Source organism: Salmo trutta, chromosome 11 (genome assembly GCF_901001165.1).
Source record: "Salmo trutta chromosome 11, fSalTru1.1, whole genome shotgun sequence".
In the NCBI taxonomy this organism is placed as follows: Eukaryota; Metazoa; Chordata; class Actinopteri; order Salmoniformes; family Salmonidae; genus Salmo; species Salmo trutta.
Genome location: NC_042967.1, coordinates 7059266 through 7131354, shown reverse-complemented (window position 1 = coordinate 7131354; position 72089 = coordinate 7059266). Strand labels below are relative to the sequence as shown.

Below are 72089 nucleotides of genomic sequence, written 5' to 3'. Positions count from 1 at the left end.
TGCAAGAAAGGCAAGGGTGTACGTTTTTTTTCGGGGTGGGGTGGGGGGGGGGGTGATGTGGGTTTAATCAACATAATCCTAACGAGTGTGAAAGTCAAACATTTTAACGCACCACCAACCGAGTAACTTCGTGCTGATGGAACATAGTGAAGGTGCTTAATAAATACTGAGTCATTGGTTCTATAGACGTCAGCTCTCATGACACAGACCACATAGCATGTGATGCTTCAGTCTACAGATGATTCATGTTTTTCTCCTGAGGTAGATCCGGTTTTCCCTAGTAGATCTGGGTTTTTTTATTTTCTTTTTGTCCCTCCCTTGTAGACCTCATTTGTTTCCCTTGTAGATCCTAGTTTTTCCCTAGGAGATCCTAGGGAGTTTCTCTCTTGTACAGGAAGAATGCACTCTAAAAAAAATGCTGGGTTGTTTGGTTGACCCAACTGCTAGGTTGCAGGTGTTGGGTCACTTAGTTGGGTTGTTTTCTTCAAAAGCATTGCGGTTATTGATGCTGGCTGATTTAAAATACCACCCAGCAGGTCAGCTCAGAAGGCTAGATCCGTGGCTTAGTTGGGGTATGGCTTTCAGATCGCTTTTTTGGGCCACCCATGAGAGGAAATGTCACTATTGTTTTCACATGTTAGGGTCAAACACTGACACTTTTTAGGCTTTAAAGAGGCATACACACGTGTATGAGTTCCACAAGAGCCTATGCATATCGCAGTGTTGGTATATGTAGATAATACACATCTCAACATTGAATCTGGCTGGGTCAACTGGCTGGGTCTACTAGCTGGGTCAACTGGCTGGGTCTACTAGCTGGGTCAACTGGCTGGGTCCAAATAACCCAGCGTGTGTTCTGTCCAATATTTAGCCAGTGCTGTGCTACCAAATAATCCAAATTGGGTTGTTTTTAACCCAGCATGTTTTAGTGTGGCTACATACCAGGGCCATATATCTTCATATGGATCCATATACTGTAGCTATCTATATATATTGCTCTGACCTCAGTGATTTGACTAGCTCGGCATCTTCCAGATAATCTAGATGATTCTACACGTACACCACCCTGTCCTGAAATATGAATGGTAATAGCTTAGTCATAAGGGCATCCATTTAATACCCTCAACCCTAAAATGCAATCTTCACTTGAATTAAATGTTTTTCTTTCTTTTAACAAAAATATTTATTGGCAGGAATGTGGTTTATGTTATAGATCATCTGTATAATAATGTTATATTTTTTTACCCCATTTTGATCCCCAATTTCGTGGTATCCAATTGGTAGTTACAGTCTTGTCCCATCGCTGCAACTCCCGTACGGACTCAGGAGAGGCGAAGGTCGAGAGCCGTGCGTCCTTACGAAACACAACCCAGCCAAGCCGCACTGCTTCTTGACACAATGCCCATCCAACCTGGAAGCCAGCCGCACCAATGTGTCGGAGGAAACACCGTACACCTGGCGACTGTGTCAGCGTGCACTGAGCCCGCCCGCCACAGGAGTTGCTAGTGCGCGATGAGACAAGAACCTCCCTGCCGGCCAAACCCTCCCCTAACCAGGACGACGCTGGGCTAATTGTGCGCCACCCCATGGGTCTCCCAGTCGCGGCTGGCTGCGACAGAGCACGGACTCGAACCAGGATCTATAGTGGCACAGCCAGCACTGCGATGCAGTTCTTTAGACTACTGCGCCACTCAGGAGGCCAACAATATTATGTTTAAAGGTACAATATGCAGAAATAATTCACCTAATTTGAGTTTATGTGGCAAAACAAGCAAGTATAGTGTAGAGATTCATTGTACCATTTAAACTGCTGTGAAATCTATTTTCCATAACCAAAGATATTGTATTTTGAGCTGTTAAACAAAACCAAAAGTAAAAGATGCAAAAATATAGAAATAGCGCCTATAGAACAGATCAACCGCTTCTTGGACTTGGTTTCAATGAGAATGACATCTATAACTGACTTTTCTATGTCAATTTGGTCGGTAGCCCAAAAAGTGACATATTGCAGCATTAAGTGCAGTAAATCACATATGACCATGTTCTTATAAATATAACCCTAAAACCAAGTAGCCATCGTCAGGGGCGGAAATCCCGGGAGGGACAAGGGGGACACGACCCCCCCATCCTGGGAAAAATATGATTTGTCCCCCCCAATATATCACTGAAACATAACTATGTAATTTAAATAATATTAATAATACGCAATGAAAGCAATTGTGCTGATTATAGACACTTAATAGCGTGTTTTTAAGTTTCAAAAGATTGCGACCCCCCCACCCTTTGCCTCACAATGGTTTGATCCACTGCCAGTTCCTTAGCTTGCTAGGTAACGTAGAGGTCATATCGACTGTCTGAAAGGCACTCAATGCACGTAACTGACGTGAGGTTAATCCAGTCAATCGCGCACACACACTAGCTGAATTTGCAGAGCTAGCGCACAAATATTAACTATTAAGCTAGCTAGTACCTATTCCATTTATGTGGCGTCGTCAAAGATGGAATCTTTGCTATCGTCAATTTATTCCAAGATCAGCATGCATGTAAGTTAGTGCTTCAAAGTCCCTGTGATAAGGTTAGTGATAAACTGAACAGAACTACACTCTCTTCTACCATTGTTTTAAATATATTTAATGGTCTCGTTGCAAAAGCTAAATTGTTGCAAGGGAACTTTTATTTATATATTTTATTTCACCTTTATTTAACCCGGGTAGCAAAGATTATAGCAAACACCACTGAATTGGTGCTCGCTAGCTTTGCAAATTCAGCTATTGTTAGAAGCCAGCCAATATGAAACAAACGATTAAAATTACAAAAGGTTGCAGCATATTTTGTGTAAATGGTGAACTCATACAGCTGTCAACTCTTGTCACTGCAATCCGTTTCACATTTGCTAGCTACCTTTTAGATCGAAGCCCATATAGAATGATAGAAGATAAGATGATAGAAGCCCATCTCCTACTGTAAATAACCTACATACTGTGTGTGTGTGTAGCCAACCAGGTAGAAAAATGGCAGGTAAATGGCAGAAAAAAGACGGACATCAGAGTATTTTTCAGTACACCAAAACGCAAAGTAAGAACCCTAGTAGCCTAATATCTCAAAGACTAGTTGATAAAATGTTCATAAGAAAGAAATGAAATTCTAATGGAAATGTTTCACAATGATGTCATTAGGCAGTGCAGGCAACCGATGGCACACAGACAGCAGAGTTGGGGACAGATATGCAGGGACAGACTGGCAGAGACAGGGAGTCTCAGGTAAGTTTGTTGAGTCTTTGTTTGGCAACATTATGAAAGGTTCTCAATTTTTTTTACTTGTAAAATAGGAACATAATTGGAAAATGCCATGGATACCCCCACTCTCAACTTAAACTGGTGACTGAACTAAGATTTGTTAAAGGCAATGGTATTGCTGTTGTGATTAGTTGTGTAGTTTTGGGTACCGGTAGTTAGGAGTACGGCAAACACCTTATTTCTTTGGTTCCTCAATATACATTTACCATATTAAACGTAGGCTATGTGTTACAGCACTACTTTTGGTGTCCCCCTCAGGAATTGCTCTTGAGAAAATGTAATGTAATTGTCCCCTCCAAAGTTGATATCAGATTTTCGCCCCTGGCCATCGTGGTATTCTGCTGTTTCGAGCCATAATATTCTCCTCCCCAGCCCAATGACATCATTCCCCTTTCACCTAGTTCCTGTCGGCTGCGAAGCGAGGTTACTATCGGTCAAAGCTGCTTTTCATGCGGAGTGGAGAGCAGAGCGGATGTTTCTCTTCTGTAGCATATCTTTTCGATAAGATGCAAGGATTTCGAACATGTTGTGTTTAGCTTCATTATGTTTTCGTCAACATTATTACATTAATAGATTATGTTTCTATGCTTATATTTATCTGATAAAAAATGTGTGATGAAAAGGAATTGTTCTGACCATCGATGGCTGGTTTTGTATGAAAAATGTCAGACAGAGAGAAAGGAATGAGTGATGCATATTTTGAGACAAGAATGGACACTTTTACAGGTCCAGGAGGGTACTTCGTTTATTTCATAATTACAGGGCACGGGTACACATATAAAAATGTACCATTATCCGTTCTATATATAGCCAACTATTTATTACCCTGTAAACCCCCCCTTCTTTTCTCGCTCACTCCGAGGTTACTATCGGACAAACCATCCTCCTCCGCGAATCAACTGTGCTGCCTACATTGTATACAGGCAGGCAGGAGGCAGGCAGGCAGGCGTGCCATTGTTTTCGACACAGCTGTGTTTCTGTACTCTTTAACACGCACTTTTCGGATAATGGGGGCATGCAGGCAGCCTATGTTCCCATTGTATCGTGGTCTTCGTGACGCACCGTTATTGAGGTCAGCTTGCTATAGGTAATGGCTTTGAGAAGTTGCCTAGGCATTTAGGAAATTGAGGAAGCGCAATCTTGATTGAGTGGTGTTGCCAAATTATGAAACTCATTTCAGATTGAGGCAATGTCAATTGTGCAAAACACAAATAGACGACCCAAGTTATTCATTTCAATGGTCAACATTTTCTGTGGCAAATTGAATTTGATGAGTGAATGTTCATCATTCAACTTGATGGTCATTATGCTCATGTTCATCATGTGTTTGATATTTTGAATAAGTCATTAGTCTATCATATTTATAAGGATAAAGCCTCTTCTAAAGGCACTCGGTGTGCAGCATCCTTTTGACTGCAGCTTTCTCTGTGAATTTGGTTCTCTACTCTAGACCAAGTAGCCCCCTCTATTGACCACCACACAACTGCTCGCTCTTAAAAGGGCAACGCCACTGTGTGCTCCCCCAATGAAATATGGACTTTAATTCAATCAAACCCACATTGCGGTAAATAGGCAGCATCTCTTCCTCCTACGACTAAATATGTTTTGGGGTTCTGTAATAATAGACTACTGTCGTGATGTAGTGGTAAAAAAACAACATTTGCTGGGTAAACTCTGATCACCGGTTGCGAAAAAAACAAACAAGTTAAACTCAAAATACATTCAATGCGTTTTTTCGCAAAAGGAAGGTAAACTGTCGTGCAAAAAAAGTGTGTTAACTCCGTGTACTTGTTAACCCTCCACTACACCACTGGCTACTATAGCTTATATAAGAGTGTATGTGTGCACACAAGCAATATTTTGTAAACAAATGGCCTACACTTTGCATAAGCATGCCCTTACAAAAATAATTGCAGTCAGAGTGCAGTATGCTGCAAATAATGGATCCAAAACAACACAGTTTTTACTGCAGTAATTTTACAGTGTAACTGCAGTTATAGTGCATTACAACTGCATTTCAACTACAGTTATTCAATTACTGTGTCCAAAATACCACAGTCAACTGCCGTTTCAATTGATTTCCAGCCTATGCCTAATTTTAAACAATGGAACAAACAATTAAGTCTATGGATCACTTGTATGAGCCAGAACAAAATAGTCAATGCTTTAACCTTGACAATGAGGTTTCACTGTCAGAAACCCCTATAGCATACCTCCTCTGTTTTGCTAATGCTTTGCATTCAAATTGTTGCAGGTGTAGGTTTCTATAAGTAGCCTACTGCTGTTTAACAGAAAGACTAATCTCTCATGGACAGATGTATTGAGTCGCTGACGTAGTTACACGAGGTTGTGGTTCTTGGTTGCAGAAATGTACAGAAAGACAACCAGATCTCACAGCAAGGTTCTGCTTTGAGACAGTTGAATAATCACTCATTCTCTTCCACCACTAGTCTAGCACCACACTGTGCTAGCCACAACAGCTATTGTGTCCCATGCACTGGAAAATGAAAAGCACTTGACAACTACTCACACTTTTTGCATCCCAAATGGAACCCTATTTACTTTATAGTACACTACTTTTGTGTGCCAGGGCCCATAGGAGGGGAAAGGATGCCATTTGGGATGCACACACTGTCAACTGGTCAACCAGGACATGCTTTTCTCAGCAGAGACTGTTATAGGCCCATTCCACAATTTTAAAGTTATGAGGTTAGACAGTTGAATTAAAACCATGAGGCATTTATACGCAGTGCAATCGGCCAGTGTGTGTATGGGTCCACACTTTCAGTGTTAAATTAACACTGTGCTTAGTGCTGACGCGTTACACTTTGTCAATGTTAGGGAATTAACACTTTTAGTGTTATGGAATAACACCTCATAGAGTATTTTTAACATGAGGAAGGGATCATCAACTAGATTCAGCCGGGGGCCGATTATTATTACACTGATACCCTGGGCGGCAGGTAGCCTAGTGGCTAGAGCGTTGGACTAGTTACCGAAAGGCTGCAACATCGAATCCCCGAGCCAACAAGGTAAAAATCTGTCAGTCTGCCCCTGAACAAGGAAATTAACCCACTGTTCCTAGGCCATCATTGAAAATAAGAATTTACCTTACCTTAAATAAAGGCTAAAAAAATAAAGGAGGCTACATAAACCATTTAAACTGGAACAACCATTTCAGTAACAGGTGCAATACATCTATTTGATTAGTTTAGAAAAATTATGTTGTGCATCTTTGTGTTGCATGTGATTAATCAATCAATAAATGTACATGCAAAAACAATCCTAAAAAAATCGACCTGCAGTAGAGCATGCTGGGAAATATGATAATGATGGGCGTGGTTTTGATGGAGATCTTTTATTCTCCACAGAGTAAAACTGACACAATCACATTCTCAAACACAACTCTGGTTATTAACACCAACACTGGGGTTATTTTACACTATTTGAGAGTTACATTAACTCTGTATGGGTTAAATTGACACCTGAATCAACACTAGAAATGTTACACTGAAAAATCAACACGAGGTAACACTGGCCGATTTGCTGTGTAAGTGATATTCATCAAGAATCAATGGGTAGCATCAGTAATTTAAATGCAAAAAAAAATACAAATAACACAGTGTGGGCCTTTAATGTCATCAACTTGAACATCATCAAGTCAATTGAGCTTTGTGAGGATAAATATTGAGCCGTTTTCAATACAGTTGTCTCTCTTAATCAGGATTCTCCTTTATCCTTATTGTTTGAGCTAAATGAATCCTATTTCTTGATGGATTATGTGTCTAATCTCTCCTAACTGCTGTCTAATTGAAACGCATCCCCTACTGTGTGGTAGTGTCCTACTACCCCTTTAGGAAAAAAGGAAGACTTTTTGTAAACTATCTTCAAGGTACAGTAGATCAGTGGAGGCTAATGAGGGTAGTATGGCTTGTAATAATGGCCGGAACGGAGCGAATGGAATGGCATGTGTTTGATGTATTTGATACCATTCCACTCCAGCCATTACCACAAGCCCGTCCTCCTCAATGAAGGTGCCACCAACCTCCTGTGCAGTAAATGAGTATAGAAACAGTAATCTACACTTTAAAATATATTTAGATATACATAAAGATACAGTATAGATTCACCATCTTACAGTAAAGCTACAAAGACAGGCTACTGTAAGGAACAGCCTTTGTGTTGCCCTCAAAAGGACTTAAGTCAACAAATGAAGACCTTAAGGGTTCATGAACTCTATGGTCCATATTGTATATTGGATGTGAATACAAGAGTATAAACTCAGCAAAAAAATAAACGTCCTCTCACTGTCAACTGTGTTTATTTCCAGCAAACTTAACATGTGTAAATATTTGTATGAACGTAACAAGATTCAACAACTGAGACATAAACTGAACAAGTTCCACAGACATGTGACTAACAGAAATTGAATAATGTGTCCCTGAATAAAGGAGGGGGGGGGGTCAAAATCAAAAGTAACAGTCAGTATCTGGTGTGGCCACCAGCTGCATTAAGTACTGCAGTGCATCTCCTCCTTATGGACTGCACCAGATTTGCCAGTTCTTGCTGTGGCACCTGCAAGTTCCTAGACATTTCTGTGGGGAATGACCCAAGCCCTCACCCTCCGATCCAACAGGTCCCAGACGTGCTCAATGGGATTGAGATCCGGGCTCTTCGCTGGCCATGGCAGAACATTGACATTCCTGTCTTGCATGAAATCATGCACCGAACAAGCAGTATGGCTGGTGGCATTGTCATGCTGCAGGGTCATGTCAGGATGAGCCTGCAGGAAGGGTACCACATGAGGGAGGAGGATGTCTTCCCTGTAACGCACAGCATTGAGATTGCCTGCAATGACAACAAGCTCAGTCCAATGATGCTGTGACACACCGCCCCAGACCATGACGGACCCTTCACCTCCAAATCGATCCCGCTCCAGAGTACAGGCCTCAGTGTAACGCTCATTCCTTCGATGATAAACGCGAATCGGACCATCACCCCTGGTGAGACAAAACTGCAACTCGTCAGTGAAGAGCACTTTTTGCCAGTCCTGTCTGGTCCAGCGACGGTGGGTTTGTGCCCATAGGCGACGTTGTTGTCGGTGATGTCTGATGAGGACCTGCCTTACAACAGGCCTACAAGCCCTCAGTCCAGCCTCTCAGTCTGAGCACTGATGGAGTGATTGTGCGTTCCTGGTGTAATCCGGGCAGTTGTTGTTGCCATCCTGTACCTGTCCCGCAGGTGTGATGTCCGGGTGTACCGATCCTGTGCAGGTGTTGTTACACGTGATCTGCCACTGCGAGGACGATCAGCTGTCCATCCTGTCTCCCTGTAGCGCTGTTTTAGGCATCTCACAGTACGGACATTGCAATTTATTGCCCTGGCCACATCTGCAGTCCTCATGCCTCCTTGCAGCATGCCTAAGGCACGTTCACGCAGATGAGCAGGGACCCTGGACATCTTTCTTTTGGTGTTTTTCAGAGTCAGTAGAAAGGCCTCTTTAGTGTCTTAAGTTTTCATAACTGTGACCTTAATTTCCTACCGTCTGTAAGCTGTTAGTGTCTTAACGACCGTTCCACAGGTGCATGTTCATGAATTGTTTATGGTTCATTGAACAAGCATGGGAAACCGTGTTTAAACCCTTTACAATGAAGATCTGTGAAGTTATTTGTATTTTTACGAATTATCTTTGAAAGACAGGGTCCTGAAAAAGGGACGTTTCTTTTTTGCTGAGTTTGTGTATGTAAGACTGTATTACAGTAAGACTAAACCTAAGAGACTAGACAAGCTATTTAAAGATTGAACACCAGATGGTTGATCCCTTGGCAGAGAGATGCGACCATGTCCTTGCACCCATCCTCTAAACACAAAGACACAAACCAATTAGGATTACTCTACTCAACAATCTGTGATACATCTTCAACATTCAACTTGTACCCAGCCTCAGAGTGTATTTTCTCCTGTAGCCTAGTTGATTTAGTCTTCCCTGTGGCTCAGTTGGTAGACCATGGTGTTTGCAACGCCAGCATGGTGTGTGCAACGCCAGGGTTGTGGGTTTGATTCCCACAGAATGCTTGTGCTTCTAGCTCTGACAGTGCAGTGATATCTAACAAATTACACAACATACACACACAAATCTAAGTAGGAATTAATTAAGACTATATACATATGGATGAGTGATGTCAGAGTGGAACAGACTAAGATACAGTAGAATAGAATACAGTATATACATGTGAGCTGAGTAATTCAAGATATGTAAACATTATTAAGTGAATGAGATACTGTAGAATGGTACAGAAAACAGTATATACATATGAGATGAGTAATGCCAGTTATGTAAAACATTAAGTGATGAAGATAGTATAGAATACAGTATAGACATATGAGATGAGTAATGCAAGATATGTAAACATTAAGTGACTAAGATAGTGTAGAATACAGTATAGTCATATGAGATGAGTAATGCCAGATATGTACTGACCTTGCCTTCTGGATGATAGCGGGGTCAACAGGCAGTGGCTCAGGTGGTTGATGTCCTGATGATCTTTTTGGCCTTCCTGTGACATCGGGTGCTGGAGGTGTCCTGGAGGGTGGGTAGTGGGCAGACCGCACCACCCTCTGGAGAGCCTTGCGGTTGTGGGCGGTGCAGTTGCCATGCCAGGCGGTGATACAGTCCGACAGGATGCTTTCAATTGTGCATCTGTAAAAGTTTGGGAGGGTTTTAGTTGACAAGCCAAATTTCTTTAGCCTCCTGTCTGTGCGGGTGGTCCATTTCAGTTTGTCAGTGATGTGTACGCCAAGGAACTTGAAGCTTTCCACCTTCTCCACTGCAAGCCCCGTCAATGTAGATATGGGGGTGCACCCTCTGCTGTTTCCTGAAGCCCTGAATGCAGCTCGTTGGACAGTATTCTGTAGTTAGTTAACCACTGAACCTGGTCATCAAGCTTGTGTGTCTAGTTATTGTTTAGTCAAAGTCACTGAAGTGGAATGGTCTTTGGGCCAATAAATATCAATATGCTATGACAGACTCTAAATGTACGTTAAATCTGAAGTTCAAACACATAGAATTCTATTTCAAAAGGGTAAAACAGAATTCTATTTTTATAAAGTGTGTGAACTGATATGCCTTCAGATTGAACCTACATTTAGAGTCTGTCATAGAATACTGGTGTTTATTGGACTCGATTATGTCCCCAACGGCCACTGACAAGTCGGAGCACTTGTTTTCAACCAACAATTCGGCTATTATACAGATTTAACAATTACAGAATCATAAAATGATTGTATACATTGCATGGACAGATTCAATACCGAAATAAATACGTATAGGGCGCCGTAGCCCTCTTAAGAGCTGTTTTTTTACTCTACACGCGCGTCCCGTTTAAGGCGACAGCAGCACAACCAGCCTGGGATCCTTTTGACCGCGAGTTACCTTTCCTCTTCCGAAAGCGGCTGCATTGGCTGCCCCTATAAAAGCTTGGAGGAGAAAAAAAGCAGTTCTGTTAGAACCAGACACAGAGCAGCGAAGACAATAACGGTCGTGAAAAGGCGAATACAAAAGCGTCCATTTGACTTTTTCCAATTCAAGGAATTACATTTGATGAACATTGAAGAATTGGAATTTCGCAGCATTAGGGGAAAAAGGTCGGTTGTTTTTCTTAATTCGTTTTTGTTGTTTCTTTGTTAAGTTGCTCTGTGGGTGATATGCATTGTGTCATGCAACATCCTAAAGGAACTTTATTATTTGATATTTACAAAACGGATGTATATGGTTGCGCATGTTTGATTCAGTCTAAATCTTTTCAAAACAAAAGCGCATCTTTACCTCCGCGCCTGTATAGTACGCGACGTCGTTCACAACAATCAACACATGATTTCCAGTGTTCATCCTTAATCAAATGTATTGAATAACTTATGCATTTATGCGGTTTTGGTAGGATGGGTAAGATGACAAACTGTGGGTAGTGTATTTGATGTCCTTTATCGCATATGACCGTATTGTGCTTGATGAATACAGTGTACGGGCTACAGCATCTGCTGCTGTTCATTGTATGGAAGAGTCTGCGCTGCGCTGAATGACCGAAAGTAACCCCTTCCTCTTGAAACAATGAAACATCCAGCTGGAAGTTCTGAAATTATTTCGATAATTGCATTGCACTGATATGGTTGACATTCGATTACAATGAAAGAATGTAACGTCTTAGATTGTGAAATTGTTTTTATTGTGAAATTATGTTTGCATTGTTTTAATAAATGTTTGTTTCTGATTCATTGATGCAGGCTTGATGTTGTAGTTAAGGAAGGAGATGTTTACCAAACGGATTTTGCAATTGTGGTTGTCATATTGTTATTCATTCGTTGTTTTTTTCATAGCCTGTTTCATCATAGCGTTGCTTAATTGTGTTCTTAGCCTTTGTAAGATGTTCATATTCTGAATGATTTTTGCTATGTTTTGAGACCGTAGTTGAAAAAAGAACAGGCTAAGCTTCCATTGGATAAAGAAATATGATCATGATATGGCACGAGTGAAAAAAATGAGTAAACAAGTAAAAAAAAAAGTAAATAACCACATTAAAACACTAGAGGCGCGCGCAGCAATTCTGCACCAGGCAACCGCATTGATTATTTTGCAGAGAGGCTGTTGTTTACAACTTCTATGCCTACTGTAGTGGTTATGTGTTATGCGTTGAAGCTGATGGAAAAAACCTACAAACATGGTAAAGACCTCCAATGTAACCATTCATTTGAAAATCTGTTTTTAAAATATGCCATACAGATTTGACCAAATTACATATTTCGAATGTGTTTCGTTATGAATAGGCTATCCATCCACCCGCTACTGATGAAATGTTACCTGCGTAGCCTGCTGGTGCTTCATTCGTCTCGAGAATAGACATTCCAATTGTTTGAGAGCTTGTTTGCGTCGCCATCATTTTTTCATTTGACCTCTTATTTAACTAGGCTAGTCAGTTAAGAACAAATTCTTATTTTCAATGACGGCCTAGGAACAGTGGGTTAACTGCCTTGTTCAGGGGCAGAACGACGGATTGTTTTACCTTGTCGGCTCGGGGATTCGATCTTGCAACCTTTTGGTTACTATTCCAACGCTCTAACCACTAGGCTACCAGCCTCCCCAAAAACGTTTAAATGACAAGTGCATTTATCAGACTAAAAGGACTACATTTCAGTAGACACTCTCATCCTGAGCGACTTACAGTAGAGTGCAAACTTTTTCATTGCATTCTGGTCCCCCATGGGAATCAAACCCACAACCTTGGTTTGCATGCACCACGCTCTACCAACTGAGCCACACAGGGACCCATTCATGTCATAACAACTCTGTTGCATCTGAAAGTATTTAATAATACAGCTGGCTATATAATTAGATAAATAGTAACAGCATTCGCCTCATGCAATTTTAGTGATTGTTAATTTCTGTATTGCAATTGCTGGATTGAATTGAAATGTCATGTTATAAGGACATCTGTTAGTTTAGATATTAGTCCTTTTTTGTGCAATTGTGTGGGTGGCACACCTTCACTTGCCAAGTATCCAAAAGTCCTTGTGTGTTTTTTTGTAACAGACACTGAATCTCTCAATCCTGGAAATGCCACCATTGCACTAGTAAAAACTGCCCCGATTGGTTAATACAGTCTAGTATCCATTGGAGATCTGATGGTTATATTTGGTTGGACTTTGACCTATGAGTGGCGAGGTGTCCAGTGGACACCTGCTAATCTGGTCTCACTGTGCAGTGTGTCGGCAGTTGGGAGCTCAAAAGCAGTAGGAAAGGTCCCTGCAGGTCAAGCTGTTGAGTCTCACTGTGTTGTCACTGTGCTCTGCAGTTGGGAGCTGGACGGCTGTAGGATAGGTCCCTGAGGCGAGATGACCGTCTCTACTCAACTGGGCTTACTGCTGTGGAAGAACTTCACCTACAGAAGGAGACAGACAGTAAGTAGCTACTATATATAAAAACAGTCTATCAACCCCGCGTAGATTCTGTGAGATAAAGGGAGCATGTCAATGAAAGTCGCTGGGGCAAAGTGGAATAATAAGCTTTAGTAGTTACAAGGTTTAGTAGAAATACAATGTGTTACTATTGTCGTTTGTGTGGTCAAGTCACACGAAGAATAGCATTTTCTATTTATTGGTCAAAGGAATGAGATTGCGAAACACCACTCGAATGGACTTTCTTTATACTTTGACTCATTGAAGGATGTTCAGGCCATCGATGACATCAACGCAGCAGGGTGGTGATGGTGACGCATAGCATGGAGGAGTTTTAAGTGCTCTCTCCAGTACACATTTCCGCAAAAAGGGTTTGGATTCCGGAACATTTTAAAGAACACCGTCGTCTTAACGTGTCATCAGACTGTTAAACCTCAACATCTCTCAGAAGAATCTAAGAACCAGATACATTTCTAGAACAGATCCCCAGCCTCCATTTGACCAATGCTCTGTGAGGATGGGTCTGGGAGGACAGCAGCTGTTGTGGACATATGTCCACTCAACCAACCCTTCTCCCTTCCCACTCCCAGTCTTAGCTAGGATAAAGATTATAATATATTTGCCAACAGCTGATAAACCCCTTAATGGCTGCTTGACACCCCCATAATGGTTTGTGGAATGACCCACTTCCATTGTAAAGCTGGACCAGTCCATTCGAAAGGGGATCCTAGATTTGAATTGTAATTGAGGAAATGTCTAATTTAGAATCAAAATGACCCATCCAACATAGTCAAGACATTGGTAACCTGGATTGTAGACTAAAGTACACAAAGAAAGCTCAGTAGTGGGTTGTCTACTCTAGGACAGTGGTTCCCAACCTTCTTCGGTTATTGTATCATCAAGTGCATTTTGCTCTACCCGGAGTACCCCTGAAGTACCCCCTCGCGTGAATTTTACCAGTAAGGCCTATGGTCTCATGAGTCTTCTCAAGTACCCCCTGTGGGTAGGCCAAGTACCCCTGGTTGGGAACCACTGCTCTAGGACACTGAAACATTAAATACATTTTTTTGCGTGAAATTTTTGTTACATCCATGGCCACCCTACTTTGCAAACAATTTCAGGTTCAAAGATTCCTCCTTATCTGTCGTTTTGCCCCAAATAAACAACACATGATTGTATGATTGAAATCTCCAAATGGGTTGTTCTGTAGGGAGACCAGAAATCCTTAGTATTGCATTGGTTTCACTGTTTGACTGAGTTTCAGTCTCTCATCGACCTTCTGAACTTCCCTTTCAGCTCCAGCTAATTATCGAGATAATATGGCCGCTCTTCATCTTCTTCATCCTCATATCTGTGAGGATGCATTACCCACCCTACGAACAACATGAGTGTAAGTAGCCCACACATACAGAGTGCCTGAAATCACAACCTATTAGCCTGTGAAAGACGATTATCTGTCTTATGTAAATTTGAAGGACAATAAAGCTTTTAGAATTTGAATTGAGTTCAAATGGACTCAAATCTAGCCTTGTTTATGGTGATTTATTCACTCAGTTATAATGAGGCAATTCAAGAAAAATGTTAGTGTCTCGACTGGGTAAGTAGTGACGTACTAGCGGTCTCATGACATTTGGTCCAAATGCTGTTTCCCATCATCATTTGTTCACGTTTCTCATTCTTTGTAGTTAGATGAGTCAGATCCCAAGATGGAGGACAACATCATCGGCCACTAGTGTTTATTGAGTCCAAGACTCTTTGGAAAGCAAAGCAATACAGACAAAAGATACTTCAGGGAAAGAGAGAGCTCATCCTTTTTAAAGGACATTACTGTTAGTATCAAAGACAGATAGTCACAACAGAACAGTGGAAGGCAGGAGATTCCCACAAGAAATGTGTCCCAATGGATTTAGTTATTCTAGAACAATGGATAAGGGCCCTGTGAACACATGTGGAAATGTTCCATAGGCCTACTGGAAAGGAAGAAAACATGTTTTATTGTCCAGGAAATGTCAATGCAGAGAAGAGTACATTAATGTCCTTACCTGCCACTACTCATCCCGATCCAAGGTCTTCCTTCTATACAGTTTTCTTAAAAACATCCCAATCAGTTGGTCAATATCCGACTCAGTAGGTCAATATTTGATATATTGACCCGCTGGCCTTTAAAATTCCTGTAGTACACAATAACAGCTCTGGGAACAGTTTGTTACTTACACAGATAATATATTCTCAACCTTGAGTTAGAAGCTAAATTTAGAAGCTAAAATGGAATTGCTTATCTCGGTAAAATCAGAGCACGAGATGAAATTGAATTATTACAAAATTCACCCAAAAACAATAATAAATGAATCTCCATTAAATTAACTTCCTGAATTTAAATGTATACCAGTAAGACTCCAACAACACTGGACTGTGTAGTATGTTTGTTTACATCAATACAGTATGGACTTCAGTAGAAGGATGTATAGCTACTATACTTTCTATTGCCCTCCTTATCTCTATCTTGTCAATACAGGTCTCCAGTAAAGATCTTGGTTTCATCCCAATTGGCATCCTATTCCCTTTATAGTGCAGTACTTTTGACTAGGGCCCATAGGGAATAGGGTGCTGTTTGGGGCGTACATACTGTATTTCACCAGGTCAGAAGGCTATACCTTTGCCCTCCTGTATAATACAGATATACACTGAGTGTACAAAACATTAGGAACAGCTGCCTAATATTGACTTGCACCCCCTTAAAATTAATTAGGCATGGACCCTGCAAGGTGTCGAAAGCGTTCCAAAGGGATGCTGTCCCAAGTTGACTCCAATGCTTCCCACAGTTGTGTCAAGTTGGCTGGATATCCTTTTTGGTGGTGGACCATTCTTGATACATGTTCCTGTTGAACGTGGAAATCCCAGCAGCGTTGCAGTTCTTGACACACTCAAACCAGTGTGCCTGGTACCTACCATACCCCTTTCAAAGGCACTTACATATTTTTTCTTTCCCATTCACCCTCTGAATGGCACACACACAATCCATGTCTTAATTGTCTCAAGGCTTAAAAATCCTTCTTTGACCTGTCTCCTCCCCTTCATCTACACTGATTTTTAAATGAATTTAACAAGTGACATCAATAAGGGATCATAGCGTTCACCTGGATTCACCTGGGTAGTCTATGTCATGGACAAAGCAGGTGTTCAAAATGTTTTGTACACTCAGTGTAGGTTGGATAGCAGGCCAGTAGGCTAGGCTATTAAACTCAGTGTATGATACCTTAACTGTGGAATGTGAAAGAACTATTCAAGTGTTACTACAAAGGCTTGTCAGATACACACAAACATTGACAAAAAGGAAAATGGGAATACTTCTGTAACATCTTGTTTAGCAGAATGTGCCCCTCACCATTTTGTTGACGGTCAAACCTGTCAACTCTAGTCAACTCGGCCGTAGATAGTAATACTTGATTTCACCCATTGACCTCAGCAGTATTGACCTCAGGACTGGGTCACGCTCTATAGTCCTACTCTATTTGATTGCGTCACAATCTGCTGGGCTTTATAACTAACTACTGTACAGTAGCAGATAACTGTTTGCTTATAACCTCTTATGGCTCGTCACTGAAAGTGAATGTTGATCCAAAGGTCACATGAGTCATGTGGTTAACTGAGGCAATTATTCACCAAATACACCCCCCCCCCCCCCACCCCAATCTCTCTTGGTCTCCGTCCCAGATGGCACCCTATTTCCCTAAATAGTGAGTGCAGTACTTTTGGCCAGAGCACTTGCGGAATAGGTTGCCGTTTGGGACGCAGCCTTGGCCTCTCTGTTAGACAGCACAGTTCCTCAAGAGTACACGAGGAATCCGTGCCCACGCGAGGTCCCCCGTTGTACTGTACTCTTGCTAAACCAAAATGTCCGCCTGGCTGTTATTTAGATCTTCTGAATTGAGCCAAGCTGAAATGGAGTTTCACTCAGTCCTCCTTACTCTGCCATTGTGAAATGTTGGGTGACTGACTAAAGTACCACAATTACCCAACATAATCATTTGACTTCAGTGGCCATCTGGGCAGCTACATAGGGAGATATTGTGACATAGAGCGGTGTCGATCATTGACCTTCCCTATTTGTCCCCCTCCAGGCCATTTCCCTAACAAGGCCATGCCCTCGGCGGGCACCTTGCCCTGGGTACAAGGGATCATCTGTAACGCCAACAACCCCTGCTTCCGCCACCCCACACCAGGAGAGAGCCCAGGGCTGGTGGGCAACTTCAACGATTCTATGTGAGTTCATCCCGGAAAACTGACCCTTTTTCTTTAACATTGACTGATTTGATAGAATGATTTGATTAGTCATGTCTATGACAAACAACCAAGTAAACAATGTAAGCTAAGACATTAAAACATTTGAAATAATGGACCATGCCACAAGGAGCATTGTTCCTCTTTTCAGACCTTCAACCCCAGAGGATCAGCATGTGTGTTGTACCACCGTTGAACCTCACATCGTCTAATCGTCTCTCTATGAAACACAGAATCTCCCGTCTGTTCATCGATGCCAAGAAGATCCTCCTCTACAGCCAGAATGACAAGAGCTTCGAGGGCTACAAAGTTCTGGTGCGGGCTCTGGGGAAACTACAGAGCAACACGGCAGGTAGGACAGACCACAGTACATAGACCCTGAGCTACAGACTTAAAGATGCATCCCGCTGGGCCAAAAACGGGTTGAATCAGCGTTGTTTCCACGTCATTTCACAACAAAGAAATGCAATGCGAGGATGTTGAATCAACGTGGAAAACTGATTGGATTTGCAAAAAGTCGTCAACGTACGGGAACGTTGTCTTTTTTCACTCAACTTTTAACTTAAATTCAACGACGTGGTGACATTTGTTTTGTTGATTTCGTGTTGAATTCACATTAGTTGACAACTCAACCAGATGTAAATGAAAACTAGGTGTTGAAATTCCATCTGTGCCCAGTGGGATGTACATGGATAACCTTTTCGTTGATGCACTGTCCATAAATCTACGCTGATTTATATATTTGTACGTATTGTTTAAAGTACTGTATGACATCACATTTGATGTATGTTTCTGCATGTGATGTTACTGAATCTGATCCTAAGCCTGTGCCCACCTGCGTACATAGGCCCTGAGCCATAGACGTATAGCACGCATACTGATCTGAGTTTGATTAGCCTAGTTTTTCAGTAGGTAGGTAGGATCACCTATCTGTACATGCCTTATAGCTATAGACGTAGGGCACATGCTGTCGACTTGAAGCACATAGTACTGAACTTGAGACTTGTTTGATGGGGAAGTCCTCGTTTTCCTGGAGCCATACGGTGCAGAGAGTTCAGAGCAAATGGCATGCTTAGATTTTAATGGCCTCCATGAAACCCTATTTCCTAATTCCTAAATGTGAAGAAAAGCAGATTACTGGCGACCGTACAGCTCTTAATCAAAATGGGGCCGTTTGGCTTGTAATGGAGGGCAATGGGTGCAGGTTGGCAGCATAGAAATAGAGTTACTAGAGTGGACGTTCTCATTCCAGTCAATGTTCTACGATTCAGTGATTGTTCTACGATTCATGAGTGATCCAATCAAAAACGCGGTGGTCTGAGGGGCTTTGTTAGCCTGGTCCTAGATCTGCTGGGAGTTGGCTAGACAGCAAAAACAAATATGGGACCAGGCTTTGTCCCTTCTAGTAATTCGATTTCTATGGGTGGCATAGCATTGGTGTAATCAGTCCATGCCAGTCCTGGGGTGGGGAGGTTGCTGCTGTGACAACCAGGGGACAGTGCCCATGTCCTGTTCTAACTCTTTTTAAGTAGCAGGAAGACCTCCCTGGGCCCACCCATCACAACAGGATACAGATTTAAACTAACTGGCCCATCAATGTTCTGACTGCTATCTCTGTGTCTGAACTGAACCAACCCCGGGCTTGGAATGTGTCGGCATCCTGTTTGAGGATCATTATGTGCTCCGGCCTCCCCTCACGTGACTGTTCATCTCATTTTAGATGGTGAATAAGTAATCGTATTTCCAGCAGGAAAAAACGGAATGCCATTGAAAATAAACTTCTGCACACTGCTCCACAGATTTAATGGATACTGTAATGTTAGATTTTGGCTGAGCGGCCATTTTCAGTGTGGAAAGTACATGGGGCTGTCATGACTTTGGCCCAGGAAGAGGTCTTTGAGGAAATCAGGTTGATGATAGTATCTTTCCCTTGCATGAGTCCTGAGGTGTCCCAGTCCCCACACCACTACGTACATATCTGCCATACATATTACCTACCCACTGGGCAAAACGCTTTGAATTAACATAATACCAATGTCATATTTCAACGTACAACTGATATTGACCATTAATGAGCTTTTTTTGGTTGAATTTCCTAATTAGGTAACATCAGCTGCTGGATGAGCCTCATGGCACCTCATCAAGGTTAACGCTAACACCACTGTTAAACCATCAAGGTTAACGCGAACACCACTGTTAAACCATCAAGGTTAACGCGAACACCACTGTTAAACCATCACACTGACACATTTTAAGGATAACAAATGAAGTCATATCATTATTACATAAAGGACCATAAATGAACTGTCTGTGGTAACCATACTATCACTATTCTACATTGGGCAAAGAGTTGTAAAGAGACTAACATAGGCCTACCACTAAAAGATCAATCGCTTCAAAACAGAACTCACTGACCCCACTTTGGTCTGAGTAGTATCTCACATTCCCCCTCCAACACGCATTTATCGTCTATCTACTCCTGCAGTATAACTTCTCCCCCAGGCTTCCTTCCAGAGGACTAGAGCCTAGTTAAGATATTACCTGAGATATTCAGGTCATGAAGACTGTGTCAAACACTATTGCGTAATAGCTAATTCCAGCATAATTATGTTGTATGCAAATAAAACGAGTCACGTGAACAATCTGGCCAAACGTGGAGAAATGTATCCGTGTTAAAAATACCAGTTTGAATATCAGGACTTAAAGCAACCAGCGTTGAAATTGGTTACTTCCGTGTTTAAAAGGAGTCTAGGAGCAGATCACAGCTCTGCGTTGAAACTCTCTAAAATCCTTCCGCTATATGAAGCCTTACAGTGAAGTGCCGTTATGTCAAAGGGGAGAAAGTTCATGTTGGCGCTAGAATTAGAATTAGTGCCTCGGGTCACAACAGAAGCACTTTAATCTTATTCCTATTCCCTATATAGTGCACTACTTTTGATCAGAGCCCTATGGGAAACAGGGTGGGTCGTTCGGGCCTCAGGTGACCACGGCCCTCGCAGTCAGTACGTTTGTTCCACTTCTTCTATCAACCTGAAATGATCTGTAGCTAACTGTCATTTGTCACGCTAGGCAAAGGCGGCCATTTTCTTTGTCTGATTTGTCGGTTGTTTGTTGAGTCAGAGAAGTTTGGGAACTTGTTAAACATACGTCTCCTCATGTCTATCAAGTATTCTTTACCAGAAGCCAAGGCAAGTAGTGACAAGCAGTCTGTCTCGTATTGTTGTAGCCTTCTTGTTATTGTTTTGGTAGGTCAAAGACACAGCATAGTAACCACCTAAGCCAAGTGCAGGGCTATCCCTCTTTCTTGTATGGCTGTACTCTCACTAAGTAGTTAGGGCCCAAGTGCAGACAGACGGTACCTTTTGGGGCTATCCCTCTGGTCTTTCATGGCAGTACTCTCACTCAGTGCTGTTGTTAGGGCACATCTCCAGTCTCTTGTTTCCTGAAGTCAGGATGATTAGAGCTCATTACCACTCCCTGGTTATTTGCTCTGGGATCGTCTCTATGCTCTGGGGTCGTCTCTATGCTCTGGGGATGTCTCTACAACACGTCTCCATTGACCTGCTCCCAGGAGCCTCTGGGGCAGCTAAGTGTTTCCTGTCTAGATCGTGTAACTAGTTGAGTTTTACCTGGAACCCAAAAGGGTTCTCCTACAGGGACAGACAAAGTTCTAGGTATAACTTGTTTCTAAGAGTATAGGGTTAAGGTTCTGATCAGGAAAAACTCCTTGGCCCTAGTTATGGGTAACACTCCCTTCCAGTAGCCAACCCCCCCAAGGGGTAATGTTCCTACTTTACCATGTATCCGGCAGCTACTCTTGTCACTGTGCTAACTATCATTTAAGTAAGGATATTTCCCATTCAAGCTGGGCAGGAAGGGACGGGACAGAGTGAAAAGTGAGGAGCCCAGTATTTGGGCCAAAGTGGAACGCCCTAGAGTAACCCCAGCTGCAGAGTGCAAAGCAGCAGAGTGCTGAGCTGACTTCAACAGTTTTTTAAGCGAAGATGACTTCTCTGGAATGATCTGACCCAGTGAACAACACAATAGCCCCCTGAGCGGGGTAGACTGGGTCCATGATATGTCTCCCCCTCACTGTATCACTCCATTCTGTCCATGCCAGTATATTAGTATAATATTTCTATTATACCATATTATTGAGGACTTTACAGTTTTCACCCAAGTAACGCTGTGTATTTGGAGTTTCCCCAGATAATAGACTATAATTTCTCTATTCAAGATGATGAGTTTCGACGCTAAATCACAATTCTATCCATAAAAAACATATTTCTGTCTTGTGAAATAGATCTGTTTCTAATCATGCAGCGCAGTGTTCCTAGGCAGTCTGTTGAATGTGCATCCCATCATCCCATACCAGGTTTCAAGCTGAAGGACTTTCTCCGCGATAAGGAGACCTTATCGTCGTTCCTGCATCGCAACGCCTCCCTATCCCATCACGCCGTCCAGCAGATCGTAGAGGCTGACCTCAACCTAGAGAAGGTAAACATATTGACTATGTGTGAAGAGAAGGCTTCTCTTTGTGGTTGTCACCACATCGAGTTACCTTTTAAAAGGCAGTCATACATGCCATGACCTTGGTTTGCTGGTATCTGACGCACCGTAACTATGTATACCGCGAGACGGCTAAACTCGTAACACCGTGTAATGAAAGGGGGATGGTGTTGGGGAGAGAACCAAGTCTGTGGCTCAAGTCATCCTCTTTCTCAGGGAAAATAATGAAGTTCACTTTCATCAGATATTCGTCACTGTTTGTATTCGGAGGGCAGTAGTCACATGATTTTGCTCCACCCTCCATCTTCTGCCTGTGTCACAGTGAGCATGTGCGGAGAGAGGGGCTCTAACGCATGCGGTGGATCTATTAACCTTATCCCACCCCCACTGTAGCTGTTTTATTACCCATCAGCCCCCTCTCTCTCTGCCCCTTTCCCACAGATAGTCTCCCCATGCATGACTGAAAAGCTGCACAGTGCACATTTTTCATATGTTTAGTTGTTGACCATGTTGTGTGATAGCTATGGCCATGTGGAAATGTAGAATAATGAAATATTTTATTTATGGGTCGTTCAACAAGCAAATATCTTCCTGGAATAGAATTAAAAAATATTGGGTTTCCAGAGTGTTTCTGATAGGTTAGAAATAACGTTCCCCAAACATCTTTGTTTGAGTCATAGGAACGTTCTAGAACAGTTTGGTAATGCCTCTAGAGGCAGTAAAACTATGAGCAGTGGCGTGACAACAGCTTTCCTGTGATGATATATGATTCAAAACATATTTGCAAAATCATTCCTGACTTGGCATTCATTGTGAAAGTTGTTACCGTTAAAACATGAAATCACAATTCTCCCCTACATCCTCGCAACACATTTGTTTTGTTGTTTCTCGACTGCGAGAACTTGATCCCTGAAATATAATTGCGTGTTATCTACCAGGTGCTGATTGGAGGTTTCGGCGTCCATCTTAGAGACATGTGTAACACCACTTCTCTGGAGGAGTTTGTGACCATCTCCGACAAGAATGTGTCACGGCTCACTCAAGACATCATCTGCAAGGCCTCCCCTGATTGGCTGAACAAGGCCCAGGACCACTTCCTGTCCAACCTGGACTTCCTGAAACCCATACGGGTAAGAAACACTTAAAATACTAACACTTTTAAAAACTTAATACTGAACACTTTAACACTGGGGGATTTAACAGTGAACGCCTAATAACACAATGCTATAGACCTAGCTAATCTTTATTTGTTCAATGAATGTGTTATTAAATGATTGGTCAGTCAGACAAACTGAATAGGCTATTCCCTTTGCACTCACTTTCTCACACACTTTATGACGGGATAATTTAGCCTGCTGACACCAAACCTTCTTTCTTCTGATAAAGAGAACATCATGTTCCCTGATATGATTACCATTTAGGGTTAAGACTTATCAATCCCTATTTCTGTACAAGATTTCTGTTCTTATCGCATAAGAACAGAAATCCTGTTCCTGTCACAAAAAATTAGTAATGAATGCTTCCCTTGTCTCTTTCTCGTAATGGGGGTTGGAGAGGCTGTGAACCCTGTTGTGGCAGGTGTCTGAATATAGACTTTTGGCACTGACACACACACACACACACACACACACACACACAAAGAAAACACAGTTAGTTAATTTTCAACAATACAGTGGCTAGAATCACTCTACACTTCAGATTACTGTCACACTTGGATGCAGATAAAAGAGTGATCCATTTCAGCTGACCCAGTTTCGTTAGCTCAGTCAGAACTCTCAGTCTGGTGTTGGGACAAGCTTTTTGAAGGTGCCCAAGTGTACAGAACAGTCTGCCAATGCAAACGCTGTCGCAATGGTCAACTAACATGGGAGGAAATGTCATAAATATTTGTTGAAATATACCGCTGAATCAGCTGAAATTTCAAACGGGTGTAAAAGTGATACTATTTGTTCTAAAAAAGACCAATAGTTTTCCCTCCCTAAGAAAATAGATTGGGGATATTAGACTATGGTTTGAATAAATACCCCCTGTTCTGAATACAGTATAAAGTAACCAACTGCTCTTGAGTACAGATATAGGCCCTGATCCAATATCCACATCATACCACTACACATAAAATTAAGCCTTGCATTAGGCTTGCATTCTAAGTGGTACACTAATATGGACAATGGAACGCAGCAATATTGAACCTATAAGGAAAGCTGACCCCAGACCTGTACTTAGTGGCTAAGGTGCACTGAAATGGCACACTTTTCACTATGTAATGCACAATATAAGGAATCAGGTTGCATTTCAGAACCACCTTAGCAACTAAGTACAGGTCTGGGGTCAGCTGTGAGTGTGCAGCAGCTCACATTTCAGCGGCCCTCTTGTGACAGTCAATAACAGATGAGGTTGAACAGGAACCCCTCTCTGAAGTGTCCCTGGAGAGTGTTTGTTCTCATGTCTTTTATCCCCCCTCCCCCTCTCTCCCCTTTCTCCCTCATCCTCCTCCCCCACAACAGAAGGACGTGAAGTCCGACCCTGAGGTCGTCCAGAAGGTATCCGCGGCAACCGACGGTCTGCTAGAGAGCTTGGGAGCGCTGGCTGTAGAGGTAGGTGCTGTCTGTCAGGCACACACACACACACACACACACACACACACACACTTACATGAACCTCGCCTCTCCCGAATCCGTACGGGAGTTGCAGCGGTGGTACAAGACTGTAACTACCAATTTGGATATCATGAAATTGGGGAGAAAAAGGGGTAAAATTACCCCCCCAAAAATCAAAGGAATGTCCACAAAAGTACATGGCTGGGAAACACTTAGAGACTTAGCGGGATGTACTAGGGGGAAAAACAACAATAGATCACCTAGTCATGAGACTCTCTGCCCCCTGCCCCCTCTTCTCAATCTCTCTCCCTTCCACCTCCCCTCTCTCCAGCCACAGTACTGCTGAGTAGTGGAACATAAGGAAGCCGTCAGCTGTGGGAAAGAGAGGTCGTTCCCACTGATGTGTTAGCATACGCTCTCTGGCAGAACTGTATGTCGCTGTATATCCATCTGGCATACTGTATGTCAGAGGAAATCCATGGACAGAGACAAAGAAATGTCACTTAAACAAATGATTGAATGATCCCCTCCCTACTCAACAAGTCAAAGAAGCAGCAATGTTACAAGACAAGCTACCGGTATAAATGTCTGAAAAACTGAAAAATACACTTTTTCCACCCTTATTTTACCTCAACCACAGCTTTTTGCCGTTAGCTGCTTATGTTTCCTGGTGTGAGAGGGAAGTTGCTTAGTTAGCCTTGTCGCGGACTAGCGGTGAGCTGCCTCGGCTCTGAGACATAACCTCTAGTAACCTCTCTTCAGGCTGGAGGTGCGAGGGGTTGCAACAGAACGCTGCCTTCCTCAAATGACTCGGCCTGTTTGCATGCTATATGTCTGGCCTGCGGGCGTGAGGCAGAGAGACAGGCACAGACAGAAAGAGAAAGAGCGAGGCCTTTCCTCTGTCAAGGTCCTCCCTCCCATCTCCTCCCACTGGCTGCACGGTTCGTTCTTTCTTTGTGTGTTTTTGGACGGAGCCGAGGAAGCATGTGACTTGCTGAGGCGGCTCCCGGAATCAGCTGCAACCGCGGAACACCGAGGGTGGAAAGCGGATCTCAGAGTTCGCTGGAAAGTCTTTGTTATGAGAAACTTGACAGTAAATGATCGCGACATTCTAAGAGATTGCACCATTCTAAACCATTACAAACACTCTAAATGATAAGAATGTGTTGTCATCTTTGTCAAAAAGGACAGCTCTAGAAAACTAGGGCTGTTATTTAAAGGGTCAGTGTCAATGAAGATATGTTGCGTGTCGGAGGGTCTCAAGTCGTCTCCTTGTGGCAGAAAACCACGAGAACTGTGCAACAATATCCAGTCTGTTTCATTTAATCACGTATCACACGATATTATCGAACAAGGTTGGATAATAAAACCAATATATTTTTATAGTTCCAGAAAGATGCTGAGTTCTAATTACTGACCTACCTATTCTCCGTCTCAAATGACGAAAGACCCTGTCGTGCGTGGGTGTGTTCATTTCAGCTCCGTCCACCGTCTTCGACGTGTTTTTCTAAGATAACCAGCCGCTTGTGCAGCGAGTCCACCGTGGCTCCTTTTATTCGAAAAATGACAGAGAGTAACCTTTCTCTCCATTGTGCAAACACTGATGCACGCACCCATGCACAGAGCCTGTCTCGCGCTCAAGCTCACAGCCTGGTTTTCCCAACACCACTTTCACACCTAAAGACCCAGATTAGCTAAATACTCAATCAAAAGGGGACCGCGGCGCTCTCCCAGAAGTTTGGTTAGTGCGTATAACCTGGGAATTCAGATAAGCAAAAAGGTCCGCACGAAAACAAAAGTTAAACTCTTATAGAAGTTGTTAAGGTTTTTTTTAGAGGCTATAATGTTTGTGGATTGTCAGCATTTCTAACCTAGAGTGCACAGTGATCCTGTTGCTGTTATAATTTATTACCAGACACAGAATTCTCACAACTAGTGTTGACTTGAGGAGAATAAGGATTTGAGTATTTAAAATGTTTTAAAAAATCCTTTATTCAAAATATGGGAGGGGGATTGCACACAAGCCACATGTTTTCAACGTTTTCAGGCTACCATGCCAATTGAGTGTGTGTGTGACAAGAACAGTTGCTATATTTGTCCCAGGCTGTTAGGCAGGCAGTTAGCACAAGTGTTTTTAACCTTATGTCTAACAAACTCTGTTTCCCAAATGGCACCCTATTCCCTATATAGTGCGCTACTTTTGACCAGGGCCCGTTGCAGCTAAAGACTCCTACCTGGAATAGCTTTCATTAACTCTCTGAACTCACACAGTACATTAGTTCTAGAACACGTCCGAGTGTTGGTGTAAACATGTCTCAACATGTTCGGCACATGTTGTAATCATGTGTTGACATGACACATATTACTGTACTCTGAAAATACTTTAATTTACGCATACACAAAACACAGTAGTACACAATACACAAATACAAGAGTAAACATTCTAATAAATAGGTACTAGACAAATGCATCAAATAACAAAATCCTAAATAATATCTTTCAGAAGATTCAATAGATTCAAAATTCACTAGATTCTTAAACGTCCTGATTCCTCTCCTCTTCCCGTAGCTGGCCAGTATGAAGAGTTGGAAGGAGATGCGTAACGAGATCCATTACCTGACGGCCAACGCCACAGGCTCCCCCAGCCACATGTACCAGGCTGTGTCCCGTATCGTCTGTGGCCACCCCGAGGGCGGCGGACTGAAGATCAAGTCGCTCAACTGGTACGAGGACAACAACTACAAGGCCCTGTTCGGTAACCATGGCGGCAACGGCAGCGACGACGAACCTGTGTCCGCCTACGACAACACCTCAAGTCAGTCCTTGGTCAACTCCCTGCTCTAAAATTCCTTAATAGTTTTTACTTATATCAAATGTGGATCAGTTTGTTATTAATTATAGTATCAAAGGAATCTCTACACACTTCAATCAGATGCAATTTCAGTTGGTAATTTTTGGTAAAGCTTTTAACAGTTTTGGGGGGGGGTACAGGATGTAGGGACACCAGTGTATTCCTCCCTGGTGTTATCACAGAGATAGCTACCGTAACCCTCTTCGAAGTGTATAGGCTACTGAATACTCTGCCTACGGTGGTGGTGATACTAACCTGTGTCCATCTGTCCTCCGCCCCTCAGCTCCGTACTGTAACAGCATGATGAGGAGTCTGGAAGCTAGCCCCATCTCCAGGATGATCTGGAGGGCCCTGAAGCCTCTCCTCATGGGAAAGATCCTGTACACCCCCGACACTCCCGCCACACAGAGGATCATACACGAGGTGAGAGACTCTAACTGAAGGAACACAAAGAACCCTGCGTGAAAAGGAACCTACACATAAATGTTTCTCCACTAACTCAGCATTGAGGCCAGGCAGCCATTCTAACCATCTCCCTCCCTTCTATCTCTCTCTTTCTCTCCTCTCTTTCCTCTCTCTCTCCTCTCTCTCTCTCTTTCTCTCCTCTCTCTCCTCTCTCTCTCTCCTCTCTCTCCCTCTTTCTCTCCTATCTCTCTCTCTCTTTCTCCCCACCCCCCACCCAGATGAACAAGACATTCCAGGAGCTGGGTATCCTGAGGGACCTGGGTGGGATGTGGGAGGAGATGAGGCCTAAAGTCTGGAACTTCATGGAGAGCAGTGAGGAGATGGACCTGTTTCGGGTGAGTTTCTACTCTCATCTGATCTCATAGTATTTACAGTTGTACCTACAGTATACTGCAGTATGCTGCAAATACTACGTCCAAAATAAACTGCAGTAATTTTGCACTGTAACTGCAGTTAGAGTGCAGTATATTCTACAATTGCTGTGTCCAAAATACCACAGCAACTGCAGTTACTGCACTTTTACTGCAGTTTCAGAACTTTCATATTTTTTTGCAACGGGTTAGAAAAGAGGGGACAGTGTTTATCGTTTTGAGAATCAGACATGCAGTTGGATGGGACAAACAACGACGATATTCCATTATTTAATTCATGTTAATTTAAGGTAACTGTAGGAGACAGGATCTTTCCATTTCTTACCGAGGTAGCTACCTAACATGGCTCCTTCTCATGCTATTAGAAAAGCAATGATCCTACCGGCAATGTATATCACTGGTCCCATAGTGCCTCACAGTGGTCAAAAATATATGACAAAAATGAACTTCCAGAGGCGTTTTCTCCATAGCAATTCATCTTGTGGTATTTTTAGCGGCTTCCAGCTAATGTGGCCATTAACCACAACGGCTTGAAATTGACTTATCATTACATAGTACTTTGTGGTGGGAGTGGTATGGATAGGAGACCTCTGATAATAGATACAGGCTAATGGATAGGATGGATTAAGGATATGAAGGGAACAAAAAACAAACTGTCTAAATTTACAGTTTAGACCATACACTGTTTTTGTCTTATTCGCTTAATATGTATTTCCATATATATATTATATATTATATTATTAGTCTTAAAAAAAATGGAACTGGTGGAAATGCTTATGAGAGAGCTCCACACTACACAAATAATTATAGGCAACCAATACGGCATCTATATTGGAATCTATATCTATCTGTTACCTCATTCCTGTTTAGACACTGCTTCAGAACAACGCCAGTTCCCGTTTCTTCAACGACCGTCTGGCTGGCACAGAGTGGAAGGTGGAGGACGTGTCCCGCTTCCTGACCAAGGCTGCGGAGGACAAACGCCCCGCCGGCTCGGCCTACACCTGGAGAGAGGTGTTCAACGAGACCGACGACGCTATCAAGACCATCTCCCGCTTTATGGAGGTGCGTGTGTTGAACCGTTCTCAAAGACCGTCATACATTTGGATGACACGAATAAGAGAATTGCATACCGTAGGTGGATTCTATAGTCTACACTCCTATCTAATTCTGTCAGCTCAGTTCAAGGTAAAGGGACATAAGATGATAAATAAGCCCCTGGTTGGTTTCTGTTAACGCTGAACTCCCAATAGATCGCATGGTCATTCTAAGCCTTAGGTTCCCTGGGAACATCACAATTACCATGCCTTTGTAAATCGAATCAATTTAACACAGTTTAGACTTTGGGCCAGTTTGTCAGTGTCTTACGTAACCCTGCTTTCTGTAGCTAAATGCTGATCCATTTTATTGGCTTCAGTGAAAGGGTAACAGTTGATGCCATGCAAGGTTAAACGCAATTAGATAACCTAATGATTTTCCATTCCAGATAATTATAGTTGACACATACTGGCTGAAAATAGTTTCGGGGGTCCAAATAGGCCTTGGCTGGATGACGCTGGTCCCTTCAAAGTATGGGAGTCTTGAAAAGCTGGAGGCCAAGACCTTCAACAGTCATGCTGGCTTATGCGTTTTGCATGGTATTTGTGTTTCCTACAACACAATCATTATGCGGTATTAGTGCAGCTTATCACGTTAACACATTTCTACCTTGCCAATGGCCATTTAAATAAGCTTTTCAATGTGCATTTGTCAAAATGAGAAACAAATTCAAAATTGTAATTTATTTGTACAAGTAATTTGAAATCAAGTGAGTAGTTATTAGCCTGACAACCCTTCTTGTATCCTTCCGCAGTGTGTCAAAAGCCTGACAACCCTTCTTGTATCCCTCCGCAGTGTGTGAACCTGGATAAACTAGAGCCAGTGGCCAATGAGGAAAGACTGGTCAACAAATCCATGGGTCTCCTAGACAACCAGAAGTTCTGGGCTGGGATAGTGTTTCCGGACATCGCCCGTAGCAACAGTTCTGACCTGCCGGGTAACGTCAACTACAAGATCCGCATGGACATCGACAACGTGGAGCGCACCAACAAGATCAAGGACGGGTAAGATACATGACATAACAAAAATGTTCCTACGACAACTCTGGCTGGCCAATTCAAATTGGCTTGCAGGTTGTATTTTCTCCATGGGCCGCCAGTTACCAGCCCCTGCTGTAGGCTGTAATATATGTTATCCTTTTACTTATTCTAGTTATTGAAAGAGTCCAGTATGTTGTAATAATGTATTAGACGCCAATCCTGAATATAGAGTATATGAACGTGTCTTCCTAACTTTCTACCCTTGTCTCTCTGTAGTTACTGGGACCCTGGTCCCCGGGCGGACCCCTTTGAGGACCTGCGCTACATCTGGGGTGGTTTCTCCTACCTGCAGGACGTTATTGAACAGGGCATCATCAGGGCGGTGACGGGCAGCAAGGAGAAGACTGGAGTTTACATCCAACAGATGCCTTACCCCTGCTACGTCGACGATATGTAAGTAGCGTTGTGGAGACTTGGAGAGGCACTGTTTTGTTTCGCCAGGAGGAAATATTGTAGTGTATATGTGTATAACACAATATAAAATAATGCCGTAGCACAGCATTGCACAGCACAGCAGAGCAGAGCACAGGATAAGACAGCAGAGCACAGCAGAGCATAGGACGGCAGAGCAGGGGCAACAAGCTCCGATTAGTTGTTAACACTGCCTGCAAAAGTACGGTGTATCTTTAATCATTTTCCTGATTTCCTGATTTCTCCGTGCTCCCTCCTCTCCAGGTTCCTGCGGGTGATGAGTCGCTCCATGCCTCTCTTCATGACCCTGGCCTGGATGTACTCTGTGGCCCTCATCATCAAGGGCGTGGTCTATGAGAAGGAGGCGCGGCTCAAAGAGACCATGAGGATCATGGGATTGGACAACGGCATCCTGTGGCTCAGCTGGTTCATCAGCAGCCTCATCCCCCTGCTCATCTCCGCCTCGCTGCTGGTGGTCATACTCAAGGTGTGTGTGGAAGCAGACACACACACACACACGCATGCATGCACAGAACGCACAGAACCCTTACGCAATCACGTACACACACAATTCACCGTGTTTCATAATCTCATCCGTCTCCTCTCGTCCAATCAGATGGGGAACCTGCTTCCCTACAGCGACCCTTGCGTGGTCTTCCTGTTCCTGGCTTCCTTTGCTGTGGTAACCATCATGCAGTGCTTCCTCATCAGTACCATCTTCTCCCGCGCCAACCTGGCGGCGGCCTGCGGGGGAATCATCTACTTCACCCTCTACCTGCCCTACGTCCTCTGTGTGGCCTGGCAGGACTACGTGGGCTTCGGGGCTAAAGTAATTGTGGTGAGTTCAGATCGCTAATACACTCTTTTGTTGTCATGGTAATGTTAGAATGTGGATTGTAATGGAAGTGGGTTTGTGAAACGCTCTCACGTGATGACGAGCTACCTTGCCCGAGACCTGAAGACTGTTCGAATCCATTTTTTTTCTCGCGTTTTTGTTTGTTCTTTGTCATAAACATAATCCTCTTTTCTAACTTGTGTTTTATTCTCCTGTCTTTCTCCAGAGCCTGTTGTCCCCGGTGGCGTTTGGGTTCGGCTGTGAGTACTTTGCCCTGTTTGAGGAGCAGGGAGTGGGAATCCAGTGGTCCAACCTGTTGTCCAGCCCCTTGGAAGAGGACAGCTACTCCCTCACCACCTCCATCTGTCTCATGCTGTTTGACTCCTTCCTCTACGGGGTCATGACCTGGTACATCGAGGCTGTCTTCCCTGGTAAGCACCAGCCAGAGGAAGTCATGTCATTTGATGAACCTGTATTGTTTTTGAATGTGTTCCCAGGCATACCTACACACATTTTCTTATGTCTACCAACGGTATTAGGCAAATGAAATAGACCAGACAATAAATGTCATATTATGAAACGTCATATTATATTGTACATAAAGGAGTGTGTATTTGTACTCATCATGTATGATGCCTGGTATTCCCGTTTAGGCCAGTATGGGATCCCCAGACCCTGGTACTTCCCCTTCACCAAGTCCTACTGGTGTGGAGAGAAACAAGGGAAGAATATACAAGAAAGAAAGGAAGGAAACGCAGAAGGTAGATTTAAAAAAGAAAACGCCTTACCGCTCTATTGATGGATTTAACAGTTTAAAAAAATTATAATAATAATTATTGGGTGATTTTGATTTGAGATATTTCAGATGCAAATGTTGCCTTGTTTCGTCCTCAGCTGTGTGCATCGAAGAGGAGCCGTCTCACATCGAGCCTGGTGTTTACATCAAGAACCTAGTGAAGGTGTATAGCCATGGCAACAAGCTGGCTGTAGACGGGTTGACCCTGGGTTTCTACGAGGGGCAGATCACCTCTTTCCTGGGGCACAACGGAGCCGGCAAGACCACCACCATGTAAGGCCTAGGATCAAAGACCTTCATCTCGAGGGGCGTTTCTTTAAAACCTGCATCCAATCCCCTCGATCCCTTACATAACTAGACCAATCATATGCTTCGATCCCGACACCTCCTGTCACATAGCTGTGGCAGGACAGCTTATGGGCTTTATACACCTTTTATCAATCCAGAAATTTTTAACAACTTAAATGAATTATTTTTTTGGATCGTTATTAGTTGGGACAGATACAATTAAAACATTTTGACACGTTGAAAATACAGCAGTCCGATGCAGTATGAGTACATAGGAAATGTGTGAAACTAAACTGTGTTGAGTTAAATTGTGTTAATTGACAGGTATGGTTGTGTGTTCTCCCTGGCTCTGATAGGTCCATCCTGACGGGTCTGTTCCCGCCCACCTCTGGCACCGCCTACATCCTGGGCAAGGACATCCGCTCGGAGCTCAGCGCCATCCGACAGAACCTGGGTGTCTGCCCGCAACACAACGTTCTCTTCAGCATGTAAGTCATCACTACTGTACTATGACTGTAATACATACTCACTGGGGTTGCCAGTTTTAGTACTTCACTAGTTCAAGTAAAACAAAATGACTAGTAGTTCTAACTCAAGTTTTCAAGTTAATTTGCATAATACGATTGTAGCTGTTTGTTTATGACTGGCTGTGTCTGTTTTTTTTTCTTCCCTCGTATCTTCCTCCTCTTCCTCCTCTTCCTCCTCCTCTGTCCCAGGCTGACGGTGGAGGAGCACATCTGGTTCTATGCCCGTCTGAAGGGTCTGTCTGAGGAGAAGGTGAAGGCTGAGATGGAGCAGATCGTCAACGACATCGGCCTGCCTCACAAACGCCAGTGTCGTAGCAACACGCTGTCCGGTAAGTGGCTCTCCTTCCTGTCGATATAACAACTATATCAGCTATTGTTAAAAATAGTAGTATTGCTGAGAATAATTTACATTTTGACCCTTAATGATTTCTCGAGTTGACCTTGACGTTTGTTTTTGTCTCAGGGGGCATGCAGAGGAAACTGTCAGTGGCGTTGGCTTTCGTTGGAGGGTCAAAGGTCGTGATCCTGGATGAACCCACTGCTGGAGTCGACCCCTACGCACGCCGGGGAATTTGGGACCTGCTTCTGAAGTATCGTCCAGGTAACGAACTCTACATAGAATTTTTACTATTTCTCCTGTGCTGGAGGAGTGAGACTGTCATTATGCAAACAGTTGCTCTGAAATTGTTTGCATAATGGAAACCCGGCAAATGATTGTGTAAATAGGCTAACGGCTAGCTTTATATCAAATCTAATGTCCTCCTCTTGGTTCTAACACCCTCTCCTCTCTCTCTCTCCCTCCCCCTCTCTCTCTCTCCCTCCCCCCTCTCGCTCTCCCTCTCTCTCTATCTCTCGCTCCCCCTCAGGCCGCACCATCATCCTCTCAACTCACCACATGGACGAGGCGGACATCTTGGGCGACCGCATCGCCATCATCTCCCACGGCAAGCTGTGCTGCGTGGGCTCCTCCCTGTTCCTGAAGACCCAGCTGGGGACGGGCTACTACCTGACCCTGGTGAAGAGAGACTTGGACCTGACCCTCAGCTCCTGTAGGAACTCCTCCAGCAGCTCTGTCTCCTACAGCAAGAAGGTGGGCCTCCCTCAGCCGCAACCTCAGGCCCTCACAGTTCTAAAGGTAGATTGAAATGCATCCGGGATGAAGGGACGAAAATGCCCCAGATCCCAACACCCCCAGACACATATAAACTACGGTGCTCACTTTTAAAGGTAGATTTAAAGACATCACAGTTGTGAGAAATGGCAGAAATGGAAATCTACTCACAGCTAGACTGCTCTGAGCTTTTATTCACATAATAACCAAGTTAATCGCCCTGTGCCAGACCAATATATAAATGCACCTTTTGGGCCTTAACCGGTATCTTTTGCTAAAGAGATTTAGTCTGTTAGACTAACGTGTGTTGCTTTTCTCTCTGCAGGAGGACAGTGTTTCTGAGAGCAGCTCAGATGCTGGGCTGGGTAGTGAACCTGAGAGTGAAGCCACCACTATTGGTAAGTCAGAAAAATGCCTTATGAGCACACCTTCATCCCTATAAGAGGGTCATTTTATTTGACCCTTTTCAATTTGATCCCAAACAATGATTGATGAATTAAACCCTTTGGTACTTAACTTTTTGAAGAACAATATAATGATGCTGACGATAATGATGCTGACGATAATGATGCTGACGATAATGATGCTGACGATAATGATGCTGACGATTAATGATGCTGACGATAATCCTTTTGATCCTTATCCTCCTCTCCCTCGTAGACGTAACCATGATCTCCAATGTGATCTTCAAGCACGTCCCCGCTGCCAGGCTGGTTGAGGACCTGGGCCACGAACTCACCTACGTTCTGCCCTACAAGGCGGCCAAAGGCGGAGCCTTCGTGGAACTCTTCCACGAGATCGACGACCGCCTGTCTGACCTCGGCATCTCCAGCTACGGCATCTCAGACACCACCCTGGAAGAGGTACGACAAATAAACCAAGCAGTTAGATTTGACAATTTTTTTCAGATATTTATATTCTATATTCTTATAAGTGAGTTATTGTGGCAGTTGATTATTTGATGAATGTATGTTGACTATGGTTCTTTTATTTTTTTGAAATTATTCTATTTCTTTGTAGATTTTCCTGAAAGTAGCAGAGGACAGTGGAGTGGACGTTGCTGAACTTCCCAACTCTGGTGAGACATTATCATACTACCCCATTGAAACCCCTTTACAGCAAATACTTCATTTATTAGTGTTCCATTGCTCATTATTATCCCGTGACTCAACCTCCTCTATGTCGTCTTTCATTCAGATGGCACCATCCCGGCTCGTAGGCACCGCAGACATGCGTTCGGAGACCACCAGAGCTGTCTGAAACCCTTCAACGAGGACGACGCTTTCGACTTCAACGACTCAGAAGGTGACCCAGGCACCATTTATTATTACCCATGAACCATCACTGCTCTCCTCTCACGTTCCATTGGAACGATGCACTCTTCGTTCCGACCGTTAATTCGCAAAAAGGATCTCATCTCATTTTAAAGCATCATATTTGTGTGTTTTGCCCTTGAACACTGTTGTCACTAGTTACCACAGCCACAAGGTCATAAACCCTGACTATTTCTACAATTTCTCTTCTTAAAATGTGAATTTAAACCTAACCCTAACCTTAATCACACAAACAAGCCTTATACCTAACCCTAAACTTAAATGAAAAAATCATTTTTTACGATACAGCATTTTTTTTACCATATTTTGACTTTGTGGCTGTGGCAACTAGTGGAAACCCCTCGAACACATGAGGCTCATTCCCTTTCTCCTCTTCCTGCCCCAGAATCTCGCGAGACGGACTGGCTGGGAGGCTCGGATGGTAAAGGCTCGTACCAGGTCAAAGGCTGGCGTCTGATTAGACAGCAGTTTGTGGCGTTGATATGGAAACGCTTCCTGTATGCCCGGCGCTCCAGGAAAGGCTTCTTCGCTCAGGTAAACTGGACTTCAGAATTATTTCTTTAGGGCATTACAAATAAAATCAAAGTTGATCAAAGTTGTTAAGTGTTACATTGTAATTCATCATCATTACATGATCTAGCAATGGCACAGCAGGTACATTTTTACCTCTCTGCATCTATTGTACTCCGCTAGTTCACGCCGTATTTTTACTGGCATTGTGGGTAATTGCCGTGTTGACCTTGGAACCTCTTCGTTTGGTGGTGAAGTAGATCTTAATCTTCAACTTCAAATATTTGTTCCGGTTGTAAACGGAGCCTCGTCCTGTGTTGGTTTCAGATCGTGCTTCCTGCTGTGTTTGTGTGCATCGCCCTCGTCTTCAGTCTCATCGTCCCTCCGTTTGGAAAGTATCCCAGCCTGGAGCTGGAGCCTGGCATGTATGAAGAACAGTTCACCTTCATCAGGTACGACCAACACTAACTGCATGGAGCGATATTAGTGGCAACCACATTTTTATTTGTATTCATACATCTTTGAATTTGTAGATGCTTCTCGTGTTCACTCAGTTACTTGAACCGGGGTCAGAAGCCTGGAAATCAAAGTTCCATGTTCTGTATAGTGTTTCTTACATAGAGGAATGATAGCGACACTTACCTTGAACCTTTCATGAAGTAAATGTAGCTTTTGAGAAACATGAAGGTGAATAGAATATTGTGGTTGTTACACAAGATGCTATATAAACATTTACAATGAAGGTCAGTCACCCATTGGGTTGTAAGAAGTAGTGTCGTGTTCGTTTCCTTGACGACGGCACGATATTATCTCCTCGCAGCAACGACGCCCCTGAGGATGCAAACACTAACAAGCTGTTGGGTGCCCTGACAAACTACGACGGCTTTGATTCACGCTGTAACTCACCGTAAGTCGGACTCCCCCCTCCCCCCCGTACTAACCAAATACAATGAGGCTTAAACTACAGTATCAATATTCACTGATTGTAAAAAAGTTGATGGTTAAGTACTTGTTGCTTTGAAGAATGATTATAACTCTCTCACTCTATCTCGGGCTCTCTCGCTTAACAGTCATGCCCCTTGCAACACGTTGGATGACGAGTGGGTCGTTCCTGAGGTACCGGAGAGTGTGAGGGACATCTTTATGAATGGCAACTGGAGTATGGGAAACCCCTCTCCTCTGTGTGAGTGCAGCTGTGAAGGACGCAAGAAGATGCTACCTGAATGCCCAGCGGGAGCTGGTGGTCTTCCTCCTCCACAGGTACACGCCCATGAGAAAACACACACACACACGCACACACACACACACAGACACACACACACAGAAATGCAGACAAAAGTTTAACCTCGTTCTTTCTTTCTCTTCAGGTGAAAATCAGTGACAAAGGTACCCTGCAAAATCTGACTGGCAGAAATATCTCAGATTACCTGGTCAAAACCTATGCTCAGATTATCGGGAAAAGGTATAATTTATTGTTTTCTTTTATTTAAAATGTTAATATTTTTTTTTATGCTCCATTTTATATAAATGAAAGGTGGAACATTATTTTAAATCTGTACATGTTTTCTTTTCACAGTTTGAAGAACAAAATCTCGGTCAATGAATTCAGGTAAACTGGCAGGTGTCAATCTCTCAATGCTAAATACACTGTAGGTCTTTAGAACGCCCCATTGGCATCAGTAGTGGTCTGAGAACGTTCTGTACCACATTATTCAATAATATGCAAATGTATATTTTTTTATGTAGATATGGCGGATTCTCATTGGGCGCTAGGAACACTCAGCTCCTCCCACCAGGTGATGATATTGATCAGGCCATCTCTGAGATCAGACGACGCTTCCACCTGGAAAGAGTAAGCCTTACCATTTACATACTTAATATTCCATACACTTACCCTGGAACAATGCCACTGTAATGTACTGTACAGTATTACCAACATAGAAATAGAATGACTAGAATGGAAGTTCAGGTTCTGTTATGCATGGACCGGAGGCCATATTGAGTGTACTCATGAGTGTTCCACTCAAATGATCATGGTCTGCGGGGCCTTGTCCCTTCTAACAATTATATTTCAATGATTACTAATGCTTGCTATTTGTTTAAATGTTGGCATTTAATAATGTTAGGGTTTAGCTTGCGTGCTAAACTGGGTTTTGTGGTCTTTCTCTGTATAGGGGACTGCTGCTGACCGTTTCCTCGCCAGCTTGTCCAGTTTTATCCAGGGACTGGACACTAAGAACAACGTCAAGGTTAGTTTACTGCTTTGGTGTAAATTTTCCACACGTATAAATTTCCGTTTGGGACAGTAAATGTCACAATACACTTTTCGCCTCATTCCACTTCAGGTCTTTTGTTGCACAATTTTGATTGCAAGTTGAGCGTTGTGCCCCTTGTACTGTAGGAACATTGTTTCAGACCCAACACAGTAGATTTCCATGCTTACACAGCAAAAAGGGTTTTAAAATATCTACGACAGCACTTTGACCTTAATAAGCAGGTTCAGACCAACGGAAATGCCATGACTAGGAAATGAGACTTGGGGAACAAAGAGGAAATGCTCACATTGTTTTTCAGGGAACTTGAACGGTGTTGATTATATCCAGACCAAAGACCTTTTGTTCTAGAACCAAAAGTCACTCATCATCACTTCCGTTATTCTACCAAGAACGGGAAGATGAGGCCTTTAGGTGTGTGCTTAGTCAGTTTCCGCATTTATTGCTTCCGCCATTTTAAGACCTTACAAACACACTTCATTCTTCCTTTGTTTTAATAGCTCCTCCCACCTAACCTATGTCCTGTAACCTTTGACCCCATCCAGATCTGGTTCAACAACAAGGGGTGGCACAGCATCGGTTCTTTCCTGAACGTGATGAACAACGGAATCCTGCGCGCCAGCCTGCCCGCCGGCCAGGATCCCAGGGAGTATGGCATCCGTGCCTTCAACCACCCACTCAACCTCACCAAGGAGCAGCTGTCCCAGGTCGCACTGTAAGTACCTAGCCGACAACTCAAATTCTTCCACAAAATAACTTTCTCATCTATCAATGATATGGATTGGAAGAAATATACAGTATTACAATGCACCTCCTTTTAGTAATTGAAAGGTCGCTAGTTCGAATCCCCGAGCCGACAAGGTCAAACATCTGTTGAGCAAGGCACATAATCCTAATCGCTCAATGGGGGGGTGAATCAGAGGGAGTTGGGATACGCAAAAAACACATTTCCAAATCACACATGCATGTAATACACACTTGTACATGTGTATGAAATAGGACAAATATAAGTACCAACCTAATTACTATTTATTTCTTATAAAAAAAGCATGGCAACACTTTACTTAAAGCATCCAGGCATAATGCTTTCAAACTTGTTCTATGTAGGACTCAGAACCATCTTTTCCCTCTGCATGCTCCCTCCAGGATGACCACCTCCGTGGATGTGCTGGTGTCCATCTGCGTGATCTTCGCCATGTCTTTCGTCCCGGCCAGCTTCGTAGTCTTCCTCATTCAGGAGAGAGTCAACAAGGCCAAGCACATGCAGTTCATCAGTGGCGTGCAGCCCTTCCTCTATTGGCTGTCCAACTTCATCTGGGACATGGTAAGGCTTCTCATCTCATCCTGCACTCTTAGAACCCTTAAAGGTTCTAGATTGTCTTTTCTATCAAGAACCTTTAAGGGTTCTTTGGCTGTCCCCATAGGAAAACCATTTTGCTTCCATGTAGAACCTTTTTTGGGATCCATGTAGAACCCTTTCCACAGAGGGTTGTACATGGAACCCAAAATGTTTATACCTAGAACAGTGGAGTCTGCTGTGTGGAGAACGGCTCATAATAATGGCTGGAAGGGAGTCAATGGAATGGTATCAACCACATCAAAGACGTTGTTTCCAGATGTTTGATACCATTCCATTCACTCCATTCCAGACGTTATTATGAGCCATCCTCCCCTCAGCAGCCTCCACTGACCTAGAACCAAAAAGGGTTCTACCTGGAACCAAAAAGGCTTCTCCTATGGGGACAGCCGGAGAACCTTTTTTTCTAAGAGTGTAGAGAGGTCAGTGTGGATATACAGTATACCATATATATTATACCACACACACACACCTTTTTAGATGTAATGTGAAGACCGTACAAGTGACGTGTAGATTTTCTCTAACTGTATATTAGAATTGTATAAAAATACAAATGCCTTGAGACACCATGGAAATGACACAAACACAACATGTTCTGTTGTTTTAAGTCAACTCATTGGAATAGCTCTGCATCTGGACTGTACGCAGCAGGTTCTTCACCTTGAAATGGTATGTGACTGTATGAGAAAGTCCTGAATGTCCTGGCCTCTTCCTGTATGTTCCAGTGTAACTACATCGTCCCTGCTACTCTGGTCATTATCATCTTCATCTGTTTCCAACAAGACGCCTACGTCTCCTCCACCAACCTGCCTGTACTGGCCCTGCTGCTGCTGTTCTATGGGTGAGGAGACACACACACACACACAGAAAACACGTTGTGGCAGACCAGGGGTTTGGGTCAAAACATTTGCACAAATCAGACACGGACAGAGTAGGATTAGCTCAGTTTCAAAGGTGTTTATTAAACTAATAGTTCTAAAGAAAAGACTAGGTCTCCCCCATGAGACCCTCTCTGGGATACCGTCTTCTGGGCTCCGGGTCTGGCTGTATCCTGTGGGGATCAAAAACTGAACTCACTCCTGTTACCTCTGCAACCGTCCCCATCTGTATGGGAATCCTTTCTTCCCCCACTCTCTCCCTGTGTGCTGCCCTTCTGGCAGCTTTATGGGACTTGTACAACTGGTGAGCAATCAGCCCTTGATTACTCACCAACTCCCAATCAGCCCCAATTAGTCCTGACCGGAGAACCCGTCGAGACCTGGCACGTCCAGCAGATAGAGCCATCGCCTCATGATGTACACTCCGTCTGTCACCAGGCCTCGACGAGTCTCCCCCTGGTGGCTGACCTGCTGTACGTCACAACGTGCACGCGCACACACACGCACTGCCTTCGACGCACACAATATGTCACACACAAACTACCTCACTCACACACCATATGTCCTAGCGATGCAAGGCTACGTCTATATAAGACTGGGAGTTATAATGTACATGTTCTAACTTCCTTTTGATGTCTTTTCCTAGGTGGTCCATCACGCCCCTGATGTACCCCGCATCCTTCTTCTTCAAGATCCCCAGCACGGCCTACGTGGTGCTCACCTCCGTCAACATCCTCATCGGCATCAACGGCAGCGTCTCCACCTTCGTCCTCGAGCTCTTCGGCAGCAACGTGCGTACAACAAGACTTCATAGGGCTTCATAGGGCTTCATTGGACTTCATAGAACTTATGAAAGTCATTAGGTGGACCAATACTGCAGACATGAAAGATCCCTGTAGAAATGCTTTTTATCAGTGTGACATACTGTTACAATTCGGCCCTTATTTAATTACAACATTTTAAAGTGAATTGAATTCAATTGGGACTTTATAAACAAATGTAACAGTTTGACTGATTGATTGTGTGTGGTTCTACTACGCGACAACAGGAGATCGGAGGGATCAACGACATCCTGAAGAACGTGTTCCTGATCTTCCCTCACTTCTGTCTGGGCCGAGGCCTCATCGACATGGTGAAGAACCAGGCCATGGCCGACGCTCTGGAGAGGTTTGGTAAGTAGGCTCAGGTCGTAGGTCGTTATTACTTTAGGACCAAAAAAGTAATGTCAATGAATGAAGTTTGTGATTTAATGTTTTTTTAATTTTTTTTATTGTAAATTTGTCAGTGCTGTGCTTCTGTTTCTTGACAATCATCTGTTCCTTGCATTGGTTCTAGGTGAGAACCGGTTCCGTTCCCCTCTGGCGTGGGACATGGTGGGCAAGAACCTGTTCGCCATGGCTGTGCAGGGCGTGGTCTTCTTCACTATCACCGTGCTCATCCAATACCGCTTCTGTATCAAGGCCAGGTAGGCGTGGCCTCACATTTCATTGGACAGATTCATCAGATTAGACTCTTTTGTTGTGCCCTTTATCCACTTTCTATTTAAAAATTAATACATATCAAAATAGTCAAGTCAGTGAAACATTTTGTATTCATAATGATCTGCTGTAAATATTCTCCTTGATCTAATTGGTTGTCTCAGATCTATGAGCACCGACCAGAAACCTATTGGTGAAGAGGATGAAGATGTGGCCAGAGAGAGGCAAAGGATTCTGGGAGGAGGGGGACAGTCTGACATTCTGGAACTCAGGCAGCTGACCAAGGTGTACAATAGAAAACAGAAACCAGCAGTGGATCGTCTTTGTGTGGGAATTCCTCCAGGAGAGGTGAGCTGGCTCTGCTACCACTGTACAGCATAGATAGGGACGGGCGTTTTCCACATGACCTCAACTGACCATTAGCCTCCATTAGATTCATTTTCCTGGTCACATGACCTCACCTGATCATTAGTCTACAATAGACTAGCTTTACCGGTCAGGTCAGATGGTCAGGAGAAGTTGCTGGCCCTACCCATAGATTCTCCCCTTTCCATATCCTGTTGGTGGTTCAGTCCAGTGAAACTCTTCTCTCCTCTCTCTCTCTCTCTCTCTCTCCAGTGTTTTGGTCTGCTTGGAGTCAACGGAGCAGGAAAGACGAGCACCTTCAAGATGCTGACTGGAGACTCAATAGTCACGAGTGGAGAAGCTTACCTGGCGGGAAAGAGGTGAGAGGGAGAGTAAAGAATATTAAACAAGCTGAACAAATTGTTATTCCGGGATTTATACAGTATACAGGTACCGTATTTTACAGTATATCTTAATGGTTAAATGCATTATTGATTACAGACCTCGTTCACACTGAAGCTTCCATAACCACTGTATATCGCGATAGTCTTGAAATAGCCTTACAACGGTCTTGAAATATGCACTGTGAACGGGGTCTTAAATTGTTTGGAGATGTGTGCTGTTGTGACTGACAGTGTGCGTTCTCTGTGTGGTCTGTCAGTGTGTTGACGGAGATCAACGAGGTGCACCAGAACATGGGCTACTGCCCTCAGTTTGATGCTATCAACGACCTGCTGACTGGCAGGGAGCACCTGGAGTTCTACGCCATCCTGAGGGGGGTTCCCGAGAAGGAAGTGTGTGAGGTGAGTGTGTGTTATCCTCTTGACAAAAAATAAAATAAAAAACATTCTTACAACCGTGACATTTTGTGCCCTGTTAAAGGACAGGTAATATGTCATGCTCCTTATTTGGAGACCTTGTCTCTGCCCTTTTGTTGGTCCATTTTAAGGGCAGGTAATTGTTTTAAGGACATGTTTTTGTTGTTTTAAGGACGGGTTGTTGTTTTAAGGACGGGTTGTTGTTTTACGGACAGGTTGTTTCGGTTTACTTCCTGAATTGACTGAAGTGAGATGGAATTGACCCCAGCCCTGGTGGGCTATAGCATGTGATCTTGTTATCTTGTTTGTCTAATCATGTCTTTGGCACCTATCTCTCTCTGGTCCAGGTGGCAGAGTGGGGCATCCGTAAACTAGGCCTGATCAAGTATGTGGACAAGGCAGCAGGGAGCTACAGTGGAGGGAACATGAGGAAACTCTCCACGGCCATGGCACTGATCGGTGGTCCACCAGTGGTCTTCCTGGTGAGTAGGCCTACTTTATGAGCCTTTTATCTAACTAATAATTTGTTCATATACCCAAATTATGTTATTCAGTCATGGTGCGTTACAGTATATCAATGTGTGTGAACGGGACCAACCTTTCATTCAAGTTCAATACCTATTACAGTATCTAGGACCCAGAGTTTTTCCTGATCCCATCATGGTCAGGGGGAAAAACTCCCAGCTCAACCTATAACCTAGAAACCAGCCTCTCCATTGAGGATGTCAACAATAGACTAGGCACTGGAGGGTGTTGTTTCCTACACCAACTTATTCCTGGGCCTAGTCTGACCAGGCTCTGGTGTTGTTCTTCTCTGTGACTGACAGGACGAGCCCACCACTGGTATGGACCCCAAGGCCAGACGGGCTCTGTGGAACTGCATTCTCAGTATCGTCAAGGAGGGCCGATCGGTGGTTCTCACCTCGCACAGTATGGAGGAGTGTGAGGCCCTGTGTACGCGGATGGCCATCATGGTCAATGGGAGGTTCCGCTGCTTGGGCAGCGTACAACACTTAAAGAACAGGTAAGAACAGAGAGAGGGAGAGATGGGAGTTACCTACTGTACAGTAGTGAATCACTACATTGGTGAAGAAGCACGGTGGCCATTTTGGATCAACATTGAGCTAACGCTAATCATCCCTATGCGTTTCTTCATTCAGATTTGGGGATGGCTACACCATCATCCTCCGGGTGGCAGGACCTGACCCGGACCTGAGGCCGGTGATGGAGTTCATTGAGAAGGAGCTTCCAGGCAGCACTCTGAAGGAGAAACACAGGAACATGCTGCAGTATCAGCTGTCCTCCTCCAAAACCTCCCTGGCACGCATCTTCAGCATCCTGGCCAAGAACAAGGAGTGGCTGCACATTGAGGACTACTCCGTTTCCCAGACAACACTAGACCAAGTAAGAGCTGGGCTGGTTGAAAATGTTGTCGGCCATTTTGATTATCATAGCAATTCTTCTTCTTTTTATTAAAATTGAAATAAAGTTGTTTTTCGAGGGGGTCTTGTATAGGTTTAGATGAAATGAGTGTTTCGTTGGCAGTACAATATAGAACAATAAAAAGAAAAACACTTAAACCAAAATACAAATTAAACAAACGTTGTTTGCATAACACACTGATTCATCTGGTCTGTGTGTGTTCTCTTATCGTCAGGTATTTGTCAATTTCGCCAAGGACCAAAGTGACGAGGACCACTTAAAAGACATTTCGATGCACAAGAGAGACGCGGTGGCAGTGGACATTACACAGCTCAAGTCTTTCCTCACAGACGAGAAGGCCAGGGAGAGCTGTGTGTGAATCCAAGGCTGCACCTGAAATGGAACTCTGTTCCCTACACAGTGCGCTACTTTCGACCAGAGCCCTGGTCAAAAAAGTGGCCTATGTAGTGTATAGGTTGCCATTTTGCACGAACCCTGTGTCTGTTCCTCTCCCAGATTAACTGCTGAGGCCCCTGTAGACGGGTCATTCCGGAGAGGAGGATTTTCTACTTTATTGTGTTTTTTGTTTTTTTTCTCAGTGGACTGCCCAGCGTTAGCGTTCTTTTGTAGGGTGACGCGAGAACGAGCGGCAGAAGTTCAACACTGAAAGTCAATGCAAATCAATGCAAAGAAATAAAGACGATAAAATCCCATGAAGTGTTCTACGAGGAACAGCCTTGTGCCCCTCGCTAGCTAGATTGAAAAGACTGAAAGACTTGAATATATTTTAAAGTTGTACCCCAGGCAGAGCATGAAGAGTACACAGTTTCTGTGTGCTCACTCGACCAGGATCAGCGACACGCTCGACAATGTATAAAGAAGAAGTTCCAATCAACTCGCTCATTGCCAACCGACAGTCATTTTGATTCAGGGTCTATTTTATCTCCCGCTCTTTGTTACTTTGAGAACCAATTTTCTTTTTTTTAATGAACTTGACGAATAAGAATTAATTTCAACGATTGTCCAATCCCAAATGAAAGACATTTTAAATACAGTATATTGATCAATTTAGTTTTGCATCTTAAAAAATTGAACCTAATGGAGTTTGTTGTATTTTTTAAAAAGATTAATGTTTTGTCGTTGTTGTCATGACGTCCAGCACAGTGCCTGCCAATCATGTTGGAGATAATGTTAGCACTCCAAAAGAGAGGTCATGGAATGTTCTGGAATGACAAAGCACAAAGACTGGAGCTTCTTTAGAACCCTGAAGGGATTTCAGAGAGACCTTATTGTCTGATTACTGCTTTAAATGTACTGTACTGGGGTCAACTTCTGTACGTGAATGTGCAGTCTAATAACGACAAAGGTCGCTTATTAGCTAACAATCATCCTTTTGACATTTGTGACAGGTTTTCTGAAGTGTGAGGATGGAACTAAATGTCATGCGTTCTAATGGACCACATTAGTGTAGATAGGACCTGTACGGTCTGTGTGCCAAAGCATGAACCCTCTAAGACAGGTATAATGGACTAAAGAGACAGGCTGTTGCTGTTGGATAACCTACTGGGGTTTTCCCCCGGCAGGCTTCAAGATTCTGTGGTAAAAAAAAAAAAAAAAACTGTATTGCTAACGTGACCATGAGAGAAATGTGACTGGGTATACCATTTTTTTTCTTTTATTTATGTATTGTGAAGTCACAGGTAAACAATGACAGGAGAGCAGACGATGATGATGATATATATATATATATATCTATATATATCTGGATATGTGTCGTTCAGTAAACAGTCACCAGTGCCAAAACATTGAGTCAACGTTGTGTTGAGGTTGAGTCAGGGGGCGGGGCGGCTTATTTGTAGCCTTTTACTTGTCTTTTTCCTTGAACAGCTGACTTCCTGTAGTTCAGCCGCCATCTTTGGAGTTTTCCGCTTGAGAAGTAAAGGACAAGTGCCGAGAGTGAAGGATGGAACGGCTAGAATGTATAGAACGCGTGGCTACACATGGAGGCTGGGTCTCACATGGTGCTCACAAACAATCCAACCATCGTTGTACTTTCTGGGCCGTTGCCAAGGTCCTTTTTGTGCGTGTCTATTGTGCGTTATTATTACTGACCATAACCCCAAAATGTACACCCCCCTCTTCTCTAACTCCTGGTGTTGTATTTACTGACACACAACACGTCCGCCATAGTTACACCAGCATTCTGCCATATTAACATACAAACTTAGGGCCAAATTAACCCGATGAAAGGCAACAGTCGAACACCAGTCGAATTGAGAGGGACCAGACCAATAAAGTGCCAGTGTTTTGGTTACGTTACGATGAGTACTACGTTCATTCGGACAGAATAGCTGATCATACAAAGAACCCTATCTGCTCATTGGTCATGGTGGGGAGGGATGTGGACACCTAGCACTTTAAGTTTTCTATGTAATCTACACAGTACAGGACTTACATTGGAATAGCCCCAGATTTCAGAAGATACACCTGAAACTACAATGCATTTAGTTTGTTCCATGACAAAAAAAGAAAAAAACTATTTGGAAGAAAGTGTCCTGCAGTACCATGGTAGTTATTTTCTTGCGTTGAATATTTGTTTACATTTGAAGTATTAAAAAGGCTGGTTGTGTCTGTTATTTGTTGTGTACAGTACTTATTTACAGGAATAAAAATTGATACATTTTCAAGACAGTGGTTTGTCTGCTTTCTTCAATTCTACCACTATCTCGTCTTCATCATTATCAATTCTAGATAACTAAGGTAAACTGTTTTTCCAAACCCTTTCTAAAATTACATCACTTATAGTTGCCCTTATTTCTCCAATAATTCAAGTCAAACAACTTCATGTTAACATTTCTGCTGTTTACATGTCAACCTTTACCTGAGATTACCGGAAAATTACTGCTACCAAAGATTCTGGATATACTGACAAGATACATGTCTCAGCCTAATGGCACAACAGCAGGCTGTCCAGCTGCCGCCTGTCCTTTCTTTGGATTGGTGGATACATCTCATTATTGTAATCTTTTTAAATATTCAACGAGGGTTGTTGACGTCAACCGCCTGTGTTCAATAGAGACTATGATACTAGCCTCATTTCATGAATATGCATAGCCATCTTAAGACAACCCACATACAAAGTGTTTTTTTTTCTCAAAGTTGCCGGGATGTCACTTGTCCTACTTCTACCAGTACAATTGTAACAACTTAAGCATTACGAAACTTCTATTTGATAAATAAACCTCACGTAGCAAATAAGCCATACGTTTTTTTTATTGACTGAATATGACACTCATTGACCTCCATACAAAACCCCTTGCTTGGTGGGCAAACACAGCAAACAAAAACTTCTGTTGAGTTGGGCTTCTCTCTTCCTCTCTGCTATTACCTACCTACGTGATGCAATCGAAAGGTAAACTTGAGATACAAAAATGTTTTTGGGTCACATGACCAGAACTGTTTTGTTAGACTTCAGTGCAGCTTGACATCATAGATCATAGTCTGCTGCTGAAACAATGTATGTGTTATGGCTTTACATCCTATGCCATATTGTGGATCACATTGCACACCCTTTAGTTTGTCCATTTTCATCTCACAAGTTTTTACATGAATTTCTCAACATTTAAAATTTCAATAGCTCCTTGGTCATGTGACCAACATCTTGTGAGATGAAAATGGACAAACTAAAGGGTGTGCAATATAGAAGGGTGGTCAGTGGACATTCTGAACCTTCTTTGAAGTCATTAGGTCACATGACAAAGGAGCTATTGAAATTTTTTATTTAGAACATTTCCTGTAAAAACGTGTGAGATGAAAATGGACAAACTAAAGGGTGTGCAATGTGTAGGTCCACTGAGTGGACATTCTGAACTTTGTTTGGTTACATGTTCAGTATATGTATTGACCAGCAAACCCACTGCAGCCTACTTACTAGCTCACTCTCCATCCCTGCTTTGGACAATTAATAACATGCGTGGTAAACCGTGGGGTGTTGGGTTGAGCTTGCAGAGATTGACACAGAGATAGGGAGGGTTTTAGTCCGCAAAAAAAACTTTACAAAGAAAATGACTTGGGTTAGGCTCGGTCCTACTTCTCGACTGTGGCTTGGTGTCGGTCTCTCCCCGTTCCCTCTCGCGGTGTTGCCACCGTGATCCTTTTATTTGGCCTCCACGGCTGGTTGTCACTTTCCTCTAGCTATCCCCATTTAGAGCTGTCCGTGTCGGGGTGCCCAGCTCCCGTGTTCCCAGCAGAGGGAGCCAACATCGCTTCACCTACCTCCCCTCTATTACCATCCCCGGGCTAGACCTCCACACATGACTCTCGTACTTTGCCCTTTTCCTTTATGGTTGATATTAACGATGAAAGAAGATGTTATCTGTCTCTCTCCTATTGTGTACCACTGTTAAATACTGTAGCAAAATAAAAAAAACAGGGAAAATAGGTATTTAGAACTGCCAATTATTATAGATAAATATTAAAGAAAAGGGTAAACACAACACTGGACTGAACCCCCTAATTGTCAAACTAATATTAATGTACAACAATATAGAAGAGACATGACTAGAGGTTATGCAATATGGGTGTAAATCCACTGCACGCTTCTTAGGTGTGTAACTAACATGACCAAGCTATTGAAATGTAAAACTATTAAAAATGTACGTTACACCATGTGATTTTACAGTACACAAACAAGCGTGTGCAATATAGAAGGGTGGTCAGTGGACATTCTGAACCTTGTTTGGAGTCAGTAGGTCACATGACCAAGGAGCTATCGAAATTTTAAATTTGGAAAAATTCCTGTAAAATCTTGTGAGATGAAAATGGACAAACTAAAGGGTGTGCAATATAGAAGGGTAGTCAGTGGACATTCTGAACCTTGTTTGAAGTCAGTAGGTCATATGACCAATGAGCTATTGAAATTCAAAAATGTAAATAAATCATTTAAAATAGTACGAGATGTAAATCAACAAAAAAAAGTGTGTGCAATGTGTGTCTATGCCATCGGGTTAGCTACAACCCATTTTGAAAGTTTTAGGAGTAATGGTTAAAGTTGAAAATTTTGATTTGTCAGTATGTTGAAGGTCCCTAACTGCTGTTGGTGGACGTAAGGAAAACTACAGGTGAATATCCGTCGAATATCCAACCTGAAACTGTCTTTACCTCGGTGAGAGGTCTATCTGTGATAACGCACTGCTCTGCTTTCTTGACATCACAATCAACTGAACAAGTCTTACAAGACCTACTTGTATCACACCTAGACTTTTATCACACCCAGTTATATGGTCAAGTTCCAATTTGTGAGGTGACGGAGGGAAAGGAAATGGTTAACTTCTAAATGAATAATACTCTAGTCTCCCTAGGCACATGGGTTGCCTCCCACAATGTGACAATGTTGCCCTAGGTGTGGGACTGATCCACTAGTGTTTCTTCAACTATTTGACTAACCACAAATTAATCTGTTACTGGTTTCCTTGTAACAGGACGGAAATCAAAAACAGAGCTAGGTCTGTAGTCTCTTTTTGGAGTCCCCAATTGGAGACTTGAAATTAAATAAATTCAATTAAACATGTATTCCAATAATTTTAACTATAATAAATTAATATATTCAATAGCCCAACAGGACAAATGAAGTAAAATGTATTCAATAAAAATAGATTTTGAATAATTCAAATGTAAAACATTTGATTTATTCAATAACTTCTCCCTGTTCTATTCCTATGACTGAAACCTGGCAGTAGGCTTTCGCTTTCAGTCACATGAAATAAAGTGACATGTTGGGTCCACAGTGTTCTGCTCACCAAACCAGAATTTCTACACATTTAAGATAAGCTAAATGGGCAGGGACTGAGACTGACATACTACAGCATTGTGATGGTAAGTCATATGTTTGTTCCCGACTGATTTGTATGCTGCAGAAACAAGGAGGTGATCATTCATGTAACAGGTACTGAATAGGGGTTGAATGTAAAGAAGCATGGAAGTGATCATGTCACAGGTAGTGAACAGGTTTTGAACAGGTTTTGAATGCTTCTACACCTGCATTGCTTTCTGTTTGGGGTTTTAGGCTGGGTTTCTGTACAGCACTTTGAGATATCAGCTGATGTAAGAAGGGCTATATAAATACATTTGATTTGATAAAGAAGCATGGAAGTGATCATGTCACAGGTATTGAACAGGTTTTGAATGTAAAGAAGCATGGAAGTGATCATGTAGTGAATGTAGTAGTGAATGTACAGAATCACAGAAAACAAGTGTGTTATCAACTGATGTTTTTAGAAACATATATAAGTAACCAAACCAATAGTTGCTTTTAGATTGTGATTAAGACCTTTCACACAGTTTCAAACATGGGGAACATTTCCGCAAAAAATATATTAAACCATAATCATCTCAAATATCTTAGCCGAAAATGAAAGAAGAAACTATATATAAAATACGCATTAACTATATGCATATTCATACAACTTATATACACATTTAAACCAAGTAGTTCTCCCTTACATAATTACACAAAGACAACTCATTACAAATGATTACAAATGATATACAAAATAACTTCCTCGTCCCACGCGCCTTCCCTTTTGTACTGCCATTAAAAGTCAAACATGTTGATCAAACTCTGATATTTATGAGGTCTTGTTGGGCCATCCTATTTATCTATGCTATCCATTTGTTTCCACAATAAATACACGTGTTCCGGAGAATTCAGAGCATTCTCGGTACAGCATTCCATGGTTCCGCTGTGCTTTCTCTGCCCACCACCTTGTGATAAGTGATGTGCAAAATAACTACTAACGTTCATCAACTTTCACTAAGGTTTCCCCACATCTACTGTGATTTTCGTGAACAGAGCATCCTTTTCCACTTTGACGACTTCGTACTTGAGAGAGCTGATCCCATCGGTATTTATCGTCAGTCTCGTGCGTTGTATTCTGTCAAACCTGCGATGCAAAGGAAACGACTTATCAGTCTACTATCCTCATATGAAGATATTTGGGATGCACTGATATGTCAATTCTGGGGTCATACAATAGCCAATATTTTCTTGGCTGTGATGGCTGAGTAACAATGCTGATGCTATCATAAAGAAATAAAAACTTTCCCCTTAAAATCTAAATTCTCTTTTTTAAAGATACAACATTGTGGGGAACCTGTTGAATGTGGTTGTTCTAATCTAAAGCTTTACCTCTGAGGATTTGGGTCGTTCAGTTTGTCTCTCTCGTGACGGATCATCCGGCATTTCCCGACCTCGCCATCTGGACGAGAGATGGACATTCCTCTGGAGCTCACCCTGTGGAAATCAGAGTTTATTATTATAATGGACTTTGCATACACGTTGGAAATACTGTGGAATTCAGTGTTGGGGTCAATTGTAATTCAATTCAGGAAGTGATTTAAGTAAAAAATGTGACTTTTTTTTAGGAAATAGCTTCTCCTTTTCAGTTTATAAAAGAAATATTGAAAAAAAACTGCCATTTCAGTTTAGTTCATGAATTGACTGACCCTAACACCCTGGTGGATATATTGTGTTTTGCATGAACATTATACAATGCATCGGTAACATTAGAAAGTGATGATGTCCCCTTGCCAAGTCTGACTTTAATATAGGCTCATCTGTAATGCTTTAAAAGTCTGTTTGGGTTGGAATGCACTGTCTTGCCTGTTGAAAATGTCATCATCTTCACCACCCCAGCCCCAGTAGTTGTTGGGAAAGCCGTTGATTTTCAGGAACTGCTCCTTACTTAACGCTGAGACACCACCAAAGCACTGGTTATAGGGCAACCTATGGATGAGACAAAGACAAAATATTTCTCATCTGGCCCATACAAAGAGCCAAGTAATGAAAAGGGTAGGCTAAGCATAAGTAGATATACTTGTTTACAACTCTTCTAGCTATGTACTCATAGTATGAAATGAGGAAGAGTCCCAATTAAACAAAATGATGATGATGCATTAGAAAGAAGTTGTCGGTTGAGTTTTGTGCCGTACTTGAAGCCAAACTTGTCCATGGAGACAGACAGGTGTCTGGGCTGGCTGAAGCATTTGTAGGTGTTGCGGTCATCCATGGGGATGATGTCCACGTCACTGAACACAAAGCAGTCGTAGTCATACTCTTTCAGGGCCTCAGCATAGCCAATGTTCATCAGCTTGGCCCTGTTGAATGTGTTGTTTCCATCCTAATGAAGAAATGACAGAAATTTTCAAAACATGGGTACGCTAAATTATTTGCCAAATATTCACTTATAATTGAATAAAGTTTGTCCTTAGAAAAGGTTTAATTCATCAAAAATGGTATTTGAAAAAAGTTCCAGTATATGCAAATTGATTTCAAGTTGGTGTACTCTTACATTTTACATTAAAATTACAAAAGGTTGCAGCATATGTTGTGTAAATGGTGAACTCATACAGCTGTCAACTCTTGTCATTTTAATCCGTTTCACAATTGCTAGCTACCTTTTAGATCGAAGCCCAAATAGAATGATAAAAGATAAGATGATAGAAGCCCATCTCCTACTGTAAATAACCTACACACTGTGTGTGTAGCCAGCCAGCCAGACAGGTAGAAAAATTGCAGAAAAATAAAAGACTTACATCAGAGTATTTTTCAGTACACCAAAACGCAAAGTAAGAACCCTAGTAGCCTAATATCTCAAAGACTAGTTGATAAAATGTTCATAAGAAAGAAATGAAATTCTAATGGAAATGTTTCACAATGATGTCATTAGGCAGAGCAGGCAACAGATGGCACACAGACAGCAGAGTTGGGGACAGATATGCAGTGACAGACTGACAGAGACAGGGAGTCTCAGGTAAGTTTGTTGAGTCTTTGTTTGGCAACATTATGAAAGGTTCTCCATTTTTTTTACTTGTAAAATAGGAACATAATTGGAAAATGCCATGGATACCCCCACTCTCAACTTAAACTGGTGACTGAACTAAGATTTGTTAAAGGCAATGGTATTGCTGTTGTGATTAGTTGTGTAGTTTTGGGTACCGGTAGTTAGGAGTACGGCAAACACCTTATTTCTTTGGTTCCTCAATATACATTTACCATATTACAATGTAGGCTATGTGTTACAGCACTACTTTTGGTGTCCCCCTCAGGAATTGCTCTTGAGAAAATTTCATGTAATTGTCCCCTCCAAAGTTGATATCAGATTTTCGCCCCTGGGAAAGGGGGAGACAGAGAGAGAGAGATATGTCGAGAGAAAAGTTATCTGCGATTTTGGTTTCAAGAACAGGAAGAACCTGTAGAAGTCACGTAAGGACACAGAGTTCTTTCCTCTACACTGTCAATGTCATCTTCATAGGAGTAGGCTACTGTTCACTATCAATGTGTGGTAGTCATCAGCTGACAGTTCGGGCCGAAGTGGTGATTCTGTCACCCAAATACACCACAAAAATGAAATAATATTGAATTTGATTATTTAAACAAAATAAATCTAAAGTTACAATTCTGACCAACAGCTTGGTCAAAACAAGCTTTGTGATTGGTTGAGACGCGGTCTAAGCCATACTAAATGACCAGTTTAGCACGGGTAAGCCTATAATACAAAAATTGGCATCTTGCTTTCTGTTCCATCAGAGAAATCACTGCGCATCCACTGTCCCATCAGCCCAGACAGGCCATTCATTAACTTGATTTCCATTATAAAAAGCATCTAGACATTATCTCCCGTGCTTCTAGCCTAACGCCTCAATCAGACCGACAGTGTTTTACATCAACGCTGTGTAATATATTCTGCAGTCAAACTTTTCCCATTATGTAATCCAAAATTGTTACTCTATATGTGTGCAATAAAAGTTCAACATTCCCCTTTTGCTACTATTTCTGTCAAGTCTATAAATACAAGTTGATGCATACGTTGGATAAATCTGGTGTGCCAAAACGCAAAACTATGTCGGTCTGATCGAGGCATTACATTTGGATTGCAACAACGGGGGTTTGTACAAACGTTGCCGTCTTTCTCTCTGACATTTGTTTAAATTCTATCTCCACTGTCCCAACGAGGATTATCGTGTCAGGACGAGACAAACATTATGTAACGACCCGGTATTGTGTTCTGTGTTCGTGGGTGTGTTATGGTTCTCATGGCTACTAGCAGGGGTTGAATGTGTCAGGACAGAGGGAAAGGGTGGGGGGTATGATGGGTAATCCCGCGGGATTTGGAAATGCATAAATAGGGATTACTGTCTCATCTCTCGCTCTCTTTCTGTTCGGGCCTTGATCTGTCCTTATGGGGGTGACCCTTAACCCGACATGGTGTAATTGTGTACGTTCGGTATTTAGCGGCGTGGGCTGTGGCCAGAACAATAGCCCAGTTTAGGAATAAACCTGTGTTCTGACCTGCACACCTAGAGTCCGTCTCTTTTCCTTTTATGACCCAGCCGGGTCATTACACTATTTTCTCAGCCCGTCAAAATCATGAATCAAACAAAATGAAATGCAGCTAGTTTGCGGTCTTTCCTGCTTCCGTTTGAAGTGACTGTGTTGCTGTGTAGTTGGCTAGCACCTCTGAACAGGGTCCTGACAGGAGCGCAAATGTTCTATGTCAGGGAAAATCGTGCATCATAGCTCATTGTTATCCAAATAAATGCCAATAGAAAACAGCTTAAACAAACGCAAATACAGCTACTTTGCTGTTATTCTGGCTACACTGTTTGACGTGGCAGCGTTAGCCTTAGTTGGCTAGCTAGCAAGTAAGGGATAAGAGCGTTGCCATAAACATTTAGGCCGAACGACTGGGTCGCGTCCATTGATATGGAACAAAAAGACTTCACGACTGGGTCACGGCTCTGGCAACCTAACGGATAGAATGAACGACCAGCCGGCTTGGCTAGCAACCAAGATTTGTGTCAGGACTAGGCCTATATTTTCATTGAGGGATGAAATAGTAGCCTATGAATACATATCAAAATCAAGTGTTTTATCTAATTGGTAACCCGTTCTAGAAAAGCAATTGTTGATTCGAGGTTGTGCTAAACGACTTATTTATCACGACTGCGCTGATCTACGGCACTCGGATCCGCAGCACAGCCGTGCTAAAAAAGCATGCCCTCTCATCTACAATTGCTTTAATCAGTTGCCTTTGTTTGATCTTCATAATTAGAGATACCTGCTATATCCTGAAGACTACTATACCTGACCATTTTCATGCTTTAAAGGGGCAATCTGCAGTTGCTACATCCAATTGTGTACTTATAAATTAATGATAGATTGATTCTTGAAGAATATAACGTATAAATGCCTTTGAGCTTAGTTCAACTTTCATACCCCATCAGAACCCCAAATATAAGCTGGTTTTACTCCAATGTTTGTAAACATTGTAAATGCATAGCCTGAAAATATGCTTAAGACTATAATGTTGATGTCTTTGCATCAATAGCTCCATCTACGAATTTAAGAGTCGTTCCGTTTCTCCAGGCCTTTTTTTTTTTTACTAAAACAGAGGCAGGGAGTCCGCTTTGTTATTGCTTCAACTGTGCATTGCCCCTTTAATGTAACATTTATTTATTTATTTTTATCTATGGGAGAAAAAATAAGTAGTCCTCTGTCTCTTTATCATTACAAGTTAGGAAAGGCAGAGAGTTCATTGAGGTGGTGGAAAGGTGTGGAGGAAAGAGAAGAATCTGTCAGCGGTATGCAGTCGAACAGCTTTGCCGCTCTTTAGCAACCCATTGACTCTTTTGTCTTCCAGTAGTGTAGGATTGGTGCTCATACTGCCATATCTGATTTCTAATTGGTTTACAAGACTAACCTGTTCACAAAGACACAAAGGTGCTTTGGCAGAAATCCTTTAACAATGACTAAATCTGTTGACTTAAACTAACAAACTTTTGCCCACGGGAGAAACCATCCAACAACAATACATGGACCTGAGTTACCACACAATCAGGAAATAGAGGCTGTCTGTCAACCATGTTTAGTTCCTCTTAGACTACCTACAGTAAGACATGTTGTCCTTTAAAACAATACATTAGAATAAACTCATACTTGATGACATAACATCAGGCATCATGGTTATTTGATTGAGACACTCCATGTTGCAAACCGTTTTGCAAACCGAAGGCTTCCATTTGTTCATCACGGTGACATGGCTGTGCCCTCTGATTATCTGTGAGAAACACAGCAGGACAGCTGGTGGTTTTTAGATAGTGAGTATAAACTTCAACTCACAGCTGAACCATGTCTGTGTTTAAAGTACAGGCCTGGGCTTGTGTGGAGGGGCGCTGGGGCTGGAGAGCTGGGGGGCTGGAGCTGGATGTCTGTCTATCTCCTGTTTCAGTGTCTCTCTCAGTGTCTCTCTCAGAGCTCTCTTAGTTTCTCACAAATGTCACACTTCTTACAAATCTATCATTTCGTAGTTCCGTACATTTACGTTATCTCTTCTTTCGTCCCTCTCACATTTTCTGTAGGAAGCGAGGGTTAAGGACGGCAGGAGAGGACACAAGGAATCAAGGATAGGCTATTGAGATTCAGCGTTGGTTTAAAGACCCTGAGTAATGATTTGTAACTGTGAGAGGGGGGGATGTTGCGACACACGTTAACTTCACTAGGGTAGGGGGCAGCATTCGGAATTTTGGATGAAAAGCGTGCCCAAATTAAACTGCCTGCTACTCAGGCCCAGAAGCTAGGATATGCATTTAATTAGTAGATTTAGATAGAAAACACTCCAAAGTTTCCAAAACTGTTAAAATAATGTCTGTGAGTATAACAGAACTGATATGGCAGGCGAAAACCTGAGGAAAATCCATCCAGGAAGTACTATTATTTTGAAAGGCTGTTTTTCCATTGAAAGCCTATCCACCATACAAAGACTTAGGACCCAGTTCACTATCTCTATGGCTTCTTCTACATGTGGCCAGTCTTTAGGCATTGTTTCAGGCTTTTACTCTGAAAAATGAGGGAGATACAGCACTTTCAATGAGTGGACAGTGGAAATTTCCAGACATGAGTCCAGCGCGTGATCGGGAGCGTGCCTTTCTTGTTTTTCCTTTTCTATCGACGAAGCTTTTGTCCGGTTGAAATATTATTGATTATTTATGACAAAAACAACCTGAGGAATGATTTTAAACATCGTTTGACATGTTTCTACGAACTTTTATTGTACTATTTTGACTTTTCGTCTGGATGTTGAGAGTGTGCTTTGTGTCTTTGGATTACTGAACTAAACGCACCAACAAAACTGAGGTTTTTGGACATCAAGAGGGACATTATCAAACAAAAAAACATTTATTGTGTAACATGGAGTCCTGGGAGTGCCACCAGATGAAGATCATCAAAGGTAAGTGATTAATTTAATCTCTATTTCTGACTTTTGTGAGTCCTCTCCTTGGCTGGAAAATGTCTGTATGGTGTTTTGTGTCTAGGCGCTGTCCTAACATAATCGCATGGTGTGCTTTCGCCGTAAAGCCTTTTTGAAATCGGACACTGTGGTTGGATTAATAACAAGAAGTATATCTTTAAAATGGTGTATAATACTTGTATGTTTGAGGAATTTTAATTATGGGATTTCTGTTGTTTGAATTTGGCGCCCTGCAATTTCACTGGCTGTTGTCGAGGTGGGACGCTACCGTCACACTGATACCAGAGAGGTTAACACTCTTCCTGTTATCTATAATGAAGGGTGGGAGGTTACTTGTGTGGAAACTTCTAGGAATTAATAAACAAATGTATGATAACTGAGCAGTCTTCTTTGTTCAGACAGACTCTGAAAGGCTAGTTCAGTGAATAGATGAAACCAGTCATGCATATAGATTAGACTGGTTTCTCTGGCTTTACCTGATTGATGACGTAGACACCATAGTTCAGCTGTTGGCGCTGAAGGATGGGATGGAGGTAGTGGAGCCAGAACTTGAGGTGCTCTTCACGATGGCGGAAGGGGATGATTAGAGCAACCTTCTGGAGGGCGACGCAGTCATTTGGTTTGTAGCGACCTCCTTCCTGCAGACCTGGGTTCTCCTTCCTCACTGTGTCCAAGCTGACAGGCGTAGAGAACTCCACCCTGAGAGGCCCCACTGCAGGTCAGGAGAAACAGATCTCTTGGGTCATAAACTCTCACACACCTCTTCCTGTTCCTTAACCACATTCACTTTCTGCCTTCACGCCTCCATCACTCCCTGCTCTATCTCGCTCTCTCTTTGTTCAAAGTTTTCAGCCTTTGACCTCATGTAAAAAATAGAGCACACACACACGCATGCATGCACACTCACAAACACATGTGCACGCATGCACACACGCACACACACACGGACGCATCCCTTATTGATGTCACAAGTATTTCACTACACACAAGCATTTCGCTACACTTGCAATAAAGGGAAAGGGGGATACCTAGTCAGTTGTACAACTGAATCCCTTCAACTGAAATGTGTCTTCTGCATTTAACCCAACCCCTCTGAAATAACATCTGCTAACCATGTGTACGTGATCCAATAAAATGTGATTTGACACACAGATACAACCAGAACCACAGGAAATGGTGCTGACTTAACGGATATCTCATGCTTGTCTCTTTGCAACAGGCAGTTCAGGGGTTAAGAGGGAATATGTGTTATCTCGTCCCCCCCCCAAAAAAGTATGGTCTATGCTGCTGAAAGTATTTGCCCCGAGCCATGATTGAGCTGAACACAGAACATATAGTTATTTTCAGCAACAGAGAGCAAACTTCACAATGCAGCTCGGCTTAACATGAAATAAATCGAGAGATCTTTCCTCGTATTGACTTATAGTTAAAGTCAGCAAATATAGGCCTAATATGAGATACACAACTATATCATATATTTATAATTACATAATACAATGTTTGATGCAACTGTGCCAGTATACAAAACATTAAGAACACCTGCTCTTTCCATGACATAGACTGAAAAGGTGAATCCAGGTGAAAGCTATGATCCCTTCTCGATGTCACTTATGTGAAAGGGAGGAGACAGGTTAAAGCCTTGAGACAACTGAGACATGGATTGTGTATGTGTGCCATTCAGAGGGTGAATGGACATGACAGCATTTTTTTAGTGTCGAACGGGGTATGGTAGTAGGTGACAGGCGCAAGAACTGCAACACTGCTGGGATTTTCATGCTCAACACTTTCTTGTCACCCAGAGGAAATCCAGCTATTGCAGTCAGGTACTTTGTAGAGTCAATGCCCTGACGAATTGAGGCTGTTCTGAGGGCAAATGGGGCGAAGGGGGGTGCAACTCAATATTAGGAAGGTGTTCCTAATGTTTGGTGTACTCAGTGTATGTTTGGAGAAGATCCCAGAGAATGATCCCATGAATGTTATGGCTGATAATTATATATATTTCCAGGATATGCAGCATGCTCATTTCCTTGTTATTTTTGGCCAAACAGTTCGATTAAATATCAAACGTTTTAATGTATTTCCTTGGGAGGCCAAACTATCTGGATTCAGGTTCCATGCTTGATTAGGGAAACAAATACAGTCCATATGTGCATGACAGAAGTGAGAAAAAATCAGCATGGAAATAGCCTGCTAATGTGTTATAAAGAGTCCTCTTACATGTTTATAACAATGACATGTATAATGCAATATAATGCCATGCTTCTGCTGTGCATGTTTGATTAAATACCAGCCCTTGAATTAAAATTAATTGATCAAATCATAGCCTACTTACCCAGATGTGGAGACGGATCAGAACATTTTTCAAACTTATTCCACAAAGTTGTAGTAGTTGTAGTAGTTGCATTGGGTAAATGTATATCCTGAAACTTCGGAGTTGGCAATATTACAACTCTGTTATTAAGGACGTGTTGTCCATTATCTTGAAGTGTCACGGTAATTAAAGCTGTTTCATTTCGCGTCTGTGTCTTTATTTGTTTGTTTGTTGACAACCCATTCGAGTAACCCATTAAATAAAATAAAGCCACTAACAGGTTAATAACACCTAAAACTACAACCACGGTGCAGCCTCTCTTCCGCAGCCTAAAGTTGAGAGATGAGTCGAGCATAATGCGGCTGTCATATGCAGAACTGTAGTGACAAATACATATCCGTTTACCCACCGACCGTATTAAAAAAGCTATTTAAAAATACTCTATTTATTTTTTTGGCCCAAAACAGTATAGTTTCAAGCAAAAAGACAAGGTAAGATAATTTTTCTCCAACCTCCTCTACTGTGTGGCTGTGACCATCAGTTGTCTTAGGCTCCCGAGAGTGAATGAACTTTGTGTACTACACTTTATGGCAGTAACATGACATTCAATGGACCTGTGGCTTCCTCTATAATAAAACCCCCCAACGAGGAAATCATAGCCTACTAGGCAACTGCACTAGCAAACTATTCAATAAAATGGCCAAAACATAGTCATTATGTAGTACTTGCCTAGTAGTCTTTATTAATTTGCAAGTCCCTAGGCTGTGATTTGTTTGAATTTGAATTTATTCCAGGAGAACGACCAGATCCCTGTGAGGTAGGCTATTTTTTTCCTTAGAAAACGTTTTAGCCTATAAGGCTATTCTAATTGTTCTCTGACGCTATCGGCCTACATTTGAAAATAATTGGATTTAATAAAACTAAATTCAATACCAGCATAAGCGACGTATACACTACTTTATGTGTAAACCTTGATAATGTTTTATGAGAAGGGTTTATTTATCAAATAAAATAAAATGTGTAGACCTTATCATGGAACGCTTACTTACAAGCCCCTTACAAGCCCCTGCAGTTGAAGAAATAGAGTTAATAAAATATTTACTAAATAAACTAAAGTAAAAAAAAAACATCTAATCAATCAAAAAGTAACACAAGAAATGTACATAACAATAATGAGGCTATGGGTACCGAGTCAATGTGCGGGGTACAGGTTAGTCGAGGTCATTTGTAAAGTGACTATGCATAGATTAACAGCGAGTAGCAGCAGTGTAAAAACAAAAGGGGGGGGGGGTCATGTAAATAGTCGGGGTGGCTATTTGATTTGTTGTTCAGCAGTATTATGGCTTGTGGGTAGAAGCTGTTAAGGAGCCTTTTGGTCCTAGACTTGGCGCTCTGGTACTGCTTGCTGTGCAGTAGCAGAGAGAACAGTCTATAACTTGGTTGACTGGAGTCTTTGACAATTTTTGTGGACCTTCCTCTGACACCACCTAATATATATGTCCTGGATGTCAGGAAACTTGGCCCCAGTGATGTACTGGGCTGTACGCACTACCCTCTGTAGTGCCTTATGGTCAGATGCCAAGCAGTTGCCATACCAGCCTGTGATGCAACCGGTCAGGATGTTGTCGATGGTGCAGCTGTAGAACGTTTTGAGGATCTAGGGACCCATGCCAAATCTTTTCAGTCTCCTGAGGGGAAAAGGTGTTGTCGTGCCCTCTTCACAACTGTCATGGTGTGTTTGGACCATGATAGTTTGTTGGTGATGTAGACACCAAGGAACTTGAAACTCTCAACCCGCTCCTCTTCAGTCCCGTCGATGTTAATGGGAGCCTGTTCGGCCCTCCTTTTCCTATAGTCCATGATCAGCTCCTTTGTCTTGCTCACATTGAGAGAGAGGTTGTTGTCCTGGTGTCTCTAACCTCCTCCCTATAGGCTGTCTCATCGTTGTCGGTGATCAGGCCTACCATTGTTGTATCGTCAGCAAACTTAATGATGGTGTTGGAGTCGTGCTTGGCCACGCAGTCGTGGGTGAACAGGGAGTGCAGGAGGGGACTAAGCATGCACCGCTGTGGGGCCCCAATGTTGAGGATCAGCGTAGCAGATGTGTTGTTGCTTACCCTTACCACCTGGGGGCGGCCAATCAGGAAGTTCAGGATCCAGTTGCTGAGGGAGGTGTTTAGTCCCAGGGTTCTTAGCTCAGTGATGAGCTTTGTCTGTTTGAAACATGTAAGTATTACAGACTCAGGCAGTGAGAGGTTGACAATGTCAGTGAAGACACTTGCCAGTTGGTACGTGCATGCTTTGAGTACACGTCCTGGTAATCTGTCTGGCCCCGTGGCTTTGTGAATGTTGACCTGTTTAAAACCTGTTGGGAATAGGGGGCAGTATCCTACACCAACTCAGAAGCTAGGATATGCATATTATTAACAGATTTGGATAGGAAACACTCTGAATTTTCTAAAACTGTTTGAATGGTGTCTGTAAGTATAACAGAACTCATATGGCAGTCAAAACCCTGAGACAAATTCTGACAGGAAGGGGATACCTGATGTGTTGAATTACTTTTAAGCCTATGCCATTGAAACACACAGGGGCTTATTAATCATTGAGCACTTCCTATGACTTCCACTAGATGTCACCAGTCTTTACAAAGTGGTTTGAGTCTTCTACTGTGAAAACTGACCGAACAAGAGACTTGGAACGTTGGTCATAAGCGGATGGCCGATACGACTCTGGCGCGCGAGTGCATGTTTGGGTACTCTCGTTCCAATACGTTTTAAAAGAGAATGCAATCGTCCGCCTTGAATATTATTGAAGTTCTGATTGAAAAGGCCCTAATGATTTATGCTATACAACGTTTGACATGTTTGAACGAACGTAAATATTTTTTTTCCGGCGGGCGTCGTTCATGTTTTTGAGTAGCCTACAGGACGCGCTAACAACACGAAGCTTTTTTGATATTTACTCTACATGACCAAAACTATGTGGACACCTGCTCCTTGAACATCTCTTTCCAAAAGCAGGGCATTAATATGGAATTGGTCCCCCCTTTGCTGCTATAACAGCCTCTACTCTTCTGGTAAGGCTTACCACTAGATGTTGAAACATTGCTGCAGAGACTTGCTTCCATTCAGCCACAAGAGCATTAGTGAGGTCGGGCACTGATGTTGTGCGATTAGGCCTGGTTCGCAGTTCCAATTCATCCCAAAGGTGTTTGATGGGGTTGAGGTCAAGGCTCTGTGCAGGCCAGTCAAGTTCTTCCACACCGATCTCGGCAAACCCTTTCTGTATGGACCTGGCTTTGTGCACAGGGGCATTGTCATGCTGAAACAGGAAAGGGCCTTCCCCAAACTGTCGCCAAAAATTTGGAAGCACAGAATCGTCTAGAATGTCAGTGTATGCTGTAGCGTTAAGATTTCCTTTCACTGGAACTAAGGGGCCTAGCCCGAACCATGAAAAAGCCCCAGACCATTATTCCTCCTCCACCAAACTTTACAGTTGGCACTATGTATTCGGACAGGTAGCATTCTCCTGGCATCCGCCAGATTCAGGTTTGTTCGTTGGACTGCCAGATGGTGAAGTGTTATTTATCACTCCAGAGAACACGTTTACACTGCTCCAGAATCCAATGGCGGCGAGCTTTACACCACTCCAGCCGACGCTTGGTATTGTGCATGGTGATCTTACACTTGCGTGCGGCTAAACCCATTTCATGAAGCTACCGACAAACAGTTATTGTGCTGATGTTGCTTCCAGAGGCAGTTTGGAACTCGGTAGTGAGTGTTGCAACCGAGGATAGACAATTCAGCACTTGGCGGCACCGTTCTGTGAGCTTGTGCGGCCTACCACTTCACAATAACAGCACTTAAAATTGACTGGGGCAGCTCTAGCAGGGCAGACATTTGACTAACTGACTTGTTGGAAAGGTGGCATCCTATGACCTTGCTACGTTGAAAGTCACTGAGCCCTTCAGTAAGGCCATTCTACTGCCAATGTTTGTCAATGGAGATTGCATGGCTGTGTGCTCGATTTTATACACCTGGCAGCAACGGGTGTGGCTGAAATAGCTGTGTGTATATCATGATATAATGTAATATAATGTGTTCTAAGCAACCTATCTGTGTTAAGTAAAGTTGTATTGGGAATATTTAAGATGTAGACTATAAAGTTAATATTCAGTTAAGAGGAATTAACACAATGCTTAGCATATGCTTATGTTTTCCCTTTCTGTAATACACACGATTTCCAGTGTTCTATTTGTCACACTCATTTGTTTAGCCTTAGCAGTTACATTTACATTACATTTACATTTAAGTCATTTAGCAGACGCTCTTATCCAGAGCGACTTACAAATTGATGCATTCACCTTATGATATCCAGTGGAACAACCACTTTACAATAGTGCATCTAAATCTTTTAAGGGGGGGGGGGTTAGAAGGATTACTTTATCCTATCCCAGGTATTCCTTAAAGAGGTGGGGTTTCAGGTGTCTCCGGAAGGTGGTGATTGACTCCGCTGTTCTGGCGTCGTGAGGGAGCTTGTTCCACCATTGAGGTGCCAGAGCAGCGAACAGTTTGGACTGGGCTGAGCGGGAACCGTGCTTCCTCAGAGGTAGGGGGGCCAGCAGGCCAGAGGTGGATGAACGCAGTGCCCTTGTTTGGGTGTAGGGCCTGATCAGAGCCTGAAGGTATGGAGGTGCCGTTCCCCTCACAGCTCCGTAGGCAAGCACCATGGTCTTGTAGCGGATGCGAGCTTCAACTAGAAGCCAGTGGAGTGTGCGGAGGAGCGGGGTGACGTGAGAGAACTTGGGAAGGTTGAACACCAGACGGGCTGCGGTGTTCTGGATGAGTTGTAGGGGCTTAATGGCACAGGCAGGGAGCCCAGCCAACAGCGAGTTGCAGTAATCCAGACGAGAGATGACAAGTGCCTGGATTAGGACCTGCGTCGCTTCCTGTGTGAGGCAGGGTCGTACTCTGCGAATGTTGTAGAGCATGAACCTACAGGATCAGGTCACCGCCTTGATGTTAGTGGAGAACGACAGGGTGTTGTCCAGGATCATGCCAAGGTTCTTAGCACTCTGGGAGGAGGACACAAGGGAGTTGTCAACCGTGATGGCGAGATCATGGAACGGGCAGTCCTTCCCCGGGAGGAAGAGCAGCTCCGTCTTGCCGAGGTTCAGTTTGAGGTGGTGATCCGTCATCCACACTGATATGTCTGCCAGACATGCAGAGATGCGATTCGCCGCCTGGTTATCAGAAGGGGGAAAGGAGAAGATTAATTTGTTATTAAGTTGCCAACAACTAGATGTTCCGGTTGTCAGGGATACAGATATGTTCAACCTAACTTCCTTTTCTGCGGAAAACCGTATGTGGGAACTCCGCTCAGGCATTTCTCTTACGCCTGCTACATTAGGTTACTAATTTGTGCACGAGTTGATAGTCACTAGACTTCATACTGAATGTTATGGATTGTTTGGATATCATTTGATAGTGATTGAATCCAGAGCTACTGAAGGTACTAAGACATACTGATTAATATTGTATTGATGACAATATGAACACAGTGTAATTCTGTAGCAGCTTGCAAAGTCACTGTCTTTTGTTTTGATTTCGTGCAAGCCTCTCAGGCTGATGTTTAGAGAACATTTGGCGCTGTCAGATTAGAATATACTGTCTCCAAGAGGCCCGTTCTGCTTCTGTTCTGGAGGTGTGTCCCTGAATAATTGGATTAAGCCGGATTGATTTTGATTAACCTTATCATTAACTTTTTGATTAACCTTATTTTGGTTAACCTTTTTTTTCACCTGGAAATTCCCGTTACAAAAGGGTTACTGCAAAAACACTAAAGCAATAGCTTAATAAGGTTCACATTTATCCCCCAGGCCCCACATAATCAGCTGTAAAACTCAAAGTGTCACGTCCTGACCAGCAGATGGAGCTATTGTATTAGTTTTGGAGTCAGGACGTGGTAGCTTTGTGTGTGTGAATGTTTGTTGGTGATTGGGACTTCCAATTGAAGGCAGGTGTGTTGACTTGCATTTGATTGGTAGTCCTATATAGGTGTGTGTGTTTTTCTTTGGGGTTGTGGGTAGTTGTCCTTGCACTGCGTTGTAGGAGCCTGCAAGACTGTTGCTGTCGTAAGTTATGTTTATTGTTTTTTCAAGTGGATGCTTTACGTGTTTTTTATTTAAATAAACATGAGTGTCCACAATCCCGCTGCGCCTTGGTCCTCTTCTCTCCAGTACGACATTTTTTGTGACACAAAGGTTGTTACAGACCTATATCTATCCTACCCTGCCTTTCTAAGGGCTTTCGAAAGCCAAGTTAACAAACAGATCACCGACCATTTCGAATCCCACCGTACCTTCGCTATGCAATCTGTTTTCCGAGCTGGTCATGGGTGCACCTCAGTCACGCTCAAGGTCCTAAATGATATCATAATCGCCATCGACAATACTGTGCAGCCGTATTCATCGACCTGGCCAAGGCTTTCGACTGTCAATCCTCGCATTCTTATCAGCAGACTCAACAGCCTTGGTTTCTCAAATGTCTATATCTATATTTGGTTCACCAACTACTTCTCAGATAGAGTTCAGTGTGTCAAATCGGAGGGCCTATTGTCCGGACCTCAGGCAGTCTCTATGGGGGTGCCACAGGGTTCAATACTCAGGCCGACTCTTTTCTCTGTGTACATCAATGATGTCACTCTTGCTGCTGGTTATTCTCTGATCCACCTCTATGCAGATGACACCATTCAGTATACTTCTGGCCCTTCTTTGGACACTGTGTTAACTAACCTCCAGATGAGCTTCAATAACATAACTCTCCTTCCGTGGCCTCCAACTGCTCTTAAATGCAAGTAAAACTAAATGCATGCTCTTCAACCGATTGCTGCCCGCACCTGCCCACCCGTCTAGCATCACTACTCTGGACGGTTCTGATTTAGAATATGTGGACAACTACAAATACCTAGGTGTCTGGTCAGACTGTAAACTCTCTTTCCAGACTCACATTAAGCATCTCCAATCCAAAATTATATCTAGAATCGGCTTCCTATTTCGCAACAAAGCATCCTTCACTCATTCTGCCAAACACACCCTCGTAAAACTGACTATCCTACCGATCCTTGACTTCGGCGATGTCATTTACAAAATAGCCTCCAACACTCAGCAAATTGTATGCAGTCTATCACAGTGCCATCCATTTTGTCACCAAAGCCCCATATACTACCCACCACTGTGACCTGTATGCTCTCGTTGGCTGGCCCTCGCTTCATATTCGTCGCCAAACCCACTGGCTCCAGGTCATCTATAAGTCTTTGCTAGGTAAAGCCTCGCCTTATCTCAGCTCACTTGTCACCATTGCAGCACCCACCCGTTGCACGCACTCCGTCAGGTGTATCTCACTGGTCAATCTAATTCCTCCTTTGGCTGCCTTTCCTTCCAGTTCTCTGCTGCCAATGACTGGAACGAATTGCAAAAATTACTGAAGCTGGAGACTCATATCTCCCTCACTAACTTTAAAAATCAGCTGTCAGAGCAGGTTACAGATCATTGCACCTGTACACAGCCCATTCTGTAAATAGTCCACCTGTCATAAGCGTCGTTGTATGTAGACCAAAACAGAGCGGGTATGTGAATGCTCATCTTCCTTTTATTCAAGAAAAACAACAAAAATACACTTACACAAAACAAACGACGATAACAGTCCCGTAAGGTGCTCAGACTATACAAAGAAACAACCACCCACAAACACAAGAGAAAATAAACCCACTCTAATTGGAGGTCGTTCCCAAAATTAACATAGATATAGAAAAACTAGAAAACCCACATAGAAATAGAAAACACAGAACATAAACCCAGAAACACACTAAACAAACACCCCCTGCCATGCCCTGACCACACTACAATAACAAACAACCCCTTTTACTGGTCAGGACGTGACACCACCCAACTATCTCATCCCCATATTGGTATTTTTTTTAAATCCTTTGCACCCCAGTATCTCTATTTGCACATTCATCTTCTGCACATCTATCACTCCAGTGTTTAATTGCTCAATTGTAATTATTTTGCCACTGTGGCCTATTTATTGCATTACCTCCCTAATCTTACCTCATTTGCACACACGTACGTTTTTTTATTCCATGTGTAACTCTGTGTTGTTGTTTGTGTCACACTGCTTTACTTTATCTTGGCCAGATCGGAGATGTGAATGAGAACTTGTTCTCAACTGGCCTACCTGGTTAAATAAAGGGGAAATAAAAAATAAAAAAAGGTGAAGTTATATGAATGAAAACCATGGAACTACATCACTGAAACATGTATTTCATAATCTTTGGCTAAGAAAAGTAGGGTTGTGTCTCAAACGGCACCCTGTTCCCTATATAGTGCACCACATTTGACCAGGGCCCATTGAGCTAGGGTTCTATTTAGCTAGGGTTCTATTTAGACTGTTAGATAGGGCAATCTCACTGTCTATCCACCACAGGAGGTTGGTGGCACCTTAATTGGGGAGAACGGGACCGTGGTAATGACTGGAGCGGAATCCGTGGAATTGTATCAAATACATCTAACACATGGTTTCCATGTGTTTGATGCCATTCCATTTTCTCAGTTCCGGCCATTATTATGAGCCGTTCTCCTCTCAGCAGCCTCCACTGTCTATCCACTGACAACATGGCTGGAAAAGTAGTGATGCTGCCGTGTGTTATGCTCCTCGTCACATTTGCAGGTCAAGTGCGCCTGTTTTCTGTGTGATATCTTAGGGATTCATTTAATTGAATTTAATTGTATACTCAAAGAAAGCATTGATTAAACCATGGAGTATTTCAGTAACTGTGAGAAAGTCTTGATTCAGCCATCTGCTGGAGTCATGGGACTGTGAAACTATGTTGAAACTATTATGGCTAGGTGGCCAGATGATGTAACGGTTTTAATGTACAGTACATGAGATTTTGGTTAAATGTTTATGGTGTTATCTAAACCTTCATGGGTTGACATTGCATTTCACTACACCCGCAATAACATCTGTTGAATATGTGTATGTGACCAATATAATTTGATTTGATTGTGATAACATTCTTGAGGTGATCTGGAAAAACATTTTAATATACTGTTTGTTTGCTTCCGGCGCAAAGGAAGAGAACTCTGGACTTCGCAGAAAGGTAAGGGTGATCTTATCATGTTTAGTGTATACTACCATTCAAAGGTTAGGGGTCACTTAGAAATGTCCTTGTTTTCCATGAAAACATACATGAAATTAGTTGCAAAATGAGTAATAAATATAGTCAAGACGTTGACAAGGTTAAAAATAATGATTTTTAATTTAAATAACAATTGTGTCCTTCAAACTTTGCTTTCATCAAAGAATCCTCCATTTGCCGCAATTACAGACTTGCAGACCTTTGGCATTCTAGTTGTCAAATTGTTGAGGTAATCTGAAGAGATTTCACCCCATGCTTCCTGAAGCACCTCCCACAAGTTGGATTGGCTTGATGGGCACTTCTTACGTCCCATACGGTCAAGCTGCTCCCACAACAGCTCAATAGGGTTGAGATCCTGTGACTGTGCTGGCCGCTCCATTATAGACAGACTATCAGCTGACTGCTACTTTCCTAAATAGTTATTGCATAGTTTGGAGCTGTGTTTTGGGTCATTGTCCTGTTGTAGGAGGAAATTGGCTCCAATTAAGCAGGGTATGGCATGGTGTTGCAAAATGAAGTGATAGCCTTCCTTCTTCAAGATCCCTTTTACCCTATACAAATCTCCCACTTTACCACTACCAAAGCACCTAATCCAGGCACTTGTCATCTCTCGTCTGGATTACTGCAACTCGCTGTTGGCGGGGCTCCCTGCCTGTGCCATCAAGCCCCTACAACTCATCCAGAACGCCGCAGCCCGTCTGGTGTTCAACCTTCCCAAGTTCTCTCACGTCACCCCGCTCCTCCGCACACTCCACAGGCTTCTAATTGAAGCTCGCATCTGGTACAAGACCATGGTGCTTGCCTACGGAGCTGTGAGGGGAACGGCACCTCCGTACCTTCAGGCTCTGATCAGTCCCTACACCCAAAGAAGGGCACTGCGTTCATCCACCTCTGGCCTGCTCGCCTCCCTACCTCTGCGGAAGCACAGTTCCTGCTCAGCCCAGTCAAAACTGTTCGCTGCTCTGGCACCCCAATGGTGGAACAAGCTCACTCACGACGCCAGGACAGCGGAGTCAATCACCACCTTCCGGAGACACCTGAAACCCCACCTCTTTAAGGAATACCTGGGATAGGATAAAGTAATCCTTCTAACCCCCCACTCCAAAAAAAAGATATAGATGTACTATTGTAAAGTGGTTGTTCCACTGGATATCATAAGGTGAATGCACCAATTTGTAAGTCGCTTTGGATAAGAGCGTCTGCTAAATGACGTAAATGTAAATGTAAATATGGCTTTTTCTTTGCAACTCTGCCTAGAAGGACAGCATCCCAGAGTCACCTCTTGACTGTTGACGTTGAGACTGGTGTTTTGCACGTACTATTTAATGAAGCTGCCAGTTGAGGACTTGTGGGGTGTCGGTTTCTCGAACTAGACACTCTAATGAACTTGTCCTCTTGCTCAGTTGTGCACCGTGGCCTCCCACTCCTCTTTCTATTCTGGTTAGAGCCAGTTTGCGCTGTTCTGTGAAGGGAGTAGTACACAGCATTGCATGAGATCTTCAGTTTCTTGGCAATTTCTCACATGGAATAGCCTCCATTTCTCAGAACAAGAATAGACTGACGAGTTTCAGAAGAAATGTATTTGTTTCTGGCCATTTTGAGCCTGTAATTGAACCCACAAATGCTGATGCTCCAGATACTCAACTTGTCTAAAGAAGGCCAGTTTTAATCAGGACCGCAGTTTTCAGCTGTGCTAACATAATTGCAAAAGGGTTTTCTAATGATCAATTAGCCTTTTAAAATAATAAACTTCGATTAGCTAACACAACGTGCCATTCGAACACAGGAGTGATGGTTGCTGATAATGGACCTCTGTACGCCTATGTAGATATTCCATAAAAAATCAGCCGTTTCCAGCTACAATAGTCATTTACAACATTAACAATGTCTACACTGTATTTCTGATCAATTTTATGTTATTTTAATGGACAAAAAATGTAATTTCTTTCAAAAACAAGGACATTTCTAAGTGACCCCAAACTTTTGAACGGTAGTGTATGTATGTGCTGCTTCTTAAACCAAAACCGTCTGTAAATTCAGCTTGGGGTGATGTTTCCCCTATGTACAGATCTTAACTCTTCGAAAAAGGCTTCCAAAAGGGTTCTTCGGCTGTCCCCATAGGAAAATCCTTTTTGGTTCCAGGTAGAACCCTTTTGGGTTCAATGTAGAATCCCTCTGTGGAAAGGGTTCTACATCGAACCCAAAAAGGTTTTACCTGAAAGCAAAAGGGTTTTACCTGGAACTAAAAAGGGTTCTTCAAAGGGTTTTCCTATGGGACTGTTGTAGAACCCTTTTAGGTTCTAAATAGCACCTTTTTTGAGAAGCATCCAACTGCAGATTATGCACGCTGACGCCACCTGGTCTGCGAACCGCAAAGCGCATGGTATTTTAATGTCTCAGTTGGCACACAACCTGAACTCTCAACATG

At 42.9% G+C, this 72089-nt stretch overlaps 2 protein-coding genes and 1 long non-coding RNA gene across 4 annotated transcripts; 1 reads left to right on the top strand and 2 right to left on the bottom strand.

The window, feature by feature from the left end:
• Positions 1-12638: 12638 nt before the first annotated feature.
• On the bottom strand, positions 12639-26319 carry LOC115202192 (uncharacterized). Its single transcript, XR_003879924.1, has 2 exons — positions 26054-26319; positions 12639-13228 (listed from the first exon to the last, which is right to left on the bottom strand). It is a non-coding gene; the product is annotated as an uncharacterized LOC115202192 (long non-coding RNA).
• Positions 13142-47530, top strand: LOC115202191 (ATP-binding cassette sub-family A member 1). Of its 2 annotated transcripts, none has more exons than XM_029766153.1 (47): positions 13142-13247; positions 14541-14634; positions 17366-17507; positions 17759-17877; positions 21901-22022; positions 22973-23164; positions 24539-24628; positions 27200-27446; positions 27766-27905; positions 28166-28282; positions 29189-29383; positions 30212-30420; positions 30673-30849; positions 31132-31354; positions 31484-31705; positions 31929-32133; positions 32356-32463; positions 32597-32771; positions 33143-33274; positions 33503-33642; positions 33777-33914; positions 34180-34403; positions 34750-34822; positions 35085-35287; positions 35445-35502; positions 35622-35729; positions 36144-36292; positions 36596-36720; positions 37089-37175; positions 37339-37528; positions 37636-37730; positions 37845-37877; positions 38015-38120; positions 38443-38517; positions 39087-39256; positions 39688-39865; positions 40624-40739; positions 41423-41567; positions 41825-41948; positions 42112-42241; positions 42419-42602; positions 42873-42979; positions 43261-43402; positions 43765-43899; positions 44245-44441; positions 44578-44821; positions 45075-47530. In XM_029766153.1, exons 1-47 carry the CDS (start codon positions 13182-13184, stop codon positions 45216-45218), a joined length of 6795 nt encoding a protein of 2264 aa, XP_029622013.1. In that variant the 5' UTR covers positions 13142-13181; the 3' UTR covers positions 45219-47530. The 2 variants fall into 2 exon arrangements, with proteins under 2 accessions (XP_029622013.1, XP_029622012.1); XM_029766152.1 differs by having other exon boundaries at positions 34180-34448.
• A 3563-nt stretch (positions 47531-51093) lies between these two features.
• On the bottom strand, positions 51094-61048 carry LOC115202190 (beta-1,4-galactosyltransferase 1). The gene is made up of 6 exons (XM_029766151.1): positions 60479-61048; positions 58623-58858; positions 52829-53016; positions 52500-52622; positions 52026-52130; positions 51094-51780 (listed from the first exon to the last, which is right to left on the bottom strand). Exons 1-6 carry the CDS (start codon positions 60810-60812, stop codon positions 51651-51653), a joined length of 1116 nt encoding a protein of 371 aa, XP_029622011.1. The 5' UTR covers positions 60813-61048; the 3' UTR covers positions 51094-51650.
• Between the last annotated feature and the right edge of the window lie 11041 nt (positions 61049-72089).

Coding starts and splice junctions, on each gene's coding strand:
- LOC115202191 (XM_029766152.1), top strand. CDS start 13,182: ATGACCGTCTCTACTCAACTGGGCTTACTGCTGTGGAAGAACTTCACC. Junction 31,706..31,928: donor TCGGGGCTAAAGTAATTGTG/GTGAGTTCAGAT, acceptor GTCTTTCTCCAG/AGCCTGTTGTCCCCGGTGGC. Junction 42,603..42,872: donor TGGGAATTCCTCCAGGAGAG/GTGAGCTGGCTC, acceptor CTCTCTCTCCAG/TGTTTTGGTCTGCTTGGAGT.
- LOC115202190 (XM_029766151.1), bottom strand. CDS start 60,812: ATGCTCGACTCATCTCTCAACTTTAGGCTGCGGAAGAGAGGCTGCACC. Junction 53,017..58,622: donor GTGTCTACGTCATCAATCAG/GTAAAGCCAGAG, acceptor TTTCTTCATTAG/GATGGAAACAACACATTCAA. Junction 51,781..52,025: donor AACGACCCAAATCCTCAGAG/GTAAAGCTTTAG, acceptor TTTGCATCGCAG/GTTTGACAGAATACAACGCA.